Raw genomic sequence first — 72089 nt, 5'->3', positions numbered from 1 at the left:
TCTCCCATTGAAAATGTGCATCTTGTTAAGCTCAAAACAAAGACTCTGCTGAAGATACGTTTAACAAAAGAACAGCAAAACAATCCACTTGAAAAACTGGATCTGTTTATGTCTTCAGTCCTCAAACTGATTATTAAGTGCTGTCAAAAGGAACAGTGGTATAATACATCCTCCTGTCCCAACTTTTTTGGAACATGTTGCAGGCATAAATTTTTGACCGAGCATATATTAACAAAAAACGATGAAGTTCATCAGGTAAATGATGAAATGATGAGTTTACTAATGGGTTTTTTTGTCATTTCACTTACTGTCCCAACTTTTTCGGAATTGACTATGTGACTGAGACAGGCAAAACAAGTTCAGTGGTGTTAACCAGTGTTACATATATTCATAGAAGACTGACTACACCCCTTAACCACCATGACACACCTGCCATTTAAATTCTTTAGATCTTAATCTTTCAATGCTGCTATAGTTTTTGTCATGTATTTGTATTGTTCTGAGCATTTAGTGTCTTGTGTTGCCATTTAGTTGCCCTGTATGTTTGTTGTCTGGAGTATTTATTGAATGCTCAACACTTGTTTCACACTGTTGTGTATCTGCATTTTATGCAGTCTTTAATGTGCCACTGTTGTGCGCTGCACCATGGGGCCTGAAGAACAACATTTCGTTCCAGCGTATACAACTTATAATGACTTGACTTCATATTAAAAATATTGCAAAATATCAATTTTAAGAGTGATTTTTGAAGAAGGCTGGAATTTTTAAAAATCCCAGACCGACACATTCTTACCTGCTTCTTTTCATGTAGATGAAAACTCGCTAAATAAAATCCCGCAGTGATGGTGGAGAACAATGAAGAGAGTGAGTTAAATGTGTGGCTGTCTATTAGGAGGAATAGGTCTGTGAAAGCAGGACAGGAAAGGATAGGATAGCATAGGTTAGGATAGGATAGAAAAAGCCTTAAAATGAAACTGAAACAGAGGCATTGCCCCTATTAAATACCAGGGGGCACTGATGTGCACACACACACACACACACACACACACATTTTCTATGCCGCTTCTCCTTCTGGGTCGCAGGGGGTGCTGGAGCCTATCCCAAGTGTATCGTACACAGTGGTGTTGCTGGACACTGCTAGGTGGAGAGTGATCCAAAAACCCAAAACATCTAGTCAAGAACAGTTCTGTGGACAGAAATTAACTGCTGGTGATGGACTAAAGCAGGGGAAGTTCATTAAAATTCAATAAGGTCCAGTTAGAGAAAATTTCCTCAGGCAAATGTCTGGAACATCATAACGTCTAATTTGCGTCTTGATTCTGTGCCATATGCTGTTTACTGAAGTGTCTTAGTAGCTATATCAACATCTTATACAGTCAACAACTGAATGTCAAGTCAAATAAAGTACATCCATCCATCCATTTTCAAAGCTGCTTCTCCGTCAGGGTCGCTGGAGCTTATCCCAGCAGTCATCAGGCGGAAGGCAGGATACACCCTGGACAGGTCGCCAGTCCATTGCAGGGCAGACAGACAGACACAGACAGTCACTCACACACTCACACACTCACAACTAGGGGCAATTTAGCATGTCCAATTGGCCTGACTGCATGTCTTTGGACTGTGGGAGGAAACCGGAGAACCCGGAGGAACCCCACGCATACACAGGGAGAACATGCAAACTCCACACAGAGAGGGCCCTGGTCGCCCGGCCGGGGAATCGAACCCAGACTCTCCTTGCTGTGAGGCGACAGCGCTACCCACCACGCCACCGTGCCGCCCCAAATTAAGTACAATTCAGTAACATTTCAATAAAATCTATTGTCAGTTTTCTCTTTCTAGATCACGCCATGTGAAATAAATTCCCTCTGACTCACTTTCTTCTCCGACTGCTGTTTCTCTCCTCGTCCTTCCCCTGTGTGTGCGTCACTCACTGGAGTCTCGGTGCTCATTGTAATGCACAGATCTGATTGGATGAGTAGCGTGTGACGTGTACAATACATGCGATTGGTCTGTGAGTCTCCCAGGCCGCTACATGGTACCGTAAAGGCTAGATAAGTTATGCTGATTGAAATAGGACCAACCCGTCGAAATGAAATATTTCCCCATAGTTTATTGGTTATAGGTCTTGGACAGCGTCTGGGTCTGGACTCGGACTGTGATCCGCTTATTAGTGACCTCTGGACTAGAGGGTAAGTAGCACAAACTGAAGATCAACAAACAAGCCACAGTCTCTAACTGTACTCATTTTCAGACAGACACTCACACTCAGACCGATAACATCGCCTTCTTCCAGAAAGGGAAGGAGGAAAAGCTGACTGCAAATCCAGTGATGTTCTTTTATTTCTGAAAACTGCTAATAACTCACTTTTTATTACCTAATGCTATCGCTTGGAAAGGCTAGTCAACCACTGTCTTCAAATCAGCATGTCATCCTCTTCATTTTCTAGTGTTATTTGCTATAATGAGGTAAGCAGACCAGCTAATAACAGTAGTCTCAGCACTCCTGGTCTCAATCCGGTCTTGGTCCTGGCACCCCATTTCAGCACTACTACTCTTTGTCTTGTCTCGATTTCAGCACTCCTGGTTTCAGTCTTGTCTCAGGCCCAATCCCATTTCTTCTTTTTACCTCTACCCCTTGTGAGTGTCACCCTAACTCTTTGGGCCTGAGTTAGTGGTAGTGATTGAAATCTTGCCCTATGAAATGGGACAACCCTCAAATAAAAAAAACAAAACAAAAAAAACCACATCACTTCATTAACAGCTACTAGCGCTGCTCTGTGGGCGACCCGGGTCGTCTTCAGTGACAGCAGAGAAGGGGAAAATTCAGCTCCTCACCGTTGGGCTTTAGTTACATTTAGGGCATCGTATGCCTTCAAAGAGGGGGAATAAGAAGATTATTCATTATCACCCTCCATTCATTCTTTGGTGATACGAAGCTGAAGTCAGATATTCACCAGCTTCTTGTTAGAGTTTTCCAGTTCCACCTTAAATGGTGCAGCAGTTACATTCTGGCGCTTCAGGCGTCAACCGTGCTGGACTATTTAAGGTGGAATGGGAAAGTAAGTTAGCTTGCTACCGAGCCATCTTGTTGTTTTTTTTCTCATAACACTCATAACACAAGCCTCTGAAAACCCTCCATTTGGAGGGTCACGTAGGCCTAACGCTTCGCCCTGCCCTTCTATCTCAACAAAAGTCGGAACACCCTAACACCCTAATCAACGAGCGAAACAGAGGGCTAGGGGCTAAGTGGTAGGGCCTCAGTCTCTTTATTTCGGTCGTTGTCCTGTCTTGAGACTCCTAGTCTAGTCTTGTCTTGTTCATTGCACTCCTGGTCTCAGTCTTGTCTAGTAAGTGTAAGTCATTCCGTCTAAAAAGGGGGCAAATAATTCCACTTTAATTTACGAGATGCACAAGTAAAAGTTAATAAAATTCTTACCATCTGTCTATAAATGGTGACGCTGGCGGACGTCACCGTTTGATCGGCGGATAATTGGATAAACTGGATATCGATGGATATAACTGGACATACACTTTAAAAAGTTTAAAACTGTAGTTAAATGAATGTTTTAAAAAGTTATGATACAATTATCAGCATGTAACACTACTTTTAAGTACAGTACTGTAGTCTTGCACGTCATTGTCTCTCTGTCGTAGGGTGATCATCCTGTGCTTCATTGTATGTAAATGGTTTATGAATTGATTTTTCCGTCCTTTCAGTGAATTTCTATGTGAGTGTGATTATCAGCTCAGTTGCAAAAAATGTACCATTTAAAGTTACAGTATAGGTTTTTACACAGAGATTGGAAGGGCGTTTAACCCAAGTCTGAAAAATAAGGATCTGTCTCCATCTAGTGGTGCAGCTTTGAACTACACCTTACAAATAGATTTTCATTAAAGGGAAGTTCCACTGCTTTTTCAAAATTTCAGCATGTTGTGACGTAAACAAAGTCATTTAGAGTGGTTTAAAGGGAAACGGTTCACTGTGGAGAAACTTAGCAACTCAGATTTCTTCACAGTGGTGGTGATAGGAACCAGAGGTCCCAGCATCTACAGTGCAACTATATGCCATTCTACTGAATTAGCTGAAGTTTGGTCACACAGTAAAAAATTTATTTACAAGGGCTGTGTTATGATCTATGTAAATTCAAGACATTAATAGAGATAGTAATAAAGTAAGCATATATATATAATCATCATTTGGAAGGTACTTTCTACTGGGAGGCTCCTGTTTGGCAATCAGCGTGTAACATTAAGAACGGTCACTACCAAAGGACTTATTTTCTGGAATTATGTCAATTTTGTGCTGTAATGAAAATGATTATGATGTTATACCTGTACTACTGTTCAAAGCTAGTGTTACTGCTAGCCTGTGTTAAAAATGAGCTGAACGTGTTGCTATTGAAACAGTCACTACTGAAATTCATATATACTTATGTATGTATATATATATATATATACACTTGGGTCATGCAGTTCCAGCAGTTTCCAACAATTTCCACTTGTTGTGATTCCCCTTTAAGAGGTGTTATGTTTATCTGGTTACTCAGAATGAAAAGGCCAGACTTTGCCTTGGATATATCCATAAATAGAATGTACTTAAAGCAGGTTTGACCTGATTTCAGACCTGCATTTTCTGATCTCAATAACCATAAAGTGCAGTTCATGCCTTTGGCCACTAGATGCCACTATTTCACATTTTAACGACAATCGACTACTTTTCACAGGCATCTCCTTATGACCTCTTACACTCTCAGAAAAAAAGGTAGGACCCTGTCACTGGGGCAGTACCCCTCTTATCACTGTGCTGGTATCCTCAGGGGTACATCCCAGTACCTTTAGTCAGGGAACATAACTTTTCTAAGCTTCATATTTTCTCCAAACACCCCGTCTCATCTCCAGGCTTTTATTTGAATGTTCTGATTTAATGCATTTGGTTATGAAAAGGTAAAAATAACTATTTTTCCACTAGGAAAAACTCATTTTACCTTAAAACCATTGTTGTACCTGCGAGGGTACACTTACATTGTTTGTTCCTTCATGAATGTGTTATGTACCTGCTGGGTACGTTTATTTCTAACAGTGTAATGCCTCACTCAACTATGTCTATACATATTTTTTTCACTACTTTACAACAGTTTAAACTAGTCTGAGAGTGAATGTACGCAGCTGATGAAATTAGGACGCTCATTTTTTTACTTTTGGGATTAAGCTTTTTTAATCAATCGAGAAGAGAAGGCAGATTTTGACGTCAGAAGCCAAACACACCCTGCACTGTAAACAAAGTAAGTTCACCTTGGGTGTGAAACACACACACGCAGTGTAAAGATTTTATGTGTTGTGTTTCCTACAACAACAAAACACGTCCCTATGAATGACGCCAGAAGGGCAACACTAAACAGGGTGGATACAGAGAACACTGCAGTCTACTGAGACTGAGCATTACATGAAACACTACCTGAGCTGTGTCTGCTGATTTATTAGTGCAATGTTAAGTGATACTATTTTAATCCCACAAACGGGGAAATTCCACCTCCACATTTAACCTGTCCGTGAAGTGAAACACCACATACACACTAGGGGGCAGTGAGCACACTTGCCCGGAGCGGTGGGCAGCCCTATCCATGGCGCCCAGGGAGCTATTGGGGGTTAGGTGTCTTGCTCAAGGACACTTCAGTCATGTACTGTCAGCACTGGGGATCGAACTGGCAACCTTCTGGTTACAGGGCCAGTTCCTCCAGCCCACAACTGGCCCCAGACAATGTCATACTAGCTTTGGCTTGAAAAGTGCAGTTAAAATAGTTGCATATATATGTTCCCTGTCTTTGGCTGAACCTGCCCCAGGTTTTGGAACTTGCTGCAGGTATCAGTTACAGAATTAGCATATATTAAATCTTGTCTTTGTACTGTTTTTGTTTAAATATAGCTCAAAGTAAATGTACAAATTACTACTTTATGTTTACATTTCACATACCGTCCCAACCTTTTTGGAAGTTTTTCATTTTCCAGTATCTGAAAAAAAACCTGAAAAATATATTTTTAACATAAAATTGTGTCGTGCACATGGAAGCTAGGCGAGCTCTGCGGACGAAAATGCTACATGACAAAGCCTCTGATTGGTCGTGGGAAAAAAGAGGCATGCCATGAAATAAAGATGTACAGCTTTGAGAAGCTTCGGCTTTGGCAGGACCAATAATATTTCACTGAATCGCGCATTTGTTAAATAAACAATGAATACCTCGTTTATTCTGTAGCACCGAGCACCAAAACATACAGGCTATCTTATATTTAGGTTCCTTTCCGCTTCTCACAGTCCAAGTAATCAAACACATTCAGTGATGTTGAGGTCTGGACTCTGGGGTGGTCAGTCCATTGTTCTGAGAACAGCAGCAGCTGCTTTGTTTGGTTTCATCTCTCCTTTTCTCATTAAAGGCTTCGTGATGGCTACGCCTCCTTTCAGACTTCCAGTGGAAGGATGACTGTGGGTGGGCAGATCTGAGTCAGGAGTGATTTCCTCCCCTCTTTCAAAGATGAAAGCTTTAAGGGCTGTTTATCAAGGTGGGGACAGTTTTGGTGGCCTGACAGGTCTTTCTGGTGGTTTGAAGGAGAACATAATGTCAGTGATACCCTCTTTGTGTCCAGCCTTTGTTTGGAGGACTGACGGGGAACTGACCAATAGAAATGGTCAATTTTGGAAAAAAAGCTTTTAAAATGTATTTTCTGAGAAAGTTTTGGAGATACTTGACTATATGTAAATATCTATGTGTATCTGTGTGTCCTGAATGAGGGAGACTAGATGCAATATATATATATATATATATAAGGTCACTGTGTGTGTGTGTGTGTATATATATATATATATATATATATATATATATATATATATATATATATATATATATATATAGATGTTATCCGAAGAAAACAAGTATCTCCAAAATAACTTTACAGCAAAAGGGCAAAAGCGTTCTTTATTTTCATTGTGATTTTATTCCAGATGTTTTTGGAGCATTTCTATTGGTCCAAGCTTCAGGAAATTTTCACACAATGTAAATGACTGGTGCTGCACTAGAAAAATAGAATAGTAACAATTAAAAAAAAAATGGAGATGCATGTTTTTCTTTGACCGGCGGCAATATAAAAGTACCTATATGTAACATTATATTCCATATACATTACATACACCTATCAGGCATGGCATTATGAGCACTGTTTCTACGCTCATTGCGCTGCAGGAGTTTTTAAACACTGTGTTCAGTGTGTGCATGTAAGAAGCTATATGTTACAATAATATGTCGAATATGTGTTACAAACACAGAAGTACCTACATGTAATGTTCATATGTATCATATATATGATGACCTATCAAACTGGTCAGCGTTCCAAACCCATTTCAGACTTTTGACTGACTTTGATTGACTCTGCACTTTAATTATTTTGTTTGTTTGCTTTAGTAAAATGAATGATTAATGATTCCTCCCCAGCCGGTGACAAGGGTCCTATCTGTGTGGAGTTTGCATGTTCTCCCAACGTCTGCGTGGGTCTCCTTCAGGTTCTCCGGTTTCCTCCCAGTCTGAGGACATGCAGTCAGGCCAATTGGACATGCTAAATTACCGCTATGTGTGAGTGTGTGTGTGGCTGTGTATGTCTGTCTGTCTGCCCTGCAACGGACTGGTGATCTGTCCAGGGTGTTTCCTGCCTTCAGCCCAATGACCGCTGGGATAGGCTACAGCAGCCGCCCCCATGACCCTGAGGGAGAAGTGGCTTAGAAAATGTGTGTGTGTGTGTGTGTGTGTGTATGTGTGTGTGTGTGTGTGTGTGTGTGTGTGTGTGTGTGTGTGTGAGAGAGATTAATGATTCCATTTTGCCATCACCAAAACAGTCATAACACCTGCTGAAACTACCAAAAGTTTCGGTAGTGACAATTTTAGCTCATTTTGGGCAGAACCAGTACATGACTGGCAAGCACAGCTTCAAATAGCTAAATGCATAAGAACATCTTTTTTTCATTAAAACACAAAGTTTACACAATTGTAAAAAATATGTATTTCGTTGGTGACCGTTGTTTATGTCAGACTTTGGGACACTTTAAAACAGTGGAATCTAACTGCTCACATGTGGCCATCTCTAGTAATGCCATGTGGTCATAATACAATCATAGCAAATATCTAAAGTCTGCATTTGACTGCACTTTATACACACACACACACACACACACACACACACACACACACACACACATATATATATATATATGCAAGTACATTGTGTAATGATACTATTCTGTTTTCTTTCACATACATCTCTCTCTCTCTCTCTCTCTCTCCCTCTCCCTCCCTCTCCCTCCCTCTCCCTCACACACCCCTACACCTACTCCTGTTATCTCATTCTGTTTCGTTTTTTTAACTTAACCTCCCCTTCTGCTGCTTTCAAACCCCGCTCTACCATCCTCTCTCACTTTCTCTTTCTTTCCCCTCTTTTTTCCTTTCTACTTACCCACTTGCCCAAACTCTACATCAGACTACATCAGCCTCTCTCTCTCTCTCTCTCTCTCTCGCTCTCGCTCTCGCTCTCTCTCTCGCTCTCTCCCCCTCCCTCTCTCTCACTTTCTCAGTTTCAGTTGGTGATTAAGTATTGATAACAGTCTCAAGTGTCTTAACTGATACCGGCTGTACAGTTGCAGTCTGCTCTCACACACAGAGACACACAACCCTTCCTTAGACGCAGCTTCACATTCAAACATTCAAACATTTTTAAGAAAAATCTTAAAATCCATGAACAGAAAAACATGATGACAAATAACCTAATTAGATTCACACTGTTCCCCCTTTGACCCCAAATGTATTCGCTCACACATGGTTGATGTTGAAATTTTGCTTGGTTTATGTACTGGAGCTACAAGTCTAATGTAGCAGACAAGTAACGGAAGCTTCTGTATATCACTTAGCATAGTGCAAACGGCAGGGTTAAATCATTACGAGCAGATCTCAAACTGCACTGAATGATTAAGTAACAATAGAATCAAATAGAATTTCTGAAGTGATTCATTTAACAAAAATATTATGATCCCAAATAATTGCTAAAGTGTTGCATTGCTATGGTATTCCAGAATTGTTGCTAAAATGTTACTATTTTAGGCCATTCTAGGTGTTGCCCAGCCATTGCTATGGTATTCCAGGTGGTTACTAAGTTGTTGCTAGGCCATTGCTATGGTATTCCAAGTGTTTGCTAAGGTGTTAATAGGCCATTGCTATGTTATTCCATGTGGTTGCTCAGGTCTTGCTAGCCCATTGCCATGGAGTCTCAGGTGGTATTACAAGTATGTACATGAGCCTGTATGTAATGTCTATGAGGGGCAGTGTGGGAGATACACCCTGTCCTCATTTGTAGGACTTAGATTGGATTTTTCTCAACTTTTGGCTCTACGTTTCCTATGGTTTGAATGGATGCTGTAGGAAAAACATGTGATATCTGTCCCAAAAGCACAAGTGCACTATTCCTGTATGGGCTCTACAGTTATGCAAAGCTTTGTGGTTCTAGCTCAAAAACTGTGATCAGTTGAAAAGAATCCAAAGAACGTGTAGAATAATTAAACAAAGAAAGTAAGTTGGTTTGTCAAGACAATTTCATAAACAAAACGAAATATTAAAAGTCTCACGATACCAATGCTAATTATACTAACTGTTAAGGTGAAAGCTTTACTTAGCTACATTAGGCTTGTAGCTTCAGTGCAAAACTAACCCAAAATGTCCCGACTGATTAACCACATACTCGTTTAGGGTGTAATCTGGATTTTGAAAATTGCCTTTGGTCAAGGCCTTTCGGAGACTTACCTGTGAATTCACAAAACTCTTTAGCCTGACACCTTAAATAGAGAACATTCTAGAGTCAGGGTGCCTAGGGAACCACAAACAGGTGTCATCATCAAAGGACCTGTAGTAGTCACAGGATCAGTCTAATTAGCAGTAAAGCCACGAATGACTGTAATAAGTGTCATATTCTTAAAACCTCTTGTTACATACTGAGGTGTATTATTTACTACGTACAAGGACTTCAATGCAAACTGGTTGAGCTGTTCTTAGGTTATAGGAGTGTGTGATAAAACGTTGGGCCTACTGGTGGGTCCTGGCCATTTAAGGGGTTTAGCCTACTACAGTAATAGTGTAATTCTCCTATTAGACTTCATGATGGGTATAAGTATCAGACCAGAGGTCACAGGCCACCCTTTTGTTCATTCAAATCCCAGTCAAAACTGTCATTAATAGTATTTAATGTGTCTGTTGTTTATTTTATTGCACCAAACTGACAGTATGTGTACAAAGTGACTCTAACATTCAAGTTAACATTCACAAGCAAATGCCCAAACCACATCAGCTGCCTCTCAGATCTCTTTATCATAAGCTAAACATGGTTAAAGGTGATACTTCTAAGGAGATTATCTTCCATCTAATCAACGGGAAGAAGAAAGTCTAGGAAAAATAAGTGACAGTGGAGTTTACAAAGCTGGAGTTCAAAAAATGATTTGAAGACACAGAGAAAATTAGACTCCTAGCAACCAACACTGGCACCATCAGACAAACAGTACTTAAAGCTTTCATCTTGAGAGAGAGAGGAGAAGATCAAGCGCCGCTCTTGATTGACCACATCAGTTCTGCATGAATCAATATGCTTCTGGCAAGAACTGAGAGGAATGTTGCGTGTAACGTATTTTATACATGTGGAACTATTACGGACGTCAGTGCATAAGTGCATATGCACGTGTGTGTGTGTGTGTGTGTGTGTGTGTGTATATATATATATATATATATATATATATACAGGGTGAGTCAAAAGTCACAGGACACTGTTTTATTTTATTTTATTTTTTATTTTATTATTGACTTTTATCTCTGGCGTCATCTCAAAACAAATTGTGTATGCTGAGAAAATCCACAACAAACACCGCCTTCAGCACCGCATCGTGGAGGCTTGCGACAGCAGAAAAATAAATAAATAAATAAAACAAAACTCACCCTCTATATACATATATGAAAAAGTAACCTTCAGGCTGGGGTAACAATGCCCTTTGGTGTCACTGTACCCCACCTTAAGGTGCAGCAGCCAAACCTTTAACCTTTCTCCTACTTTACCATCCCTCTTTCCCACAAATTTCCGGTTTTCCCTGATTCCCTCCCTCCCTTCCTCTGTCTACCACACACACACACACAGACACACACACTCACCTGACTGTAACATCATTCCAGCATTGAGTGTGCCCGCTACTACTAAACCTAAAACACTTACAGCTCTCTGTTTGCTCTATACTGTCAGTTTGCAAATCCTTTTAAGCTTATAGACAACAAAGACACACACCTTAATGTACAGAACAGACAAACGCCGGGTGTGTGTATGTGGTGTTAGGTATGCGAATGTTAATATGCCACAAAAAGACAAGCTGCATTCTTTATTAGTGTGGTTTATGATTAATTAGGGTCACATGGACAGTTCTTTTGAGGACGGGACAAAGTGTGTTTGCACTGTGTGCTTCACAGAAACATGAACCTCTTCGACAGGAGAATATCATCAATGATTCAAACGCAATCCTCGTTTTTCTCTCTCTCTCTCTCTCTCTCTCTCTCTCTCTCTCTCTCAGACACACAGCCATAATGTCATTAAGTACCCTCCTTTGTTTTAAATGGAATTTTATTCATTTTAGACTTCTATTAAAAGGCGTTTTGTTGTTTAAGCTCTCTAGACACTATTAATACCCGTTCATTCTCTGTGCTAAGTTTAAAGGGCCCATATGGTGGTAAACCAAATATTACTCATTTTTCAAGGTAAGAGTTGATGTAGTATGTAACTATGGTTAAAGCTCCATGATAGACCATTCATTTCTCAGCCCATACAGTCCATATGTGGAAATCAAGCATCCAAAGCAGCCCATTTTGAATCTGTGATGTCACAGAAACCACCTTATTTACATATATTCACATACTCAGCCTTCAGCAGTTCAGTTACGTCTATTCATGCTGGCGGGGTGTTTCAGCCCAGGCTGCTTCACAGAATCACAGAGCACAGCTCGTTTACATAAACGCACAGTAAAAGAGGAAAAAAAAGGAAAGGGATCCATACGGGAGGAAAATATATGACTGAACTTTGGTGCTTTGGTGGGGGTAGGATATGGGCCCTTTAAACCTATCTCAGGGTGTTTGTTGACTCTATTTAAGCTCCTGTTCACACTCTACTGAACTTTAACCCAAACTTTGTGAGCTATATGGGTCTGCAACAGAAGAACCCATCCCACCCATAAGCCCAATTGTGTTTACAGTGTCCACAACTGAACAACTCCTGCTTCTCCTATAGATTAGGGCGATGACTGTATGTTGTTGCCTAGCAACGAGCTGCGTTCTCTCCCCCACGCCCTCACCCCGCTCCTGCGCTCCGACTGCGCCAGGATTTGCTAGTTAGTTCATTCTCACAAGCAGGCCTACCAGCGCCAGAGCTGGGACTCGGCTAGCCAATCAGAGCGAAGGAGGGCGGGGCCTAGTAAGAATATGTGATCACCGCCCGGCCTTCTGGCTCGAGGCTCCGCCCCCAGCCCCCCGGCCCTCCCCCGTCGGAGTCAGTTCGGCAGTTGGGCGGTTTGAGACGCGGCTCAGCGAGCGGTTAATGTTGGTCTTTTTGAGGAAAAAACCCAACAATTTCGTTCAGTCCAGGCTATAGCGGGGATTTTTACTCTCTGAAACTGAGAAAACCCGGAGTCCTTGGGGCGAGGGGGACGTGAAAGTGGGCTCGCTTGTTTGAAAGGCTCACTTGTTTGAAAGGCTCACCTGTTCAAGGTAAGGCAGAGAGTTCAACCGGAGGCGTTTGGAGACCTGCGAGCGTTAGCAAGTGCGTTAGCCACTTTAGCGATAGAGGGAATCATTTAAAACACTTGGCTGTTAAGTTACTACGCTATATTAATGACAGGCGCGCTCTCGGTTGGACCAGCTGATGTTGAGCGGGATAAGTTGTTAGAACGCCTGGTCCAAAAACCTCTCAAGTACTTGGCTTTAGAACTGCGGTAGAACTTCTCAGCAGTAACTTACATAGTTTGGGGATCCTCTGAAATAACATGATGGATAAAAAAGCTCAAAGCTGAGGGGCTGAAGCTGAACTAACAGAGCAGATTGAATGGTAATGCCTGTAATATAGAGGTGGGCGATATAACGCCTGCACAAATGTAGTATCACAATACTTTAGGACGATTTCATGACGTACAAGATCACAATATATACTGTGGAAAAGAAAAGTGCCTTGTTTAAAATGTGCTATCAAAAACTATGAATACAGTCATTTATATTCAGCATTTCAGAAAAGCATGCTGTGACAGTCGTGACACAATTGATCACAATAACCATAAATATGGTGAAATTGACCAGCCCTACTATAATAAAGAGTCCTTGAGAAGAAATAAATGATTATGTGAAAAGAGCGAGAAATTACAGATCTATGCAAAAAAATAAGAGAAAATATGTGGAACTAAGTAAAATGAACTAGTTGTTGTCTAACCCACCTCTGCTTGGTACTCTTGGTACTCTTGGTACTCTCACATCTTCAATATGTACAATTTACCAAAGTTAGTCAGTCTTTTAGGTCAAGCTGACTTCCAGGAGCCTTCCAGATCACTGTGTTGACAGTCAACCACCAACTTGCCCGTTCGCCAGCAAGTTTTCCTGTCATTTTTCCTTTCTTGAGCACCGGTTACGGTCTGCTTCAGGGTGTGACCTGAGGAGGAGAGACAAGAGCAGAGCGCTGGAGCGTCATTCACATGACTATGAGGTTGAGTTTTCTCAATGGAGAACACAAGAAAAGTGGGACCGAGAATTTGTGTCTTACACCACCACACCTCAGATATGATGCAGCACTTTGCCTCCTACATTTTTGGCAAGTTTCCTCATCAATATTTAAGGAGGCTTGAGGTAGGTTGATACCTCGCCTTGCTTTCGGTGGGGGGATCTTTCCGTAATCAGACTGACATTCAACCCCTGTCTTGCTTTAACACTGATCGAAAAGACCTACCGAGACACTTGCCAAGCTCTTTTATGAACCGAAGAGAAAGTTGAACATAAGCTTGTTCATTTTTCATAGGCATGTGACATGATATAAGATATTAAAGTGATAGTCTGGTTAAAAATTCAATTTATACAGCTTTCTCCTCATCCCAAAAGGAGTCAGTCAGCCAGTCAATGCATGATATCTGAAGTTTGGTTTTTTAAGGAGTTATGAGGCTAACATAGCACAGTTTATACTCCACTGATTAGTGTAGGCTGCAGGTCCAAATCGGCTCCTACTTGCCTCAGATCGCTTTGAGTTGCTAAGTAATCTCAAATAGACTTGCTTATGTGGTTTCTAACACGTTTAGAAAAACAGGCAAAATTTTGGACCATAATGCTACATGGGGGTGGGCATTATTGTGATGCATTACATCACAATACACTTTTCTTAGCATGTGGTGGATATAGTCATTACCAGATTTTCGTGGCAGTGAAAATAAATGATATTAATTGAAATCAAAATGATTTGCATTCATAGTTTTGATCAAATTTGAGTGTTTCTTTCTTATCGAATCTCAGAAAATATATCATGGTGCATATGATGGTGACAGTATCTTCAAGTATTGTGATATTATATTCATCACCGGCCCTAAATGTTCAGTCTAGTATGCCGCATAGGATCAGAAACCTTCTAAGACAACTCAATACAAGTTAAGGCAAGTGTGTGCTAATTTAGGAATGCATTTGGTATGCTAATTGGTGGGTTGTAAGCTTCTGTAACGTGTTAGCTACATTAGTAAAAGTGAAGTAAAGTTTGGACACCAAGTATGTTTTGGCTGATCAACTAAATCATTTCACAGATCTGTGTTTGAGTGAACCAAGATTGGTGCATTTGTTTGCTGTAACATATAAGGAACCTAAAATGTGCAGTACAACAGCCTCTGAACATGAGGGACAGCTTCATTAACCAATGGGGCGGCACTGTCTCATGTTGAAATGGACCAGCTTTAATTGGATTCATGTGATGTCTTGGCTGTGTGAGTGAATTAAGGTGGATGTGTGTAGATACTAATATCAGGCTGTTCAAGCGTCCAGCTGAAGATAGATTCTCAGTCATGGGAACTGAGATGCTGTGTTGATTTGTGTGTGATGAGTGTGTAAGATGTGTAAGATCAGGTTGGGCCTTAAAAACTGTTCTAATTTTATCAGTCATGCTGGTTAGTCTGTGTTTAAAGGCGTGTATGTGTGTAGGGGGAGTGATGTGAACCAATCCTGTTTGGCGAGTTTGAGGTTTGTTGCTTCATGAGCTTGCATGGTTTTGTTTGCACTCAGTAATCTTAATGTCAGCTGTATGTGTGTGTATTGGAGACAGGGGCAATTTCACAGGCTTAAATACAAAGACTTTTCATTATTATACAAAAAGTACTGTGTTAAGGTCATTGACCATTCTTCATTTATGGCCATTGATTACAATTTCTTTATTTACTGCAAAATTACACAGAAGCCTCAACAACCAAATATACTATATCACTTGCTTGCTTTTATTTTTTCAGAGAAATCTGCAGGGATGTTTTCCCTACACTTCCACAGTTCACTCTTACAAGTTGCTTAATCTGCATCTCGCGATCAATGTATTCCCAATCTAGTGATCCAAATCTTAGTGAAGCAACATCTTATCTTTCTGTTCTGAAACAGATTCTAGAAAAATTCTTAGTGAAGCAACTTCATAGCTTTCTGTTCTGAAACTGCTTTCTAGAAAAAAATCTTAGTGAAGCAACTTCTTATCTTTCTGTTCTGAAACAGCTTTTTAGAAAATGTCTTAGTGAAGCAACTTCTTAGCTTTCTGTTCTGAAACAGCTTTCTAGAAAAAATTCTTAGTGAATCAACTTCTTAGCTTTCTGTTCTGAAACAGCTTTCTAGAAAAAAATTCTTAGTGAAGCAATTTAGCTTTCTGGTCTGAAACAGCTTTTTAGAAAATTTCTTAGTGAAGCAATTTCTTAGCTTTTCTGAAACTGCTTTCTAGAAAATTTCTTAGTGAAGCAAATTCTTAGCTTTCTGTTCTGAAACAGATTCTAGAAAAAGTCTTAGTGAAGCAACTTCTTAGCTTTCTGTATAGAAACAGCTTTCTAGAAAAAAAATTCTTAGTGAAGCAACTTAGCTTTCTGTTCTGAAACAGATTCTAGAAAAATTCTTAGTGAAGCAACTTCTTAGCTTTCTGTTCTGAAACAGATTCTCGAAAAATTCTTAGTATAGCAACTTCTTAGCTTTCTGTATAGAAACAGCTTTCTAGAAAAAAAATTCTTAGTGAAGCAATTTCTTAGCTTTCTTTTCTGAAACTGCTTTCTAGAAAAAAATCTTAGTGAAGCAACTTCTTATCTTTCTGTTCTGAAACAGCTTTTTAGAAAATGTCTTAGTGAAGCAACTTCTTAGCTTTCTGTTCTGAAACAGCTTTCTAGAAAAAATTCTTAGTGAATCAACTTCTTAGCTTTCTGTTCTGAAACAGCTTTCTAGAAAAAAATTCTTAGTGAAGCAATTTAGCTTTCTGGTCTGAAACAGCTTTTTAGAAAATTTCTTAGTGAAGCAATTTCTTAGCTTTCTTTTCTGAAACTGCTTTCTAGAAAATTTTTTAGTGAAGCAATTTCTTAGCTTTCTGTTCTGAAACAGATTCTAGAAAAAGTCTTAGTGAAGCAACTTCTTAGCTTTCTGTATAGAAACAGCTTTCTAGAAAAAAAATTCTTAGTGAAGCAACTTGGCTTTCTGTTCTGAAACAGATTCTCGAAAAATTCTTAGTATAGCAACTTCTTAGCTTTCTGTATAGAAACAGCTTTCTAGAAAAAAAATTCTTAGTGAAGCAATTTCTTAGCTTTCTTTTCTGAAACTGCTTTCTAGAAAAAAATCTTAGTGAAGCAACTTCTTATCTTTCTGTTCTGAAACAGCTTTTTAGAAAATGTCTTAGTGAAGCAACTTCTTAGCTTTCTGTTCTGAAACAGCTTTCTAGAAAAAATTCTTAGTGAAGCAACTTCTTAGCTTTCTGTTCTGAAACAGCTTTCTAGAAAAAAATTCTTAGTGAAGCAATTTAGCTTTCTGGTCTGAAACAGCTTTTTAGAAAATTTATTAGTGAAGCAATTTCTTAGCTTTCTTTTCTGAAACTGCTTTCTAGAAAATTTCTTAGTGAAGCAAATTCTTAGCTTTCTGTTCTGAAACAGATTCTAGAAAAAGTCTTAGTGAAGCAATTTCTTAGCTTTCTGTATAGAAACAGCTTTCTAGAAAAAAAATCTTAGTGAAGCAATTTAGATTTCTGTTCTGAAACAGCTTTTTAGAAAATTTCTTAGTGAAGCAATTTCTTAGCTTTCTTTTCTGAAACTGCTTTCTAGAAAAATTCTTATTGAAGCAACTTCTTATCTTTCTGTTCTGAAACAGCTTTCTAGAAAAAAAATTCTTAGTGAAGCAATTTCTTAGCTTTCTTTTCTGAAACTGCTTTCTAGAAAAAAATCTTAGTGAAGCAACTTCTTATCTTTCTGTTCTGAAACAGCTTTTTAGAAAATGTCTTAGTGAAGCAACTTCTTAGCTTTCTGTTCTGAAACAGCTTTCTAGAAAAAATTCTTAGTGAAGCAACTTCTTAGCTTTCTGTTCTGAAACAGCTTTCTAGAAAAAAATTCTTAGTGAAGCAATTTAGCTTTCTGGTCTGAAACAGCTTTTTAGAAAATTTCTTAGTGAAGCAATTTCTTAGCTTTCTTTTCTGAAACTGCTTTCTAGAAAATTTCTTAGTGAAGCAAATTCTTAGCTTTCTGTTCTGAAACAGATTCTAGAAAAAGTCTTAGTGAAGCAATTTCTTAGCTTTCTGTATAGAAACAGCTTTCTAGAAAAAAAATCTTAGTGAAGCAATTTAGATTTCTGTTCTGAAACAGCTTTTTAGAAAATTTCTTAGTGAAGCAATTTCTTAGCTTTCTGTTCTGAAACTGCTTTCTAGAAAAATTCTTATTGAAGCAACTTCTTATCTTTCTGTTCTGAAACAGCTTTTTAGAAAATTCCTTAGTGAAGCAACGTCTTAGCTTTTTGTTCTGAAACAGCTTTCTAGAAAAAATTCTTATTGAAGCAACTTTTAGCTTTCTGTTCTGAAACAGCTTTCTAGAAAAAAATTCTTATTGAAGCAACTTTTAGCTTTCTGTTCTGAAACAGCTTTTTAGAAAAATTCTTAGTGAAGCAACTTCTTAGCTTCCTGTTCTGAAACAGCTTTCTAGAAAAAAATCTTAGTGAAGCACCTTTTAGCTTTCTGTTCTGAAACAGCGTTCTAGAAAAATTTCAGTCAGGATTCTGACCTAATCGTAGCACTGAGACTTCTCTACTTAAAGTTATCAGTGACATTTATTCAAATTCAGACTCTGGAAAAATATCTGTTCTACTACTACTCAGTGTCTGTGCTACCTTTTGATACTATCCATCCATTTTCTAAGTCGCTTCTCTGTCAGGGGGATGCTGGAGCCTATCCCAGCAGTCATTGGGCGGAAGGCAGGATACACCCTGGACAGGTCGCCAGTCTTTTGATACTATTTACCATAAAATTGTCATCTAGGCTTGAGAACGGTGCTAAAATGGTTTGGTACCTGCAAGAAAGGAACTGCTTTGTTAAAATAGAAAATAATGTTTCTAAGAGAGTGCCAGTAACCAAGTGTGCCATTCAATTTATACATGCTTCCCCTTGGCCAAATCCTACTATGCTGTGGAATATTTTACCAAAGCTATGCAAATGATACTCAGATCTACTTGTCACTCTCACTAACTGGATGGGACAAAACTTTCTGCAATTGAATAAAGATAAAACCGAGATTGTTCTGTTTGCAAATAGCAATGAGAGGCACAGATGTAAAGGACATAGAAAAGGTAAAGAGTAAACATGGAGAAGCAGCATTTAGCTACTGTGCTGCTCTTCAGTGGAACCAGTGGACAGAGCATTAGAAGAGCTCCAACACTAGACACTCTTAAATCTGGCCTGAAAATGTTTCCTATTTGAGCAGTTTTCAGCTCATTTCAAAACACTGATAGCTTTACTGCACTTCTATTCTGTAACAGCACCTTATGTCCTTATGCACCTTATGTGTCATTATGTCCCTTTAAAAATCTTTGGTATCTCTATATAGGCCTGTCACAATTATTTTAGCTGATCAAAGTTGTTTTCCACCGTTGTTAGCTTTAACAATCATATGTTTAGGTCACCGCAAAAAAAAACATGAACTGGGTTTTCATTTGTTGGGATGAGGCAAATTTATGTAAATAAAAGAAAGCAAAAAAAGAACACAATAGTAACCTCTGACTGGTGCTATAATGTGTTTAGAGTTCCTTGTGAATAATGTTTCTTAATTTGAGCTCAAGCTGTGTCTGTGCGGTAAGAGCTACTAAGTATTAACAGCTAGGAAACGAGATAGTTGAGTAGCCAATTTGGCTTGTATTTCAGTTAAGGCTTGTTCAACATCTGAATGCAAAGATGAAAAGAATCTCCACAATATTCACCTCAAACATTTTGCACTAATGTCCTCATCACATGTTCCTTGTTATGGAACTGACATTCAAAAGTGGCTCAGTGACTTTTGCATTTCTTTGCATAGTGAATGTCATTGAGTTCTCGCTGTTTGCCAGCAGTGCTTCCTAATATATAGGTGGCCCTACAGCCACCTTCTGCCCCCACTCTGTGACTCCGCTTTCAGCCAAGTTTTGCCACTGTAAAATCTCTAGATCATTGTCACACCACACTTGATGATATCATATCTTTGATTGTGTTAAATCATGGACAGCAAGCAGCTTGATGGTCAGGCAGACTTACTAGTAGGGCTGTCACTGTTCATTATACGAGTAATTGAGTACTTACTGATTATGTTGTACTGCTATTTTGACTGTCAGTTGAGTAAAAACTAAACAATAAAAAATAATGCATAACCTTTCAATGATTCCAAAACACTTTACTAAAAAAGCTAAACTGGATAGACTTCAGTGTTGTACTAGAAACCAATAGTAAATTTAACTTTCTTTGAAATATGCATTACCATCATGCTAATTGCTTATTGGTAATTGCAGATTCATTGAGATGGTACATTTTAAACCAGTGGTTGTTTAAAAAAATGAGGAATTGAGTTGATTAATCATGACAGCCCTGCTTACAAATGACCTTAGGCTCAAGAGAAACTGCCTTTGTGTTAGCATATTGCTCAAAATATAAGATAATGTAATAATATATAATATGTGATAATAAATATAAGGTAATGTATTTAAACCACTGGACTCACTGTATCAATACTTTTTACCGTAGTTCTTGTAAATGTACCATTTGATCACAGCAGATAGCTGGTGGTAAACTAAAACCTGACATTGAAGGCTGCTGTTACTACCTAGATCACAAGAAACTACATTTGAATTTAATGAAAGTGACTTTGCTATGACGTTTACAGTATATTAAAGTTTTAATAATATGGTATGTGCTCCACTAAGCTTGAAGAGCTGTGGAAATGATAGTCTCCTGTGTGGCCTGGGGTAACCCTTGCTATCTACCAAGTGTCTTCTCAGAGTGTTGGAATGAAGTACAAGGAACTATATCACATGCTGGAACAAAATGCACGTCATTATGAATTTATCGCTGCTTTGTCAGAGTTTGAGGAATGATCCTGAGATCATCTAGATCTGTCTTTCTTAGCCCCAGATAGTTCACCTGTACTAATATTTAGTAGTTTATTTGTGACCATATAAAATTATCAGCCAATGTTATCAGTTATTGGGATTGTAGTTCCTTAAAAGTCTGTCTTGGTATCAGTTGAGCCCTAAGATTCAGTGTTTGTATGGCCTGGGATAGAGCAAAAAAACCTTCTGATGAGTCTGGAGGACTGAAAAAAACACTCCCATCAAGCCTGATTTAGCTCCTAAATTCATGATCAAGTTTTCCATTAGTTTAATCACATATGTTAGCACAGGGAAAACTTTGCATGAACTTCTTATTGCTCTTCAAGGCTGTCCTTTGGAGCGACTTCTGGTTATGAGAGACTTGTTCAAGTACCCAATAGCAGTGTTCAGTGTAAAACAAGGGCCTTGCGAACCTCTGGTGGCATCATACAAGGAAATGGGTGCAGACACACCCATTATTTAAAACAAATAAGAATGTGAGAATGTAATGGTCAATATTGATACTTTGATCATATCCCTAGATCACTAGTCCTAGAACATGACCTGGCTATAAGGCTAATTTCTTTTGATCACTGGTACGCTGCGCCAACTACCAAGCTACCAGACCCATTGTCATCTATGAATCGTTGTCAGGTGGATAAAGAATGTCCACTGATATGTCTGAATATGCACAGTCATGTTCATTTACTGGTTTATTTGGCATAAATTGGCCAATTGAGCCTTGGATCATAGTCAGACAAAGAACTTCCCATGTATGCAATCTATTATCTGTTATTCAAGAACAAAGGTTGAGATTACTGAAGGCTTCTTTCACATTACATGGTTACCACAATTTCATTATTTGTATGGTGTCTTGATGTTCTCAGGGTATCATGTTGGTGCTGTTCTGTTGATTTAAAAGCCTCGCATTGTACAATAAGTCAATGAAACACATCATGAAGTATTAAAGGTTTCCTGGGTGTGGAATTTCTCAATTGTTTAACTTGAAAAGAGAATAAAATCTTCCAAAAGATGCTACATTTTCACTGTATTTTCAACAATAAAGACAAAGATCTAGACACAGATTAAGCCTAGTGCTAGCCTATTCTGAATAGAGCTCCCACTGATGGTGTAATTTCATCCGAGGTTGTACATAATCAGTGTTTGAGAAGTCTGAGTTATTGTGTTTTTAAAACGCTTCAGATATATTGATGCTGTAGCTAGTCATTATTTTTTTTCTTCTTCAAAGCACACAGAGCCCTATTACTTTCACATCACTAAACAAAGCTGCCCATGGAGAAAACCAAGCCTACGTGACTTTGAGAGGGTGTTGCTTGAATCAAGGCCATATTTCTCCACTGATATGATGGCTTGGATGTGTTTTACGTGGTGCTATGTTCGACATTTGACACTTGATAAAAAATAAAAAATTGATAAGTCATATGGCAGTTAGGGATGTAATAAACTGGTTTAAAGGTAGCAGTATTTGTACAGATATTCTACACAGAATGCGATCTATCCATCAGGATCTATCCAAAAACTGAAACTGAACAGGCTTCTGAGAGGTATCTATGTTGCTCAAGATTTGGCCCTCACCCTCAACACAGCTCGATGATAGTTAATGTGGACGTCTGTTAGCTGACCTAACATAATTGCCACTTAGCATTCTCCTCCAAGCGTATTGAGGTGTAAGCATGTGCTAACCATCACCCTCTCAGCTTTAAAACAATGAGTGTGTTCACATGCACTCAATAATCTGATCATAATCGGATTTCAGTCTTATAAACAGCACGTCCTCATTTCTTAGATTGGAGGAAGGTCTAGAAATCTGATAAAGAGAGCTGCGTTTTAGCTCAGATTTCTCAGTGCATGTAAACTCTTGCTCTGATTTCTTTCAGATTTCTTAGTCTGCGCATATGCGAAAACAGATGGTGGTACCGGAAATAAGCAGCGTTGCCACGAAATGACAGCAAAACTCTTGGAGCGACGCTGAAACAAACTACATGCTTGATGAAATGAAGGATTTAACTATTCTTCATCTTCTAGATGATATGTGTTCATATGTTCAGGTAAAGTGGCAGTGTTTAAAAAATGTTGGCATGACGTTTGAGATTTACGTTACGTTTACGTCACTTCTTCTGTGAGTTTATCGGCTGGTGGAAAAGCAGATATCCGATTACTGCCTGACTCGTAAAAACCCACAGTTTCCAATTATCTGATTACTCAAGTGCATGTAAACGTTTTGATCGGATTACTGACAGCCTGATTTTCTGCAGTTATTGGATTATTAAGCGCATGTATACACACTCATTATGTGACGTAGGAGACTAAACTGGCGGGTGCAGCCATGATCGGGAAGAAAATGTGGCAGAAAATTTTGAAAAAACTATTGACAGTGGTAGAACAATACAAAACAATGCACAAAGCTTTTTTTTACCTTTCAATTTGGTGAACAATCTGTTATTTTGCTGACAAGCTCATAATTTATTGATCATTATAATAATTAGTAACATCCTAACTTCAGTGTAGGTGAGTCGCCACCTATAGTTTGAGGCGTCATGGCATATTGGTGCATTTTTACCCCACTAGTGTCCATGCGAGATGTAAAATTGTCCTCATCCATTGTTGGCTGTGTTGTCCTTAGCTTCGGTGCTGTAGGCTTGGTTGGTATGGCAAAAATCTCCTGCTGATTCATGCAGTCATGTGACCTCTTCACGATGCACCCTGTACACACAGGAGCATGACATCATGGTCAGAAGACGACGGCTCTTGTGGACGACATCGCTCACCGATATTTGAGAGGTGCTAATGCGTGTTGTGTTAGCACTAGTGTTGATTTAAGGTGCTGGTATCATTGAGATGTGTCAGCTCAACTCCCTTATCAGGTCTATTTTTAAAAAGGGTCAAGTACGCACTGTCCAATGGCTAGGCGGGATTAACTGAGACAAGGTTTATAATCATATTTGTGTTTGATGATGTGCAACCTGACAGAACGTTCTTCCAGTTTTATAAATATTTACTGTGCAAAAATCAGAGATCAGGCCCTCATTTATTTCATTTCCATTCAAAACAGCCATTAAGTACAAGTTATTCATTTTTCAGGATCCGAAAAAACGAAACATGTATTTAACAGATAGTTACACAGAAGCCTCAACAACTAAATATAGTATCAAGTGATTTATTATTTAGTCCACACCAAATATGTGTATCAGCTTTCATTCTTTTCTGGAGACTTGCTTTCAGATTTTCAAATGAATCTGCAGGGATATTTTTGCATAACCTCTTAAGTTCAGTCATAGAAGTTGGTTGCATTTTTTTTTTTTTTGCTTCTCAGGACCAGAGTAGCTGTACCCAAGCATTCAGTGATGCTAAGGTCTGGACTCTGGGGTGGTCAGTCCATTGTTTTGAGGACACCAGCAGCTTCTTTGATTTCCAAATATTTTTTTTCCGTCTATTTCTTTTTCTCAGTAACGAGTTCAGACTCTGTGTTGGGTTGTCTTCTCACAGTGGAAGGACAGACATCTGAATCAAGAGTGGAGCTTAACTTTTACCTCTCAAAGATGAAAGCTTTGTGTTGTTTATCTGAGAGGGACAGTTTACAGTTTTTGCAAAAAGTTTTGTGTGCCGATCTGTCTGTCGGTCAATCTGTTTGCATCTGTGTGGCTTTTGTGGGTCCATGAGTGAAGAATATTTGAATGGGTTCAGCACCATGTGACCTGATGACTATCAACTAACGCCTAACATTTATACATTTCTTTTGTGACAGGCTTATTCACTTGTTATAAGTGGGAAATGTGAGGCTTAATTTAACTCAGTAGTGTTTTAGCACATTCCAGTGACTTTAAAGAGTTACTTATAAAAAAATGATCCACCATTACATGAATCAAAGGTGGCTTTAAATGTAGAAGAAACATGAGTTGCTTAGCATTTTCATTGTTCTTTTCAAAGCTTTAAATGTTTGCGTTCACCGGCGTCTCTCTTTAGGGGGCGATGGCCACGTAACCCGAGTCCTCCATTCGAAACCCAAGCTGTGACGTCGCCCAAGTAGAGCTCGATTCTGGCTGGGTTGCTGTGGCAACAGTCAACAAGTCCGGTCTGAAAGAGAAAAGTTGTAATGGTGATAGCCCACCTGAAACCACCAGAGCCAAAGCATGTGAGGAGCGCTCGAGAAACCTGACAGCTGTCTGGCTAAAAGCTGTAGAATTAGGAAATCTTACCTCAGCAGTTGGTGGATGAATTTGGAGAAAACACCTAACTCATAACTGCCGATATGAATTCAAATTTGTATCATGATATTTTCCATTCTCATGCCTGTAATGTTGCAATATAAGAGTATACTAATAATAGTCATAACAGTAATGAAACTTGTTACTGTTGCCTCAGCAACCCAGCCAGAATGCTTCTTATAGTTACTATACTTCTTATAGGCAAGTGGTTTGTGTTTGATTTGGCAAGTTTAGTTTAAGATTCTCTCAAATCAAGTGTAAAAATAGAATATTGTTATATATAAAAGTCCACATTTGTTTTTGTTTTTAATATTCTTAAATTGTTAAATTCTTTTTTTTTTTCAATGAATTAATTGTCAACATATAGATGTGTATAAAATACAGTGATTCTACATATGGACTATCTCACTCTCTGAACAAAACATTTTATCTCCATTTTTCAAATTTTTGCGTGATTTAAAAAATGCCAGTTACTCTTTATACTGTGTCAAAATCTCACAATGAACTGACCAATAGAAATGGCCCATAATTATGTATTATAAAATGTTATGTTGATTAACATTGAACATTTCTCTAGTTTCCGCAATTTTTAAATTTTTTTTGGAGATACAAGGTTTTGTTCTGACAGTGACAATGTAGTCATATTTAAAATGCTGTTGCCATATTTGTCTTTAACATTCCCTAAAATCAGTTTTAGGGAATAATATTTTAATAGTTTATTAGAATAAACATGTGTTTAAAATGTTATCAGAAGCATTTTCAAGATTCTCTGAAATGATTTTACAGTTCACAAATCTCTCGGCCAATCACAACCATCTCTAAACACCGCCTTCTCCAGTAAGCGAAGGGAAATTTCCAACAGAGCTCCTCAAACTAAACTGCAGTGAGAACGGTGGTGGCAGTAAATATATAATTCAAATACACACCGTCCCCATCCTCTGGAGATTGGATTAAACTATGTGGGAGACATAGTTACAAAAAAACTGAACTTCATCTGGCTTACTGTGCAATGTTATATCAGATTAATCAGGACTGTATGGTACTCACATTTGCAATTGAAATATTTTGTGTAAAGATATATATGAATGTACTTATACATATTTCATCATTATTGTTCTTGCTTTATGATGGACCTCATGTAAAAGATGATGAGTCCTCCTCAGCAACTAGCATCGCAACAAATAACTCTAGTGTTAGCTTTAGCATTAGCTCATCTGAAGGGGCAGCCTTCTTAGCTCAGAATTCTTTGAGCATATGACACCTGAAAACCTGCTGCTTTAAAATGCATTAGCTGTTTTTCTGATGTGACGATTGTTAACGTGGATTCCAGAAGTTTCTGGAATTCCAGAGGTTTTTTTTCTTTTTCATTGGTCTGTGTTTATAATGTCAGTTCTCAAACATGAACCCAAGTGAAAATAGTTCATTTACGAATATAAAAACATCTGCGTGCTTCAAGATTTTAAGCCTGTTAGCACAAGCTTTATGAATGCAATCAGGTAAAGTTTGACGGACAGAGCCACACTAACCAGGACAGGCAGGACTTACCAGAAATGAGGAAAAAGTGAGTTGTCTAAAAGGAATATAAATGTATTTATAATGCTGTGCTATGTTTGTTTTCAGGGTTTTCCGAAATGCAGTCAGAATAGATTACAGCCGTATTTAAGATGCTGCTGCTGTATTTGTTTTAAAGACTCAGCTGTGAAAAGCATTGAGTCCTTTTCAATGCTGTTGTCTTTACATTGTTGAGCTTCTGTCTCTGCGATTGTTGAGTGTTGAAATCTAGAGGGGTTTATTATGGCAAAAGGTATAAAGAAGGAATCCAGTGACTCTTATGAGAGGGAACAGGATTATCTTTAATTGGTATTATGCCACAGTGATGAGGCAGTTGCAGAATGTTTACATGTAAAACCATGAACTGCGAACGAGATGCAAAACAGTAAACGGCACTGCTGCAAACTAGCGTCGGGTTGGTTGGAGAGAAACATCTCTCTACCTGCTGTTTTTCACTGTCCTGCCATTAACTACACCTCTATGTACAGCACGCACACATGAACACTTGTTTGCGGTTCCCTTGACGCCCTGAGGCTACAGCGGTGTGTGCTCTCTAATTAAGGTGTGAGACTAAAGAGTGCGATGCAGCTGATGGTGCAGGAGCTCAGGGACTTTATAAGAGACTGTTCAGAAGTGATAACTAGTCGTAATGCTAAGACGAGGTTTCTTCCTCAGTAGGAAGTACTAAAAGAAGTTTATGAAAATTTAGATTAAGCACCTGTCTTTAAGCATGACTAGTATATATATAATCAACAAAAAGTAAAACAACAAAAAGTCTCTGGTGAAATATAATATGCTGACATTATTTCGCACGTTTTTTGTTATACTGTTCACAGGAATAGAAATCTGCATCCGGAAAGCTACAAGAGTTTTTATAAAAAGCACTGCCATTTGTGCAAATAAAGAAACTTAAATGTACTGCTATTAGTTTAAACCATTCGAATGATTAATATGCATTCTTACATGAAAAAGTGTATTTCTTCTGTATGGTTACGTAATTTGCTATTATCAGGTGTATCAAATCAAACTTTTCTGAAAACTGTATGAAAGCTTACTAAAACCATGTAAAGATGACTTTAATACTGTCAGTTTCACCATGTCGAAGTTCTTATGGCATTTACTCTTATATATGTGTATATTTGCTTCATTTCATGTGATTTAAAAGAAATGTAAGGTATTATTATCTTTAAATAGGAGTTCTACCGATTTTTCAAACATTCTACATCATTGAATCACTATGAAGTAAACAAAGTAATTCGGAGTGGATTGATGACAGATAGTTACAGACTCAAATATCTTAGCAATGGCGGTCTACAGCGCAAATATAGTCTGTTAATTTACAACCCTGAACAACAAGTGAACGCGCACCTGTCTTTTTTTTTTTTGTATGTATAAAATTTATATGTAATGTTTATAAAGGTAAAATAAAAAAGTAGGCCTAAATCTGGGAAAAATGTTTTCTTGGGGTACTACTTTGCCATACAACACCATACATGTATTTTAAAATATGTTTTAAGCCAAAACTGAAAGGAACTATTATTGAAGAACTATTATAAAACAGTGTCTCAGGCATCAGGCATTGCAATAGCAACCATTTCATGTAATATCGTTCTGTGAGGAAGCTTTTAGAGGTATTCAGCACTTCCCCACTGTAAACATTTCTGATTGGTTTCTCTAGGATGGAGCTTTTCACCTCAAACCACTCTGAATGACGTTGTTGATGGCTTATATAATCAGAGGAATTATCCATAACATTAGCAATGTGTTTTTGTTTTTACCTCACTTTTGTCAAACTGAAAAATAGGATCAGTTGGTTTTGACTATAAAAGGCAGTATGCACTGACAACATGGTAATAGATACATTCTATGTAATATTCTAAGTAGTAGGGGGTTGTGTACCAGTGCATGTGGTATATGGTTGAAATTCAACAGGTATGAGTTAACTGTTATACCAGTATACAACAAATAAGCACAGATAATGCTGTGTACAAATCCACTTACGTTGGCCTGTTTTAGCTGAGTGGGTCAGGGGTGTTAACACTAGCATGACTGAGATTTCAGGATCCTCAGGACATCGCCCCTCCTTCTTGCCAGCAATTAGCAGGACCATAAGTCAACTTTTATTATGTTAATTCACAGAGAAGCACTGAGGCAGCAGCTCTGTGGTGCATCCAGAAAGCCTACTAGTAACATCTGTCTTTCTCTTCCTATGTCTGTAAATATATAAATATATAATATACTGATTGTTGTTGTTAGTGTAATATCTTCACATCATTATCATCTGTATATTTGATTTTCTAGAGTAAATTAAAAATGAAAATGTTCTGCACTGCCTGTATTTGTTTGGGGGCTGCTTTTCCTTTCTTTAGGAATTCTAGTGTTAAAGTCATATTTCAAATGAAAATGAAAACACAGCAGCAAAATACCCTTCATCACCTCCAGCTGTGTAGTCCGTTCTATATTGAATATGACTGTGCCGGCTGGCTTTTTTGGTTCAGCCTTAGCCTAACATGGACACCAGACAGATTACCATGCTTTCCTCTTGTCCAGGCCTTGTCCGTGCAGCAAGCTGTGGATTACTTGGTACTGATAGCATGAATGACTGAACGACAGCAGAAAGTATGAGATACATGTTGGAGGCATATGATGTGAGAAATTCAGAGAAGCTGAAATTGGCTCAAAGGATGCAGCAGTTACATTTAGGCCTGTACGAGTGCCAGTACATAACCGTTGCCCCATTTAAGGTAGAACAGACAATTAAGCAAAAAGCAGGAAAACGAGAAGCCAAAATCGTCCTAATAGAAACTCGGACGTGAAGCAAATTTATTACCATTTTTTCCAGGCCCACGGGATTACTGTTAGGAAGCACTACTGACATATAATATAAAATATTTCAGATTTAATGTGATTGTTGGAACTTAAATGGATTTATTTGAAAAATAAATATATACCATAATATAGAATTCTACTGTGATATAGATTTTTGGCTGTTCATCCATTACTAGTTCTAAGAAAAGTACTTGTGTGTATCAAAGGTTAGAGAAGGTAGTATAAATGTACATATATACATATATGTGTGTCTGTGTGTGTTCCTGAAACACATACTGAACTTTATACATACACTTTATCAGAGGAATCTGTCTCTGAGTCAGTCAAACTGGTCTTTTTAGGTATTGTCTGTTTTCACTCATGTGTTGTCAGTTGTCAGTCTCTGAAGATGTGAAGGTTATGCATTTCTTATAACCACAAATGTACCAGCGGGGGAGTTCTGGACTGATGCTGATAATTAATAAAAGACTTTGTATCTGCTAGTAGTGGACAGCAATGTTTAAGGGGAAGATTTACTAAAAAATGTGCTTTTATTTATATATATATATATATATATATATATATATATATATATATATATATATATATATATATATATATATATATATATATATATATAAATTGTTCATAATTGTTTTTATCTCTCAGTTTCTAGCAGCATATGGCCATATTTTCATGAGTTATGATTTATGCAGAAAGTTTGACATCCTGCAAAGAGGAAGAGCAGTTATCAGCATAATAACAACACGGAATCTTTTTATCTTCATATTTATTTTGACATATGTGTTTAGGTTGGAAAGCTTGTCATGTTCAAACAACAAATTAATTGTGTTTTGCTCCATTTTGCCATTTTTTTTAAAATGCCTGTCACAACTTGCTCATCAGTCTACCCCAAATGTGGGGTTAGTTGTAAATCCTGCCACTTTTGAATTGTAGGTGCTGGAAATGTTTTATTTGTAGCAGAATTATGTATGTTGCTTGTATATAAAAATCCTGCTCAATTACTTTAAAAAATGTTAAGCAAAGCTAAATAAAGTCATATTGGGCCCCACTCTCCCTTATTGAATCAAAATATTATAATAATTAAAATTTTCTGTAGGTCAAATTGGCCTAAGTTGGCTCGCATTATGTTGGGTGGCCAGCCAATACAGTTTTTAAAATATAATTTATGTACATACATAACAAATAGAAATCTTCAGTCACGCTGGTGCTAAACATTGGTCAGCTTGTAATAGAACTTACTGATAGTATGGCTATTTTAGATTCAGATATGGAACTGATAGCACAATGTAATGCAAAGTTTGCTTTGAAGGTTGTAGGTTTAGTAAATCTGTAATACGTACAGTCAGTTGAATTGTGAATTCTCACAATGAACAGTTTTCATCTTTGAGCTTTGCCTTTGCATAGTGCATGAGTTCAGATGTGTCATACATGGGAGCCATGCATATCATAACATTTGTCATACAAATCACTGTCATCATTTGTCAAGCTGTGGTACCCTCTGAAGTCTTTTGAAATGTATAAAATGTATGTTTTATGAAAAATACAGCTTAATACATTATTATTTATGCAGTTGAATCAAAATCTGGTGGTTGCCATACAATATGATCAAAGTTTGTTCCATGAACAGCATTATTTTAAACATTGCTATGTTAAAACAGAATTCAACTGATGTGAGCTCTCATATCTGGTACAGTCATATGCAAAAGTTAAGACACTCCTGGTCACTTGATGTTTTGTTGCATTTGCAAGTGACAATAATTTACACATCCTCTACAGAGAACACAATTTTTGCACATTTTAATACACAGTTACTGTTTATTTGTGATGTGTGTGTATATTGAGTATTTGTGACTGCTTTGCAATGATTTTGTTTTATTTTCTCTCTCTCTGTTTCTTATTCCACCTCTCAGCCATGAAGTCTGCCCCTACCCTACTGGCCACGCTGTTGTGGCTGTTTGCACCAAGTTCGCTGTGGTCCGCTAAAATCGTTGTGGTCCCTCCCATCATGTTTGAAAGCCATCTGTACATTTTCAAGACCCTTGCGTCTGCCCTGCATGCTGAGGGCCACGACACAGTATTCCTGGTGTCGGAAGGTCGCGAGGTGCCGCCGTCCTCCCACTATAGGCTGCAGCGGTATCCAGGCATCTTCAACAGCTCCTCAGCTGACGACTTCCTCCAGTCCAAAGTGCGCAACATCTTCTCTGGGCAGCTGACGCCCCTGGAGCTCTTTGACATCCTGGATCACTACTCGCAGAACTGTGACAGTGTTGTGGGTAGCGCTGAAGTCATGGAGCTGCTAAAGCGTGAGCACTTCGACTTGCTGCTTGTCGACCCTAATGAGATGTGCGGCTTCGTCATCGCCCACATCTTGGGAGTGCAGTACGCCGTCTTCAGCACTGGCCTTTGGTACCCAGCCGAGGTGGGCGCACCGGCTCCACTCTCCTACGTGCCAGAGTTCAACTCTCTGCTCACGGACCGCATGTCGCTCGTGCAGCGGTTGGCCAACACGGCTGTCTACCTGGTGTCTCGCTTTGGCGTGCAGTTCCTCGTGCTGCCCAAATACGACCGCATCATGAGGAAGTATGATGTGCGGCCGTACGTGTCCATGCATGAGCTGGTGCAGGGCAGTCGCCTCTGGATGCTTTGCACGGACATGGCACTCGAATTCCCCAGGCCCACACTGCCGCATGTCGTCTATGTAGGGGGTATCCTCACCAAGCCTCCAAGCCCTCTGCCACAGGTAAAACTGAAATGGGATGCTAATACAATCAAAGGAAAAATAATCAAAGTTACACACTATACCCCAGACGTAGTTGATAATCCAAGAGATGTTTGGTGTCCTTTAGTTTTAAACTATGGATACAAGGCTAATGTTGCTCTGTCTATAGTGAAGTCTATAGTCACCCAATCTCTCAACTGCCTCCATTTAGGTCACACAGACTTGTTGATGTACTTTAGTGCACAGTATGACTTACCGTGAACTATAAAAGTGAACAAAACTTCGCCATGTAGCAAAAAAAGGCTGACCTCAGAATTCAGCTACACAGAAATGTTGTTCTTTTTTATAGCTCACAGTATTACACCCTTTTCCATAAGCCTGTCTGGCCAGGTCTGAGCAGCCTGAAGACCTGAATGAGGTTTGGGTGGGTTGACAGAGGTACTTAACCCTGGGTGACACAATTAAGGTTCTAGCATAGAGTGCTAACGCAAAGTACTAGCACGGAGTGCTAATACAATTAAGACCCTAGTGTGTGGTGCTAATACACTTCAGATTAAGATTTTAGTACATGTTGCTAACACAGTTAAGGTCATAGAGGCTGCTGAAGGACAACACATCAGAATTACAACAAGAATGTTTTTCATGCTGTTCTAAAGTGATACTTATGGCAGATGTTCTACAAAATTTATTTGAGGTAAAAGTTGTAATATAGTGCTACATAAACTTTCTAGGTAAGGTCTAAATATCATTATTAACAACAGCTTATTGACCGTGTTATCTCATCATTTTGATGATCCAATACTGCAGTATCCATATGTAGGCATTCAATATGAGCTGATTTTAAATCATCATATAGCTCAGTCAATCTATTAATGATTTATGAATTATATTTAAGTATAGGCCAATAAACCTGAAACATCAGTGCCATTTGAATTGATGTTATGTATTAGGAAATATAAAAAAGACTGACGTCAGTATTCCTAACGAGTCTATCCATATAAAGTGTTTAGTAAGGAATAAATGAATATAAACATTATGTAGCACAACACAAATCCAGACCAAATACTTTGACTTTGGTCAGGGTCATTAAACCCTCTTTCACGAGCCAAACAGCTGTTTTCTTCGCATATCGTTTGCTTTTTCTGTGTGGCTGTGTGGTGAGACTCCGCTCTCAACATTTCGATGCTATTCGTGGACGTCAGTGAGCGGTGTTGTGCGTCAGTATGGGGGTCAACTGACGCAGAAGCAGTTCCTTGATTGGAGAGGCATACGAAATATGCCAGACCTCATCTGATATAGGCCCACCCCCGAAATGTCAGACAACCCACATCCAGTTAACAAATGACTATTAAATTTGCATCAAACCACACAGATTTATCTAAAATTTCACATTACAGTATGTAGTGCTTATGTGTACTGACAGTAATTCAAAGTTTGAACATATACTTCAGTAACATTTAATAATAACATCACTTCCATAATTATTTCAAGCGTGATCCGACTCATCAGTCAGTCCGTTGTGTTGCGTATTAAATCCTTCGGTTCCTACTCAGATGGGCTCTATGGCGTTACAAAGACTGTCCTTATCAATGTGAGTGATTGCACGGAGCAGTGCGTAGAATAGGAGTGGGGGTTCTTAGCCTAGGCCTGCAGTTTTGGAATACCAATCGGCCAAAAGGAGCTCATTGTGTGCCATGGAGGCCATTATGTGATGGGTGTGTGTGTGTAGACACGGGGTGTGTGAGTAAATGTGCCCATTGTAGAATGTATGTGGAGGACAGTGCGACCAGTGTGCGGGGTGGATTGTCCGTGCCAGGCCAGCGCAGACCATTCTGATGCAGCTGGACTCCCTCATACAGCTAGGAAGTAGCGCTAACACAAAACCCCTACTGATTCTCAGGGCAAGCTAACACGCTAGCACTAACGTGCTCAGAACCCATGCTAATGTGCTAGAAAGGCTAACTTTCTAATGTAAAACGGCCGTGTACAAACACTAAAGCATTAGACAAGACCTCTGTCACACTTAGACAATGCTAAGTTATTTGGTGTTGCATTGCTAATGCTGGTGGGCCTCAGTCAGTCATTTGTGAATACTATTATGCTAACACAAACCCTCAGTCATTTTTAACAATGCCAGACAAAGAATCCCATGCATTTATCCAGCATAATAATGTCCTAATGAACAGCTAAGTATCAAAATTATGACTCTGCAATGCTAGCATTGTGAAAAAGTGATGGTAACGCTAGCAGTCTAGGGGAAAAGGGTCAGCGGAGGCTGGCATAAAACACTGTAAATACCCACAGGAGACCTACTGAGAAAAGCCAAGCAGACCTTGAAATGAGCTAGCATACAGTTGTTTAGGTGCCCTTGGTCAATGTACACGTTTTCTTGATTCACTGGTTGAAAATAATTAATATTTTAATGCACAATTTCAGTTTGTTTGCTCACATATTAGGAAAAATGTGGCCAGTGCAAAAGTTATGAGACATTTTGTGTAAATGCTCTGCAAACCTCAGCAAATAAAAACTAACTGTGCTCTAAAATGTGCAGAAATATGCATATCTGGTCTGGATGTGCTATTTTTTTTATTTTAACTTAGAAAATCGACTAAACTGTTGTTTGATCAGGGATGTTCAAATGTCTGCACATGACTGCCTAGCTGACCCATTTGTTTCTGAAACACGTGGAAGAAAATCTGCAGTTTCCACACGTTAAAAAATCTGGCCACGTGGAACATTTTTTCATTGTAGTGGGAGAAATAACTTTAGAACGGGTGATGAGGATGTGTTTAAGATGGCCATCCTCTACAGGAAACAGCTCTGTGTATTGGAGTTAGGCAGTTAATAGTCATTCTGGCATATGAGATCTTCAGAACTGTTCTGGATCAAAAGGCCAGTTCCACTCTCCATTGTTCCTTTGTCTTTGTGTGGGACGTGAGGAGGAGCTCAAGCACTGGCATGACATAGAGGGTAAACGAGGTCGCAAGAGTGAGGAGAGAGGTCACAGGCTGAAGTGGAAGCAGACAAAAAGAGCAGAGTGTACAGTGCGGGGCTTAACGTCCACCTACCACTGAAGTGCATTAGTGACCTAACCAGGGAAAAGATTTATTGTTTTAGCTTAAAAACCTGTAACATGGCTGCCTTAAAATTTTGAATTCTTTGGACAGTAATATTAGTCTCATATTATATTAATGTCTAAAAGACAGGAGGCTGAGCTGGAGGTGGCGGAGATGAAGATGCTGAGATTTTCGTTGGGAGTGACAAGGCTGGACAAGATTAGAAATGAGCAGATCAGAGGGACGGTGAAGGTGGAGCAGTTTGGAGATAAAGCCAGAGAGGCCAGGTTGAGATGGTTTGGACATGTGTTGAGGAGGAATAGTGGATATATTGGGCAAAGAATGTTGGAGATGGAGCTGCCGGGTAGAAGGAGAAGAGGTAGACCTCAGAGAAGGTTTATGGATGTAGTGACATGGACATGGAGATGGTTGGTGTGAAAGTAGAGGAGGCAGTGGATAGGGCAAGATGGAGGCAGATGATCCGCTGTGGTGACCCCTAAAGGGAGCAGCCGAAAGAAGAAGAAGATTATTATATATTGTATTATTTGTAGTAATAATATCAAACAAGCCATTTTGGTTGCTTTTTTTTAAATTGCTGAAATTAGATTTTGTCCAATAAATGAGTAAATTATAAGTAAATTATAGCAATTAGACATGAGAAATTGTGTTACAATGATTTTACTATGATTACCACAGTGTTTAAGGCCTCTTAATTGGTGTAAAATCACTGTAACACATGTCCACTCATGATTTATTGATTTTATAAAACCATGACAAATGGTATGATCTAATAAAACAATCATTTTGCCCAATAGAGTTGTTCATTAAAGGCTATGGATGCCCAACAACATGCTGATAACACATTGTGATGTTTATGGAATAATGTCTTAAAGGGCAGTTCTTTCAGTTTTGCAGTGAGGTTTCAGTTTCTACACAAGTGTCGACATTTTATTTTCTATCCAGAATGACCAGTGAACCTACACACATCTCTGAGCTTTATATGTACTGTTGGAAAAGAAAAAGTGGAGCTAAATCTGAAAAGAAAAGTATTTTTTCTCCTGTATGAACCTCTCCTCCGTGAATGAATTTGAAACTACATTTTTGCCTAAAATTGATCTCAAAACTGTCATGAAACAGACGTCAGACAGTGCACTAGTAACCATTTTATGTGAGAGCTTTTAAATGCGTTAAATGCTTTGGATGTCTGATTCACTGTAAACAATTCTGACTTGGTAAACATCTCTAGAATGTTCGTATTTCACATCAAACCACTCGGAATGGCTTTGTGTACGTCTCAACCGTTTAATTATACAGAAATGGATTATCAGCTTTAAGATGTATTAAGATGGGTGGAATTCCCCTTAAAGATGAGGATGACTGAGTGTGTTAATTTGGACATTTTCATTGATGTTACTGCTCAACCATGTTTGTAGGTTTCTTCTTATGATGGTTTAAATAGACACATTAACACAGAATTCAGTTGATTTGTGTCCTCATGTGTGAGCAGTACTGTGTAAAAGTCAGAGGCCACCCTTCATTTATTCATTCCATTTAAAATGGCCATTAGGTACAAGTGTCTTTCATTTTGCAGCATCATGAAAAAAGCAGAAAAAGTAGAAGCATCAACAACTTAACTTTAATATCAATATTATGCTTTATTACAGATTCTGTTCTTTTCAGCAGACTTGCTTTCAGTTGAGGTCTGGACTCTGGGTTGTCAGTCCATAGTTCTGGGAAAACCAGCAGCTTTTTTGTTTGGTTTGCAGATGTTCTTTGTTTTTGTCTATTTCCTTTTCTCAGTAATGTCTTCCTGGTAGCTACACATCCTTTCAGACTCATAGTTGTCTAGAGTTGTCTTCTCACAGTGGAGAGATTGACAGAAACACCTGTGGATTTTTTTCAGATCTAAATCAAGGGGGGAACTTGATTTTCTCCTCTCAAAGATAAAAGCTTTATCTGATGGGGTTAGTTTTGGTGGTCTGCCAGGTCTTGCACTGTTGTTGGGAGTCATTTGCTCTGTACATTTTTATATATTTTTCCACTTATTTTCCTTTGACGTTTCCTCATGCATGTGGACCATTTGATATCTAATGTCCTCAGAAATACATTTGCACAGTACTGTATGTATGTGTGAGTTTGAATGTGGCCAATCAGATTTTAAGACCTATCCATAAACACCCTTATAAAAACTGATTCTGTTGTGCTTTTAGCACTGTGATTTTCAATACATTTTACTGATCTTTGGCTTTGTGTGCAGGAATTTGAGGCCTGGGTGAAGGATACGGATGAGCATGGGTTTGTGGTGGTGTCATTCGGTGCAGGAGTGAAGTATCTCTCCGAAGATATTGCACACAAGCTGGCTGGAGCCTTGAGCCGACTACCTCAGAGAGCCATCTGGAGGTACGCCTATTGCTGTTGTTTCGTTACTATTATTATTATTGTTGTTAGCAAAAAAATAACTATATCAGAATGATGAATATCTTTACATACACTATGTGCATTACATATATTAAACTCTGCAGTGCTTTGGCTCTCCCCATCTGGGCTATGAACATGCAGGGTGGTGCTGCATACCTGTAAATGTAAAGAGGCTGTGCATTACAGTAATTTTATTGTGGGTAAAGATTGGCTTATTGCTTTTACAAAATGACAATGTGTGCTTTTTATTATACTTTTTCAGTAAATTTAATAAAAATAAACAATGCTTCCACCAAAATAAGTGGTATGTTTAACGTATGATTTTTTTTTTTCCAAGCAACCGTAGAGTTTAATTTGCCCATCATTGTATATTGTAGTCATTTCTTGCAATTTTTGTTTTTTTGTCATATTATAATGAATATATCAGATTAATCTCTTATGCCCATGGGTGTATTTTGTTTTTTCCATCATAATTTATATCATATCATAAGGCAGATTATTCAGTACCTGCATGAAATAAATGTACATTTTTATTTTATTTATTTTATTTTTTTTTTGTAAAAGGTCCCCTCAGATTAACAGGAATTGTGTTTTATGATAACACACATATTGCTATGTGCTTACAATTTATTGTTGAAAGCCAAAAATCTTAGATTTGTATTATTTTATAAAAATAATTTTTACAGAGCAGATCACTGAAGAGACCCCATCTGTTTATAGTTTATAACCCAGATTTGTGAAAAATGGTTGGACTTCCAGTAAAAAAAAAATATTCAGCTTCTTTTATTATAAAGTTTAAAAATTACATTACCCATTTATTTGTCTGGAAAGAAGACAGTTACACCTTTCATACGACACCCACCTTTTAAATGTGGTTTATGAAATATGAAAGTTATGAAGAATGTGATGAAGTGCCTTTTGGAACCACCGGTGGTTTCGAGGAATTTAAAAGATTAAAGTACTTTAAAGCAAAATACATTTATTTTCCCACACTGGATTTAACACTATTAATGGCAGATCTACTGTGAGCATGTAAGACATTTCAGTAACATATTCTTCATTATTACTATTGCAGTTTTACAGTGAATCCTTCAGTAAATACTTTAATTCAAAGCTATTTATAATATATGAATATTCATGGAGAAGCAGGTTAGCCTGTTAGCTGTTTTTAGCCAGCAATCTTTTTGTCTGGTTGTTAAGAATGAAGTGGTCAAACTTGTGAGTGCTTTGTCAAACCTTAAAGCCGTCTTCATATGAAGTGATTTCCACCATCATTTCATTTCATTTCACTGACTAGCCCGCATATCATAATGAATGCATAGGCCATAATGGAGCTGAACATTAAAAGTAAATTAGATATTAGATATTAAAGTAGATATTTCTATCTTTTTATAAACTAATGTTTTAAAACAGAACCATTGAATGAAAAGCCTGGAGATGAGACTGTGGAGATGGTGTGTGGAGTTGGTACAACTTAGAAAATATAATTTCAGTGGATTATGGTACAGTTATGTTCCCTGACTAAAGGTACTGAGATGTACCCCTGAGGGCACTGCCCCAGTGACCGTGTCGTACCTTGAGTGTATGAATTTTCAATAATACAGTAACATTATAATACAGTGGCAGTTTTAGTACTGGACTTTGCACAGAAGCTCACTACGATGAGCTCCTGCAAAAGTTTATAGCAGACATAGAGTTCATTTTTACATTTGGACACACTGATCCATTAGATTTATGATATGGTTTTGTTGCATTACAGGTGTAACTAAGGTTTGCACTGGACAATGTCGCACTGTCTTTAACTTGAGAAATTAGTCATATGTGGGAAAAGTAAGCTGTTTTAAGTAGGGAAGAGTTCTGGTGGAGGTTACGTGTTAGTAGGTAGTTGGACAGGACCAGCAGTTACTTTTGCCCTGTTTTGGCTCTGTAGTGGAACATGTTGGATTTGAAATGGAGCTGTGAGGTTGAAGTTCTATTGGTATTTGTCATGTTTGCATTTATTCGTCAAGCATGTGCCCTGTAGATGCTGGATATCTAACATGGTGATGCTCTTGAAAAGAATCACTTTTTCAGTTCCTGGATGTTTTCCTGGCATTTTGACATGTTGTCAGTCTTGTCTTCAGTAAGTGCAGAGGGGCACTGTATGGATTATGGATATATTCAGTGAAGAACATTACACAATGCTACAGTTGCCCTAACAGTATTTTTTGGATCATTGACCTTGACGTTTGGTTGCATGTGAGAAATTAAGATGCATCTAAATCTTTTAGAATTAATTCCACTGCTGTCACACTCAGCCACATGATCCAGGTTTGGTAGTGAGGTGGTATGGGTTTTGTTTTTCTCCTTTTCACTACTCTTGTACATTTTACTTGTTACTTTTCATCTCAGCTGTCTGAGACATTGTCCCAGAACTCACCAGGTTTCTTCTGTACTGTGGATTGGTCCACCTTGTCTTGAGGCTTACTGGTCATTTACATCTTATGGTGAGTCCTCAGGTCTTGCTGGTGCATTTTTCTCTTCATGGTAATCTTTAGTCCAGGATTGGGTATCCAGATCCAAACCAGGGATTCGGGGTCAGAGCTGATCCAGGCATGTTTTAATGGATTGGGTATCAGCTATTCTGAGCCTGATTCAGATTCTGTTCTTTGTTTCATTATTGCACACTGTTGTACAGGTACCAAAAGGACAACTTCAGAAGGCAGCAAGCAGACTAACTGTCTGTAGTGTGGATCATTTCATCTATGAACATACTAATATTGGATTAGCATTGGTTGATAAAGTGTCAGATATTGACTGGTGACTGTAAATAACCAGTCTAATGGTAATGATGCATTGCATTAACATAAGACTTCTGGGTAGATGGTTAAGGTAAAAGAAATTGCAGTAAATTAAATCTTTGGACATGTTTTCTATGTATGAGCAGCTGAACTACCTCACTCTGTACAACTACTCCCATCTGAATAATAGTTGAGACTTTTATTATATTTCCCTCATATAAGCTCATAGTGAACCATTCCCTTAAGTTATTGCAGGATCACCAAGAAAACATGCTCGAAATATCTTGAAATGTTGAAATCTTATCGAAATGTTTTGTTTGGCTTTTATTGTTCCCCCTTTCTCTTCCAGTTCCCTGGGCGATGGGGCTCTCTCCTGTCATGAGACATCCTATGATGTCTCATCTTTTCAGAAGACTAGCCACACAGGACATAAACCTGACTTGATTCTGCCTTGAGACCACGGTTACGTGTTCTGTTGCGTAGTGATGGGGCAGAGAGGGTCCCCGCTGTCCCTTCTCTCCCGGTGAAAAAGCTTACCACCAGTGATGGCTTGAGCCGTCATGCGGGCCTCAGTGTGGTGTTGTTGTTGTTGTTTGTGCACATTTGTCGTGTCTTTCCTAATGAGGGCACTGTGCTTAGGTGCCCTCAGGGACTTGCACACAACAGGCGCCAGTCCCCAGTGTCCTCACCAGAATAGCTGCATTTACACGCACACACACACACATAGGTAGATACATAAATCTAGAGACATTTTTGCTACTCATAAACACATACAGCACTGTGCAGAAGTCGGGGGACCATGCATTTATTGGAATTGCAGTCAACATAAGCTTGATTTTTCAGAAGGTGTTCCTGTGCAGAGTTTCCAAAACTAGAGTTCAAAGTATTTTTAAAAGGTATGGAGAAAATAGCACTCAAACAACTCTGCTAAACCACCAAAACTGTCCCCATCAGGTAAACATCTTTAATCATTGAGAGAAAAGGGAAAATCAGGCTCCACGCATTCCAAATCAAATGCAACAAACCTCTAAGACTGAACTTTAGAAGTGTGGAAAAACATCCCTGTGGATTTCTTTGAAAAACTGAATGCAGGTCTTCCTAAAACAATGGACACTGTAATTAAGGCAAAGAGTGGAGACAGTGAATGCCTAACCCTAATGCTGAAAATGGCCTTTTTGACTAGAAATTAAAAAATGAAGGGTGGCCTTTGACATTCGCTGTATTGGACATACGATCAAAACTATATAGTCACCTTTTAAGTTTTCAATGCTCTGTCTGTTTTCAATTATATAAACCAGTTTGGTTCATGATGAATAAATAAAATGATTCTAATAATGGAGTCCTGTCCAGCTTCATTGGGCTGAAAGAATTAGCAGCAAGCTGTAATGAAAAACATTGTAGTGTGTCCAGAATGATGAACAGAGCTGTAGTTTTATATGTAAATGTATAATATAACTAATAACCTTGGTGTGAAAGTAGAGGAGGCAGTGGATAGGGCAAGATGGAGGCAGATGATCCGCTGTGGCGATCCCCTAAAGGGAGCAACCGAAAGAAGAAGAAGAAGATGATATAACTAATAACCAGAATGCTTAGTATTTTAAAAGTAGTGGTCAAATCTCAGCCTTTATTGTACATGAATAATAACATATTATTTATAATATACGAATTTAAATATTGAATAAAAACATCTAAAAATTCATTTGGCACCAAGTTTATAATGCTTATCTATAACCTCTATTTGTTATTAACATATATTGTTGCTGTCACACAAAAACCTTATGTTCATTTTTGTTGTTGTACTTTTTACCGCATAATTTGAAAGCTCCGGTAACGCTTTGAATCGTTTTGCATTTTCATGAATGGATCAGTAGAAATGGTCCAGAAAGAAATATATTTACATTGACTTCCATTACAAGATAATGTTTGTTTTTTTTTTTCCCTGTCCTGTAAAGTTACTAGTTTTTTTAGCTGGTTTTGTTCCAGCAGTGATTTACTATGTCAAGTGATTCCAAGATTCTAAGTCAAGTGATTCCATGTTTGAATGTGAAGTAGCCGGAATATCAGAATTTTAACATGAGGTAATGACTTTAACACAATAACGCTGATGAACCCTCCCCACCCAGTAACTAAAGACCAGTCTCTTGGTAACTGTAGAATGTTTGTCATTAGGTTATGCACCGGCCACACAATGTGCGCTACGTCTGTACACTCGCGTGTGTATTCTTCATTTCATGCTAGGACTGACTTCTCGGAATTTCTCAGAGAGAACACACACACACACACACACACACACACACACACACACACACATAGGTGCAAACAGTAAAAACAGTGGTTTAACATGTCATTCTCATAGAACAGATATACTTGTGGAATTATGACACACAGAGCTTTTAAACAATTGAAATAATGTATTTATTTAATCAATCACATTTTTATGTGGTCATTCATGATTAATCACATTAACCTTCTTCACTCCAAGCTGCTCCCAATGAAAGACTTTTTCCATGTAAAAATCAGCAATTTTTTTAAAAGCTATATGAGTGAACAAAATAATCTTCAGCAGGAAGTATTTATTACCTTCAGTTATTCAGAAACATTATATGGATATAATAAATCTTTAAATTCCTTAGAGTGAACACCGTTTCCAGTGAGAGCTACAGTATCTGGACGTTTCAACTTCACCTCAATTGTAGTCCTCTTGCTCTCGTATGTTGTTTTGAGAGGGAACTAGATAGTTCCTGTATTTGTTTATTTGTGGGTTGTTGGTTAAAACATACTTCTCCCATGAACACTGTCTAGTGTAGTCTGCTAAAGTGCTAACGTTACTGATGTTAGTGATTATTGCAGGCTTCAGCAGTGTGCTTGTAAATGATACTTGTTTCAGTTCACGGCACAGCGCTTACTGGAAATAGCTTTCATCAAGAAAGCCATCAGTGGAACTTGCCATTAAAAACCACAGAGCTACAGTCATGAAGTCACAACAACAGCTCAGCTGTGCTACAGGTTGGAATTACAGAAGGTTTACAGAAGGACCAAACTAAGAAAATCCATTGAAAAAGATATGACGTTAATAATTGATCATGATTAACCTGTTAACTTTTGACACTGTTTGTAATTTTATGATTGAATGAAATATGTACTTAGCCGTCCTGTTAATAATTGTCGGACGTCAATTTTTATAGATAGAAGTTTACACCTTGCCTTAACATGCATTTCTGACTGTGATCAGATCTTGTTTGAATTACACTTCTATTACACTGCATGAAAACCCAAGTGTAAACACCCCCCAAGATGCATATTACGATCAGATCACCTAAGCCACATTTGGAGGTGGTCAGAGATCTTAACCACATTTGGTCAAGTGAAAATGGACGGCATTTCGTTTATCTATAATACAGTTAAGATTGGGGATACGTAAGGCTGGTGTTCCCCAAACCAAGAGTCTGCAAGCACTCCATGCTGATGATCTCCAGGCTGTGCTTATCCACTCTTGTAGTAATGAGGGAAAAGAGTAAACAGAAGTAAAACTAAAACAACACGTGTGGATGTGCTTGTTCTACAGAACGTGTGTGTGGGGGGAAATATGATTTACAAAAATGGAAGCATAGATGAGAAAGTCAAGTGTTTCATGTTTTTGGTGCTGTCTGTTTTATCTTGGCACAGCTTTCTTTGTGTAGAGGTGTGAGAAGTTTTTGCAGCAGATTATGTTCATCCGTTCCCCTTTCACTCATCATTGCTTACTAGCAGCTCAACACAGAATCAGAGAGACGCCAGTGTTGTATTTAGTCTTTAAAATTATGAGGAAATATTTTCTTTGATCATATTAATTTATTCCTGTGACCCTGACGGAGAACCGGCTTAGAAAATGGATGGATGTATGGATGGATATTAATTTATTTTAGTACATTTCCAGAACGGCCACTTTAAATTTTAGTAACGTGCTTTGGGTCTGTTTATTTGTAAGCGTTTTGAGGCTACAGTTTGCCATGAAGAGTTGTGTGACCTCGGCATTTGGCGTGTGTGTGTGTGTGTGTGTAGCAGCTGCACTGAATGAATCTTTCCGTTTTTAGCCAGGGGGACAATTTTTGAAGTGGGTGAATTGTTTCTTTGCCTTGAGCCGTGCTCAATGAGAGCTTTGTAGTGATGTAAATGTATGCATGCTGACCGATTGCCTGCCCTTGCTAGTATCTTTCTCGCTCTTGTTCTCTTTCTGTATGTTTCTTTCTTCATGCACATTTCTTCACTTGTGGTGATGAGCCATATATACAGTGTGGGGAGCATTATGGTCACCTAGTGTCAAGGTTGTCTAATAGAAAAAGTGTAAACACTGTAGAACGTATCAAACTCATTTCTGCTGATTGATGAAAGATTATAAGATCACATCACCATGGATGTCCAATCTGTTTTCTCTACAGGTTTTCTGGAGTTCCCCCCAGTAATCTTGGCAACAACACTAAACTAGTGGAGTGGATGCCACAGAATGACCTATTGGGTAGGTGCATTGTGTCACAGCTCTACAATAATAACAGATGGTTGGTTAGTGTAGTGGTTAACACCTTTGCTTTCTACGCTGTAGACTGGGGTTAAAACCCCAACCAGGACAAGCACCCTACACTATACCAATAAGGGTCCTTGGGCAAGACTCCTAACACCACCTTGGCCTACCTGTGTAAAATGATCAAATTGTAAGTCGCTCTGGATAAGAGCGTCAGCCAAATGCCGTAAATGCAAATGTAAATCACACACACACACACACACACACACACACACACACACACACACACACACACACACACACACACTGCTTTTATACATTGTCAGGACACAGTGTCATACATATGTCACCGCATTTCTCTGGTTAATACACGTATGAACATATGAATTACATATACCATATGTATCTTTCTGTGATGATAATGTGTCCCATAATTATTATATAAATGTAAATATACACAATTGTATGCAAATGTTTGGGCACCACTTTCCAAAATTCCATAAGGAAGTGGCAGCAAAAGAGAAATATGGAAGACAAGGCAACACCTGGAAGCCCAAGAAAACTCCAATAGAACCGTCATAAGACAACAGAGAACTTACAGGAAGGTTTAGGTAACACGGGAGCGGTGATGCACCAATACGATGAGTCAACATGGAAAAGTCTTCAGAAGACAGTTTTACCTGCAAGCTCATAACAAAAGTCAACATCTAATCTATGCAAAGCAACTTCTAGATAAGCCAGAGGCATCTTGAAAACAAGTGCTGTGACGGACGGAGTAAAAACCGAAGACTTTGGCCACAGGCACCAAAGGTGATTGGAGAAAAGAACACATTGTCATCTGTTATACATGCGACTAGTTCTATTATACTAGGTGGTTGTGCGACAGCTATTTGCATAGGAGACATGGCACAAGTAGGCGGGAGAATTGATGCTGTTCTATTAAATGTCACCAAATTCTGCAGGCAGATGTGACGCAGTCAGTCAAGAATGTAGAATGGCCCTCAATGTTCCCTGACTAGAACATCACTGAAGATAATTAGAAAATAACTAGACTTCTGCAAGGCAGTGTGAGTGAAAATGTCGAAAACAAGAATAGAAAGAATGAACCAAGCTGGCTACAGAAAGCACTTGCAAGCAGTGATATCTGCTGGGTGGTGTTACTAATGGGGGTGTTACTAATTACTGACTTAGAAGGCTGTCTAGACTTTTGAACATGACAAAAGTACTTTGTCTTTCATCTTTTAAGTTGATCAGTTGTAAAGTAAGTGTCCATTAACTTTTGCATACAACCATATATGTAATATTATGTCCCATATATATGTCATATATTTAAGTATGTAGGTGTAGTATTTATTGTGTATTTATATAGTATTTTATAATGTATATTATATAGAGTATCAATATTTAATAATAGTTAATAAGTTTTATCCCAAACTTCTTAATAATGTTAACCGCAGTAAAATATTTTACACATTCAGTTTTAAACAATAAAACAAAAGAACTTCAGGTCAGGACCTTTGTGCCGGTCCTGTTAGCCATGTTTTTCTTTGGTTTTCTGACATTTTTGTCCTGACAGTGTATGATAACAAGCCTAAACACACGCATACATACACACACACTCACTTTAGCTTGTTGACTCAGTCCTTCCTGCACTGTATTTTCTCACTGTCCACAGGCTTGGATGGTTTTCTGAACATGGACTTTGTCATCACTGTCTTAGATTCCTGCTCTGTGTGTCTGTATGAATCTCAACACTTCCTCTCTAGACTCCACCTCTGCTTCTTTTCCTACAATGTCTCTGTTGTATGAGAAGACACAAAGATGTCTCCTCTCTGTTGTGTGTGTGTGAGTGAGTGAGTGAGTGAGAGAGAGAGGGAGAGAGAGAGACTGTGAATGTCTGTGTTCTTTGTTTATTTCTTCCCTTTTCTTTTTTCCCTTTTTGCAGCCTGGTTATCTTTTCTCTCGTGTTCCTTCCATTTATCCACTCTTCCACAATGCCATTTCAATTCACTCCTTCTCTGAAAGAGACCCATCATCGTTGACAAATCACATCTCCGAAATGGTAACTTGCAATTCGTCTGTTCATCATGACATTTTAAGACAATGTAAACAATCTGATTTTTTTTTTTTCCTCATGATGTGAAAAATGAGAAATAGAGATAAAAGATTTGTTCCAACAACGTATTTATTAGAAGTGCACAAGTCATGACTTTTTCGTGACTGATTCCAGTTTCTTTCTGTGACTATTTGCCTTCAGTTCAGGTCATAAATATCAAAACCCAATCCAAAAACAAGGGAAAAACACATCTGCCATAATGCTAATATCCCCTTACACCGCTATGGGATTATGTTAGTGCTAAGCTAACAGTAATTTTTTATTTATAAGCAATATTTTAGATAAAACACAGACATTTTAAGTTTGTAAATGACGGTCCATGTTTCATTTGAAGCTTGTAAAAGACATTAACATGTGTATTTTGACTTGTGGCAGTTTTACAGTGACTTAGTAAATCCCCAGTCAATCCCCAGCGCCGAGAGTCCATGACTGAGGTGTCCTTGAGCAAGACACCTAACCCCCAATTGCTGCCCGGGCGCCGTGGATAGGGCTGCCCACCGCTCCGGGCAAGTGTGCTCACTGCCCCCTAGTGTGTGTGTGTGGTGTTTCACTTGCATGGATGGGTTAAATGCGGAGATGGAATTTCCCCGGTTGTGGGATCAAAACAGTATCACTTAAACTTAAAGAGTTCTTGTATGTATTGAGCTGCTGCTGTTTTCTATTTGGACTGGTTCAGGCTACCACTTATACTCACAGTCAGTGACGTAGCTAAAACTTTTATAAGGCTTTGAGTGGCCTTTTTTCTTCACAAAGTTGGTTCCACCCATTGGAAATCAGAATGTGATTGGTTGATTCCTTTGTCTGTTCATAATTATGTTCGAGGATAATCTGACATTTATGGCCTTCAGTTCAGCTCCTGAAGTCCTAACGAATGGGAGAGCTACCTTGGCTGTATCTACATAGATACCACAGAGAAAACGATCCTGATTGGATCATTTTCTAATGGGTGTTTATTTAACCAGTTTCTTTCCAACCCAAACTGTGAAACTAGTTTAAAAGTAAGCATGATGATTCTGTTAAATGAAGATTAAATAAAAGCCACTCATGACAGAAATCATTAGGCCTTCTAAAGGCCTAGAAGGCCCTGAAGGTTTTCCCACTGATTTCTTCACAGACGAAGAAGATGACTACTAAATACTAATATTTAGTAGCTTTTTTTTATCTGAAGTTGACACTGTGTGGGCAGAATTAAGCATTCATTAAGAATGAATCACACATTTTAGTACATCGTATTAGCCAAAATTGCAATGTAAACATCATTTTCCCTTGAATTTAAATTCAGAAACAAAAAATCAGTTGCCAGTTACATGAATCCAGTAAAGCTCTACATTGAAAGTAAGTGGCAACTTGTTGTTTAGCACAGTGAATCATGCACAGTTATGCTGTAACATTGTTGATATACTTGTAACAGCTGCATTCAAATACAGTGCACTTACCTGCCTCACGTAATTTGCATCATAAAAATCTGCAGCACACAAATCTAAATAATGAATTATCTGATTACTGTTCTCACGTTTACAGCAAAAAGCTGCCAATTACAATCTTATCTGATTTCTACGTATATTTCTTAAAAAGGGAATGAGAAAGAGAGAGAGAGCCTGAGAGTGGCACATATTGCAATAACAAAATGCCTTGCATTATATTAAAAACACATCATTGAAACATGATTAAAGGTCGGTCTGCATTATTTTGACCAAAGTCATTTCCCTTTGTTGCATTATATGAATAGCTTTATTCATTAAAACACTCATCCAGAGCAGTCATTGGTCATGATGATCACAGCACACAGTAAAAGCACTGTTGGCAAGAGTACAAAGGACTAACGGTGATAACGGTTAACAAACTATATATTGTGCAGCCCTGTAGAGAGCAAGGCAAATTTGCTCAAGGCTAAATAGTGTCTGGGCTATATCCTGTTTCTAGCAGCCTATATCACATACATCTCTGTTAGTCACTGCTGTCCCACACACACTCACAGCAGTGGAGCAGTTATACTGTCAGGGGAGAATTCCACAGATTTTTCAGAATTTCTGCACAGTTCATTGGTTGACATGAAAATCAAATCATAAGTTCTTTGTAGTGGTTTGATGGGAAGTGGTGCCTTGTCGAGAAACTTGCAGTCTAGGATTTCTTTACAGAGTAGTGATAGGACCCAGGGGTTATGATGCCTAGAGTGGTTAATATAGCCATTTTATGCATTATATAAAACAACCATTGAGACTTCACATCGATTATATTTATAGTAAAAAAGTGGTATATCTGAGAGAAATTTTCTTTGGGAGTTACCCTGCATATACCTTTATACTGTGAATGGGTTTTAACCCTTTAAAGCAGTCGCAGAAAGTTTTGTTTCAGTTTATCTGCTCTTTTTCATCTTTTTTCAACTACAGAACTGGCACAAACTACATTTTTGAACAAGAAAACACATGCATATAAATATAAATGACACATCAGTGACACTTTTTCCTTACTCTGGTTGAACACATCAGTAATAAGCCCTTACTGATAAGAAAGGACTCCTTCTGCTTCTTTTATACAGTGATAGAAACATGAGCAAAACATGACAGGACACAAAGGTCCAATTCTATATGCTGAAGGTAATTTCTTTTTTTGTATTTAGTAGGTAAAAGTTCTGTGATTTTGTTTTGTGTAGTTTGTCACAAACAATTTTCTTTTAAACAAGAAAGCACTTAAATAGATGTATAAGTCACACATTAATCTTGGTTGCTTTATCGTTACTCTAAGTTAACAAATCAGTAATACGCTCTTACTGATGCTGAATGAGCTAACGCGCTCGCTTCTCTAAAGGAGTGGCTTTTTTTTGTTGTTGTTTTCTGGGCCTGGTACATTTCTTTTTAGTCCAAAAAACTTCTCAAAGCTACTATAAAACAATATCTCTGACAGCTCATTCATTCAGTCTTTCTTTCATTCACAACCGTTTCAACGCTTAGAATGGAGCGTTTCATATCAAACCACTCTGAATGACTTTGTTTACATCTCAACCATTTAATTATGCAGACCCACTCAGAATTTGGCTGTCAGACCTTTAGGTCATTCCTCAAAGTTCAAATACGCAGCCCAGACATTCATTCAGGAGCCTGTGTCAACTTTTCCAACCTATAACTGCAAAGACATTTTCCTCTACTTAGAAGAAAAGAATATAAAACCCATTGACAAACACACATATAATAGAAGTCAGCAGGCAGATACTGGAGCAGTTTGTCATCTGAGGGAAAATGCTGGAGTGTTCCTTTGAGGTGGTGAAGTGTATAAGCCAGAAGAAGGTGCCACCTGCTCATAGAGAGACACCACTACATCACTAATTGTATCATTAGTGGTTAACCATAAGCTAGGACAAATAAACATACCAAGGTTTCCTCACAGGATGCCTTCACATGCTGACCGAATGGCAGTTTAGCCCGTAATGTTTTCTCGCACAAGACAAATGACAGGTCAGAGGTGAATAAATATATGACAGTTCAACAAACTGAAGAAAAGACCACAGGATACACCCTTTCTATAATTTGAATAAACTATAATGCATGTATGTGCATTTAGGTTATGTACATTAGAACCTGCTATCGAGGTTTAACATAATTGTCAGTACCTGTGAAAATTCTCTCAGTAAAGCTTCAAAACATACAAGAGGCTTCAAGTGTGGCTGTGATCAGATAGACATTGACATTGCAATTACTGATATTTAATTTAATTTAAATGTAAATATTTGCTTTACTCATACATCCTTATGCAAAGGTTTGGTCACACCCCCCCCCCCCCCCCCCCCCCCCGGGAAGTGGCATGCTTTAATATGACATTTTCCTGGCAGTTTTAGTGCAAATTTCTGTTTATTTGCTGAGATTATTGGAAAAAATAAAGCATAAAATATAAAGTGTACCAGAACTTTTGTATAGGTCATATTTTATGTTGGTTGTTTTTCCCGCCAATATGGGCAGCTCAGAAAGTGCTGCAAACTCGACAGGAAAACAGTCAAGCATCTAATCACAATAGATCAGACTGGATCTTCGTTCAGGAAGAGCTCTGTAAGCTTTACATTTGAGTCATACAGATTCTTTCGAAGAAGCTGCTTTTGAAATGTTTGCACTGACTAGGTTTGAAACAGCATTAGTCATTCATAATTATAATTATATAATTATAATTAAGCGTAAGTGGCTGTGTTGTTCAAATGCAGAAGTCGTGACGGGCCTTTTAAATGATTTAAATGTTTAATTGACTGACTTTCTAAACAACACACTGAAAATAACTAAGTTTCCCCTTGTACTTTCCTGTTGATACAGGTTTGTAGGGCTTTTAGAGAGTAACAGAAGTAGTGAGCAATTAGTTGACTTTTCCACTAAGTTATCTGCTTTGCAGTTTAAGATGAGTAATTATGAATGGATTCATTTTTTTTAACATCTACCCCAACATTGATCTTCACAGGGACTCAAGACTGTGTTCACTGTGTCATAAAAACATGTATAATGCCCCAGAACATTTCTTTTGGTACAGCCTTGACATAATTTGAGTCACTTAAAACTTTATATGAAGAGAAAGACATGAAATGTTTGTTATTTATAATACACAAAGTAGCAAAAAGGTGCAAGTCTGACTCCTTATAAAAGCTCTTTATTTACTTAATACATTAAAATGGTTATCTTTTTAAACTGTATGTAGTATGAACTTTTGAGTTTCTGTTGTCTATTTAAATGTAACCATTGAAAACTCTATATTTAATTGCTTTTTATTCAGTTCCCATTTGATGGCAGTCAGTTCATCAGTCAGAAATGCTTATCTGTCAGTTAAGCATTTCTTATCACATTCTAATGAATTCTTTAATGTTTGACAAAATTATAGAATCCAGTGTAAATGCTTAACAGACTTGTCCTGAAAATCTTCATAACAGTCCGGCCCTAATGTACATATATTTGGGCTGTCTTTACAAAAGGAGGTTTTATAGAATTGTAAATTAACTCCATATATTTTTATATGTTAATTATCTGGTATATAAAGATGAATATTGGTATATTACAGTGAAAAAATAAGGTTGTACAGAATAGAGAAAATATCATATTGAAATTCTACTGGCAAATATAGGCATTCATTCATCAGAGTTGTGTACGGTCAAATCCGATTGTTAAAGGAGCGCACACCATTTTTTCACAATGTTTTTTTTCAGTGTTGTGTTTTTTGTAGTATATATGATCAAACTCATTTCTGGTAGAAGTGTAAATTTGAGCATAATATTTCAACAGTGCGAAAAATGCCTTATTTGAATAGAAATGATTTAAATTGTCAATAACATCAATAAAAGTAGGAATAACAGCAAAAAAAGTAATATCACAATAATCCTTGTGATAAAAGTCTTTTTTGCTCTATACTACTGATACAGTAAATAACTACCGCTCTAAAAATGCAAAACATAGCTCATTTAGTAGGGTAGAAGCTACCTCATGTACTTCAGTATTATTCTTTTTCTATTATACTTTTATAAAAAGGCTACATCTTGTTCATTTCCATTTTACGTTTTTCCAGTTGTTGTATTTAAACCTGTAAAGCTGTTTAACCTCTGGCTAGTAGGGATGTGCGCAACCCCACCACCTGCTTCTTTACCCCTGCACTGAAAAAGTGAGTCAAGTCAAGAGGCTTTGTCATTCCATCTATGTACAAGTACACAGTGGAGTGAAATCGCATTCCTCCAGGAACAACACGATGCAACAAGGAAGAAAAGTACAAAGTGCGAACGTGCAGACAGCTAGAAACAATGAATACGATAAACTAGACATTAGACACCATAAACAGTGCAGCACTGAAACAGCACTCATTCTGGACATGAGGTAGTGGAATAAGGTGAAGAGATATTTAACATGCTGTGATCTGTAAGTAATGAGCCCACCTCAAGGAAATTCTTTATCAAAGTCATCTTGCTGTTTTCTTAGTTGGTATGGAGCTGAAGTCAGGCGAGATATGAGGTGGTTTTGGAGGGAATGTTAGTTGGTTGACTATAATTTGTTTTTTAAAACTGTGAGCAATAAGATTTTATATCTACTGAGGAATGTTTCTCCATTTACTATTTTTCAGAAAGAAGACTCCACAGCTCTCCCTTTAGTTTTATTTGGCTGATACTTCAGAGGTTCACCTCTTTCACCTCTGCTCTAAGTGTAATTTAAAGCTACCATAAACTAGTTCGTTTTACACGTTCTTGCGTTTTTCCCATTCAAGTAACATGGCATTTTCTCCAGCCACTCATCAAAATTCTTGTCTCTGTTTTATAAGCAATATATATTTACAGCACCACTTCTGTGAACCACATTGGGACTCCCAAGGGAAGTTGTGACTCCCAGGTTAAGAACCCCTGTTTTGAGTAAACACACTGATGACAGTTCTGTCTCTGTCCCTCTCAGGACACAGAAACACACGTGCGTTCCTGAGCCACGGTGGCCTGAACAGTATCTATGAGGCCATGTACCACGGAGTGCCCGTGGTGGGTGTGCCGCTGTTCGGGGACCATTATGACACCATGACACGCGTGCAAGCCAAAGGCATGGGCATTATGCTGGAGTGGAAAAGAATGAGCGAAGAGGATCTGTATACCGCCATGGTCAATGTTATCACTGACAGCAGGTAACACACTCCCAAGTGCACACGAACACTCCCCCCCCCCGCACACACAGAGCCAGGTTAATTTTTAATGTCAGTGGAATTGGGGTAACTCAAGTTTAAAGAGAGACGAGGTTCACACTGAAAGGCAGCCAGGTAATGTCATCACTAAGTGAATATTTGCTCAAGCATGCCATTTACTGATATTGGAATAAGGGGAGCTCAGAATGAATAGTTCTAGACAGCAGACTACAAATAGTTTGCAGTTCTGTATTGCGTTTGTGTTCCCTTCAGCAAGCAGACTTCATGTTATGTTTCAGGGACAGGAATGGTGAAATGACGGAATACTAGGGATATAAATGATTAAAGAGCCAATATCGTGGGAAAATAAATTTACTTTACCTTTTTATATCTGTATTTAAGACAAATATAGTATGTAAGCACAATTAATGAGTTAAAGCTTTTCATGTAAATTAAGCCTACCTTGCCCGCATTGGGCCTTACCAACTGTTCTGTTTTTACCCAATTTGTTAACCTCCAGTTCCACCCGCTAGTTAGGACTCCCCCAATCACACAATACTATCAATGGTAGGAGGGTAAAGGCTAACACAGGCTTCCTCCAAGACCTCCTAGCACAGGCTTCCAATGAGACGAGTAGATCAGACTGAAGTGAAACAAAGTTTTATTACAGAATTCTGGAGAGGTTACAAGCAGAGAACATGCATCATGTATCTCCCAAGTAAGCTCTGACACCTTCTCATCAGACTCCCTTTTTTATAGTCGCATGACCGCTCCTCCCTTACCCAAGATATCAGTAGATTCCATCAAGCCTCCAATGCGTGCGTTAGCCCAGCTCACCAATCTATACCATAAAAGTTTAAGCATGTGCTCGAGACATGAGCGCGTCTGCAAGATCAGCTTAAGGTATTCCAGACAATGGCTCTGCTTATCTGACAAGATGAAACATACGTGTGGTGTGCTGATCCCAGTGTCTGCTACTATCAGCTTCGAGGTATTACCTGTTATCTGACGTCCTTGTGCATTCCACCGTTAGTCAGCACACAGCCTTATGTGCTGACTCCTTAGCTCTTATCTATTCCAGCCTTATAGTTGAACAACATGACCTTTAAGCTTTCAATGCTAAACATAAGCTTTCTTTAATAAATCTTAATATGAACAATAATAAGGCTAATAATTCCACACTAGCCATCCTAACCATCCTATCCACCCAGAGAAAGCGAGGCCAATTGCGCTCTCTTGGACTCCTGGCAACGGATGGATGTAGCATCAACAGGGATCGAACTCGTGATCTCCTGATGATACGGCCAGCACTTAGACGGTTGCGCCACTTGGGAGCCCACGCCACATGTTCATAAGGGGAAATTTCTTCTTAAAACCCACTTACGCAGTTTTCACAAAGACTCTGACGTTCACCAATGTTTTCTTATTTGAAATTTATTCTTGGGTAAGAACAGAATCTACAGACACTCAAGAGCACAAAGGTGTGGACAGTTCTGCAGTTTGAGAACACGTCATACATCTGACGTAGGCTGTTTCTTAGGATGTTTCTCAAGAAAACATTCAAGAAAAAAACTTGGAGATTGGTGAATGAGGCCCATTGTTTTAGTGATGTCACAAATGCCAAAGCAGTTGCCTGCTCAGCCTACAGCAGTTCACACCCCCCCCCCTCCTGCCCAACGATTCATGTTGAGTGTTTCAGTCTGTACTGCTTTTTAAATGAAGAACCATACTGGTCATTTACATAGATCGGTCTTAAAGCTACAGTTACAAAAACAACCTGTTTAATTTTAAGAGAGAAAGGGAGGTTGGAAAATAGTAATGTGAAAATGAAGTATGAATGTTTTTAATACATAGCAGCACATAAGTCAAAAGTAGATTTCAGGGTAAAATCTAAAATGCAAAGAAAAAAGTAGGTTATGGAACCAGTCAGCAATTACATAAACCATTGTTGGACTAATGCAAACCAACAGTTCCTATTTGAACAGGTGAGTTTATCATTCAAGTTGAAGGACATTTCTTATGTGTGCACAGTTAGCTAGACAATTAGTTCCGCTACATTGACCTACTAAAAAAAACTGCTTTTTGTTCTGTGAGAGAAGGTGTGGTGCCCGGTGGTGTGAGGAAATCACCCACAGGTGTGATGAATGGTGATGACACACCATGTTCCTTTTCCTTTGGCTATGAATGTTTTGGTAAATCTCAGAATTTTAAAATATAGAACTTTCAGTTGCCCATCATTAAATATTCCAGTCATTTTATCAGCTTTTTAGTTTTTGGTTATATAATCATGAACATATTCTAGCTGTTAGTACGTTGGTTTAACCGGGTTTTCTATGTGTAATTCTGACTGTTTTAGATCAGTACTGCGTTCCACAGTCCATACAAGGATCGCTTTTTAATATATCAGTGCATTAGTCCAGAATGCAGTTGATGTGTGTGCTCAAGTGTCAATGTAAGTATTAAACTATGGCTTTCAATGAGGCTCAATCATCCGATTTTAGAGCCAAAACCATCTGTTTTACTATTGATGTTTCCGTGGGTCGCATCCTTGCCTTTTATTGGTTACCTGCCAACTAATGACGGTTGGTCAATGGTCAAAAGAATTTGCCAAAAACTGCTCTATGCAGTTCACTTTCTCCACTTGATGTATGGCCAAAAAAATGCTCCAAAAGAACTTGGAGTAAAATGTCTTTGCATTAACTTGCATTAATAAGGAATGTTTTTCCTTCTGCTAGAAAGTTGCCATTTTGAACATTTTACACAGTATCTGTTAAAATATGAGATCAGGGACTTAAATGGCACTGAAAAGTCAGTAACTCTTAAACATAAACATTTTCATATTCATAATTTAAACAAAGTAAATGTTTGAATTTGAGAGCAGCATATATATATATATATATATATATATAATACCTTTCTTTTGTGGCATAATTTAGATTGATTTAGATGATTTAGATTGAAACTTACTGATAGAATGCTAAATACTAAATACTCAGCTGTAAACAGAGAAAGCAATTCAAGAAGTGGCACAAATCAGTGTTAAAAGTGTCTGAAAGTGACACGGAGAAATAAATTGAAGGGGCTGACACCTGCGTACCTGGACATGTACATTTGTTTTTACATTGTATAGGAGGTCCCTGTCAATTCAAGACCTGTGAAGCACGTTCAGATCACATAGAGTACATGTCACTACCATGAATGAAATTCCAGGGCTGGAAAAGTGTGATGTAAATGCTCACTGCACCCAGATTTGATTTGATTTGATTTGATAGAAGAGCACAGATTTGATTCTGTGAGGCCACCTTGTGGTCATAAAGTGCTTGTGCAGAAGAACAACTCCCATATGAGACATGAGAACTGATATTTGTCCTCCGTCCTCCTTTCTCTCTTTCTCATGACCCACCATTCTCTCTATCCTTCTTCCCCCTCTCCTTTTCTCCTCTCTCCAGGTATCGGGAGAGAGCGCAGAAGTTGTCTGAAATCCATAAGGATCAGCCCGGTCATCCAGTGACCCGTGCAGTTTACTGGATCAGCTACATATTGCGTCACCATGGCGCAGAGCACTTGCGCTCTGCCGTCTACAGTGTCCCCACCTACCAGTACTTCTTATTGGACGTTGCTGCGGTGATGGGTGCAGGCCTGCTGCTCATTTGCTACTGCATGTACCGGATAGGCAGGTTCCTCCAGTCCAGGCTGAGGCGGGGTGTGGTCTCAGCAGAAAAGGCTAACGGACACTGTCACAACGGGATTCCCAATGGCAAGCACAAACGGAACGGCCATGTAAAGAGCATGGAGAAGAAGCTCAAATAAAACCTAGGAAATAGTCAATGCTAAAGCTACACTAAAGAGGGGAAACTAACTACATGCCATGCGCCTACACAGGTCAATAAACACACAGGTCAGCAGACTCACAGACAAACCAACAAACACCAACTACACAAAGAAGCAAGTTGAAAGCCAAATCGGGCAGAAAATCATGACAGGATATGTCGGTTGGATTGAGTTCCTTCTGTATAGAAGTTTTATTTCCCACTGACAAGTTTGGAATGGAGTGGAAGTTGACGTGTGATATGGAATGTCGACTTTATCCTTGAAGAACAGTTTTAATTTCACAAATTAATGCTCTTAACTAGAAGCTGTCGTGATGCAGCTGAGCATCAGATATCTGTATATAGTACAGCGACTTTTAAATCTATTTATTTTTTTTTTCATAACTGAAACTAATATTTTTGGAAATTCCTAAAACGTCAAGCGCAGTCTCTTCCCCCAGATGTAATACACCCCTACGCCCAATGCTTTAAGCTTGTTAGATGATCTAGTCATTTGAATCATAGACATACTAGTCAAAGCTACTTTAGAGAGCAACTAGGAGAGATCAGAGGAATCGTGGGCCATAATACTAGGCTTGACATTGGCACAATGCTAAGCAATCATGCAGGAAAACCTCTTATCCTACTTGTGCTCTGCTGAAGTGCTGCTAATACTAGGCAAGGAATGCTAGCTGGCCATAGAGCAAAGCCCACTTGCCATGTTTTTTTTTTTTTTTTCATTTAGCTTGTTTCCTTTTTTAATGAGCTCATTTAATTTTTAACTCTTTAGTCGAGAAAGTATCGTTGTGAAAGGTGTAGATGCTTTTTGCAAATTACAGGCAAAAGTCCTTAGAAATGATCCAAACGATCCCATTAATTTTGTGAACAATGATTTCTCTTTCAGGTGCTTACAGTCATAAGCTCACACACTTTTCTAATCTTAGGCTTCTTTTGTTTCTCTTTTACTCGCACCCCCTCAGTTCTACCTATAGGCATATTTGCCTATGCCTGGTCAAACTGCATAAAAACAATACGGAACAAGTTAAAAATTCTTTGTATACGTACGTGCGAAACATCCTGTATGAAACAGGTTTGATTGTGCTTTCGTATAATAAACCAGGTCAAAAGTGCTGATATATTTTCTGCACACTTCCACAGATCAGAGGGGCTCTATATTAGGAGGCCTTATGTTAGGCACTGGTTTGGTACTGTAGTTAACCTAATCCCAGGGTGCATCAGCTGTGTGTGACCTAAAAGGTGCCAAAAAGGGCACAAATGTTTGGTTTCCTAAAGAACATTTTACTTGAGTAGTTCCAGTACAGCTGTTGGAAATCTGTGTTCAGAGTCAGTGAGCTGTCTAGAACTTCCAGAAGGCCTAGAAGGTAGAAAGAAGAGACGATAGAAAAAGGTAGGTAGGTTTCAAATTGTACCAATGTATTTTAGAACATTGCGTTAGATTTTCTTGCAAAAATACTTGAGAAATGCAGTTAAAAGGGGAAAATGTAAGAGTTTAGTCATATGTTTAGTCATATGTAAATGTATTTGTTGGGCAGAGGGCTGGGATTAAGGGAACTCTCTAGCAACTTTGGGCAGCCCTGGCCTAGTGTGACTTATTTTCTCATGAACTCTGTCTCACTAAACGTAAATCATAAACATGACTCCATTGTCACTTTCTAATCACGTTTGTTGTTATTCTGACCTGTAAAGAGCTCCTGAATTGCTAACCAATAGGAAAGCTGGCTCAGCTGTATCTACCTAAAAACCACAGGGAAAAATTTAGACTGGACAGTTCTTTCATTTAACCTTTCGTTTCTTACCAAAACTTAACGAAATGAGAATGTAACCATAGTACCTGCAGAGCATGAACTAAAAATGTTTATTTCTCAGAAACCATTAGATCTTTCTGTTGGTCTAGACAGCCTGAGGACCTCTGTTGTAAGGTTCTTGAGGGAACCAAAAGTGGTTCTTCTCTCCAGAGCACCCTTTTTGGCACCTTTATTGTTGAGTGTAGGTTAACTCTTTGAGAACTGCTGCTCAAACAGGCCTGGCATGCCAATGCTAGTTTGTTCAACAGACTTCGAGAAAAGACTTTGACATCATCATCAAGATCTGAATGTCTATTGCATAAAAAATGAGCAGAGATCAAAAAATGCAGTTTTAGTTCTCCAGCTAAACCCTGAGCTGAAAATGTTACCACTATTTTGTTAGAACGATGGCATGTCCACAACTTCCAGCATGCATGTGTCAATTGCACTAAAGCCTCTCGTACTTTCTGATTAAAGTAGCCGATTACTGACTGATCCTTCAATCCTATTAGCAAGTGAAATGAGGCAGATAACACAAAACCCAAGAAACCAAACAAGACTTTTGCAAACGTTCACAGAAGCATAATGGTTCTAGTGCCGTTTTCTCCATGAGCTACAGGCCTGCTCCCAGCCAAGCACTGTTCATGACTATGTCTATGTCCATACTTGAATACTGTACATGTAAAAATGGCTGCAAAACGGCTGGAAACGCACCCAAGCTATGACTGGAGAGACGGCTAGACATACACTTTTATTTAAAGGACGTCTACCTTTTTGTTCATAATTACAGTATTAATAGATGGTTAATAGCAGAAGAAGGAACTGTAGTTGCTTAGTAAACACGAGCTACAGGAGCAACTCTATGAAGTGTGTGTGTGTGTCTGTGTGTGTGTGTGTGTGTGTGTGTGAGAGAGAGAGAGAGAGAGAGAGAGAGTGGTTTAGCTGGACTCTGCTGTGTCCAGCCTTGTCTTAATACTGATATTTTAAAGTGCTACCATTTACTTCACGTTCCCTTCTCTGTGTCTCTTGTTCTTTTTATTTCTCCACCCATCTCTCTCCACCTCTGTCCCTCTCTCCGATTCCATCGAGTTAGCTAATGGCTGCTTACATGTGTTTTTTTTTTATTTCATAATGATTTAAACATTTGAACATGTCTATCGTGTGTTAATGCCGTAATGTAAATATAGTATGTAAACAAAAATACTAATGCAAAATAAACATTAAATATTTTGTTTGCTTAATGTCTGTTAAATTAAAAGACTTTTTTTTTTCTTTTTTTTTTTACTTGCCTTGAATGTCAGGTCCAAAAAGGATCACCTTTGGTAAAAAGAAATAATAATAATAATAATGTTATAATTTTTTTAGAAAAATGTACAAATATTGAGCATAAAGATCATATTTTTAAATGATCTTTTGAAATTTTGAGAAAATATTTCAAAATTTTTATCAGAGACAAAATGAGCATTCTGTGAATGAACAGGTTATTCCAGAGGGAACTCTCTTGTGATATTTGTTTTGATTTGTAAATTTTTTGAGCTAACCAGGAAATTGAGCTCTCGTTAAGCTCTTGGAAGTTATTTTATTTACATTTACATTACATTTACGGCATTTGGCTGACGCTCTTATCCACAGCGACTTACAATGTGATCATTTTTACACAGGCAGGCCAAGGCGGTGTTAGGAGTCTTGCCCAAGGACCCTTATTGGTATAGTGTAGGGTGTTTGCCCAGGTGGGGATTGAACCCCAGTCTACAGCGTAGAAGGCAGAGGTGTTAAAAACTACACTATCCCAACCACATTTCTGAGCTATAAGACATCAAAAGGGGTACATTTTGAAAGTTGATATATGCAGTACTGCAGACAGAGACCACCCTTTGTACAAGTTACTACTAATACTACTCTGAGAAGACTAGGTGTAAAATAATCCACTTGCATTATGAAGTGAAAGTCAAGGAAAAATAATGGGAAAACAAAAGTTCAAAAAAATGATTAAAAGATAAAGAAAACCACTTTCATCTTTGAGAGAGAGGAGAAAATGATAAAATACAGAAAAATGTTATATTTTATTGTTGAGGCTTCTAATTTTCTTTTAAATCTGTGTCTTGATTTTTTTTCATAGGGATGAAAAATGAACAGTTTTGACTGGAATTTAAATAAATCAAAGGTCTCTGACTTTTGCACAGTACTGTAAAAAAAAAAATTAGAGATCACTATTTTCAGTAAAAAAAAAGGATTCAGATGTTTCAGATGACTGTATGAAATGATTCCATTATGATGCTACTGCTCTACGTTTTCCAAATAGTAGCAAGCTGAGAAAAATAAGACATTTGAAACGTATCGAGAATAGTGAACACAGCGGTAGATGATTCCTTGATGACTGAGAAAGCTGTATAACATTGACAATGCGTAATAATTACAGTAAATTTGGTTGTATTTGGTTATAATAGTTTAACAGCATAATAATGAGACGTGTGAAAGTAAAAATCTGGATATTGAATAAAATGTCTCAATATCTTATGGTATTTCAATCTATGTATGAGTTCTTATTGAAGTGATTCCAAACTTTTGGATGTTAGTGTAAATCAGTTTATTAATACAACTATACAACTGTATTTTAAGTCAACTTACCCCACAACATTTTGAGTTAACTCCAGTTGAGGGCGCCAGAGTTCAAGTTGTATTAACTCAAAAAAAAGCATGGTGTAAGTTTTCATTTTGAAGTTGACCAGACTTTTTCACAGTACAGTGGTATCTCAAATTTTTGGCCTTCACTAATTTTTTTTTATTTATCCATGATGATCAGATGTTGCACAGTAAAGCTCATTCTAACTCTGCCTTGTCAATTTATCTAATGAGCTCAGTGGCCAGAGGTGGGTAGGAACAAGTTGCACTTTCTCATTTGCATGTGCTTAATTAAGTTGCTGCAGCAAGGACAATTTGCTCTTCTTTGTTTTATTATTCTGTTTTTTGGTACCGGGTCATAGTTTTTAAGCTAGAATCCCAAATTTTGCAGACTTGTAGAACCTATATGAGAATGTTGCATATAGGGACAGATTGCTCTGATGGCTTTTGTACAGCATTTAATATATGATGATGTCCATGGCCCTCACAGACATTGCGTAGAGACATTACATTTTATATATATATATATATATATATATATATATATATATATATATATATATATATATATATACATACACACATACATACATACATACATACATACATACATACACACACACACACAACATATTAGCAACCACCTGGGATACCATAGCAATGGCCTAGCAAGACCTTAGCAACCACCTGGGATTTTATAGCAATAGCTTTGTCAGGCCAACTTTGTTAGTTGATAAATCCCAGATTTTTCTACTATGAATTTTGTAAATACAACGTCATCTTCTGTCTTCAGCTCCAGTCACAATTTATTTTTGTGTTTTGTTTTTTCACGTCCAGTTGCTGAGAAGGCAATTGTGACTGTTAGTCACTTCTCAGTCAAGCATGATTTTTACTGCATACGGTCAAGGTAAATGGGTACAGCAATAAAAAGAGACATAAAAATGTGAAGTGATGGCTAGTGATTGTGACTTAGTGATGGATAACCATATGAACCAAGATGAGGTCAGTCTATTCTGAATCATTATCTACCAGACTTACAATTTCATTGCCAGATCAGAGTGTGAATAATTGGTCTTCAGTGACCAGTGACCTTGCCCCTGGGTTCTCACATGATACAGCTTGGATTCGGTCCGAAGCTGCACCTGGTGATTTATTCATTTTTTTTGTTCTTCAAATTCCACTTGAATGTACTTATTTGCATTTTGAGTTGTTAAATAATCTCAAATAGACTTGTTTATGTCTGGTTTGTGACAGTGTGACATGCTGTTTGGGGGAAAATGAGAAAAACAGTCATAACTGGAATTATGCCAGTACTTATGTCCATTTTTATAGATAACAGTAGAGTCATATGTAGTAGTTGAATACCCCATGTCAAATGACATTACCTCATTTGTTAACACATCATCTACATCTACTGAAATATGCCTTTTTTTGTGATTTTACTGCACAATTTCAATACACTATGGGGGGCTAAAAATACTTTAGTATTGTAATGCAGGGAGACCTGATTATTAAAAAAACAAACACAAAAAAAAACCACCAGGAAAAGAAACACGAGGAAAATCAGGAAAAACTACTAGAATTACACAAGAAAACAAAACTAGGAACTAAGAAAAACTGGAGCTAGGCTGAACTTTGAGCCAGGCCAAAGGCTCAGAATTACAGGCCAAGCCACATACCACACTTTGCAAGGAAACAGTGAAAACAGTAGGAGATACAGTCATATGCGGTCATATGTTTGAGCACTCCTGGTTAGATTGCATTTTGTTGGTTTTCTGCACATCATCTACAACTTAAATATGGCATTTTTCTGCTAAATTTACTGCCCATTTTTATATAATAGTTTAACATGCTCAAAAATAAAAACAATGCGCTGTAATTTTTGCACAGGCCACATTGTGTTACTGTTTATTTGCTAAAACATGAAACACATTAAAGTCTGTGAACAAGGAGGATATGTTCAGCTTATTTTCACTTCAAAAATCAAAACAACATCATTTGACCTAAACTTTTGCACACAACTGAAACCTAGTAGGCAAGCCTATTTGGGGTCTCTCAACATCCCAACCAGGTTTGAGGCGCGATTGATTGATTGATTGATTTAGGCACTGAACTGTTAACTACATTAGCTTTGTAGCTTCAGCGCAAAACAAAAGAAGCACTTCAGACTCCAAGCACATCTTGGCTGATTGACTACATTTGAGTTAAGAGGGAAAAACTGCACAAATCTGACTTTTGGGCAAACCATTGTGTTAAGGAAATAAACGTGTAAGGGGAATGGGGGGATTAGCTTAAAGCAATTGCAGGTAAGTGAGCTCTTGTGTTAAAAACTGGCAGCTTTGCAGGTGGCAGTCAGTGGTGGGGGGTCTATAGAAGAATGGTATTCACCTGCAGACCATCAGGTATCAGGTGATCTGATGGTTGGTTTAATGCTGTTTGCTGTCATACTAGATGTGTGTGTGTGTGTGTGTGTGTGTGTGTGTGTGTGTGTGTGTGTGTGTGTGTGTGTGTGTGTGTGTGTGTGTGTGTGTTCTCGCTGACTGATGGAGGGTAAGGCGACACTGTGCCTCCCCCACCCTTAATTATTCACTGACAGCTGTAGATTGCAGCCTGCATGGATGGAGGGAGGAGTTTGGAACAAAGAAGAGGAAAGGAAAGATAGAAAGGAGATAACGGCATCTAAGGAGAGGAACAGATGGAAAGGTAGAGTGGCATTAGATACAAGAAGCTGGAAGTCAAATGGATTGCTGACTTTTGTCTTTTACAATGATAGCATTGCCCACCTGTTGGACAGAGTGACCACCCGTTCTGAATTTCACAGGACAGTCCCAGAAGGTTTGTCGCTGGTCTCAGTGAGCCACCACCTCTTTCCTGCAGAGTTTAGTCCCCCTTTACCTAACTAATGCTTCTGATCCAGGAAATAGAGGACTTCAGAAAAAGGTAATTAGCTGGAGCAGGTGTGGCAGATTGCGGTTGGAATTAGACTCCACAGAAAGGAAGAACTAGGACTGGTGACAACGTGGCTCAGTGGGTAATTGTACACCTATATTGTTAAGCTATAAAGTAGGTGTTCCTAATAAAGCGGCCTGTGAGTAGAAGTGCAAGGTGGGTGTTTCTAATAAAGCGGCCAGTGAGTGGAAGCGCAAGGTGGGTGTTTCTAATAAAGCGGCCAGTGAGTGGAAGCGCAAAGTGGGTGTTTCTAATAAAGTGGCCAGTGAGTGGAGCGCAAAGTGGGTGTTTCTAATAAAGCGGCCAGTGAGTGGAAGCACAAGGTGGGTGTTTCTAATAAAGCGGCCAGTGAGTGGAGCGCAAGGTGGGTGTTTCTAATAAAGCGGCCAGTGAGTGGAAGCACAAAGTGGGTGTTTCTAATAAAGCGGCCTGTGAGTGGAAGCACAAGGTGGGTGTTTCTAATAAAGCGGCCAGTGAGTGGAGCGCAAGGTGGGTGTTTCTAATAAAGCGGCCAGTGAGTGGAAGCGCAAAGTGGGTGTTTCTAATAAAGCGGCCAGTGAGTGGAAGCGCAAAGTGGGTGTTTCTAATAAAGCGGCCAGTGAGTGGAAGCGCAAAGTGGGTGTTTCTAATAAAGCGGCCAGTGAGTGGAAGCACAAAGTGGGTGTTTCTAATAAAGCGGCCAGTGAGTGGAGCGCAAGGTGGGTGTTTCTAATAAAGCGGCCAGTGAGTGGAAGCGCAAAGTGGATGTTTCTAATAAAGCGGCCAGTGAGTGGAAGCGCAAGGTGGGTGTTTCTAATAAAGCGGCCAGTGAGTGGAAGCGCAAGGTGGGTGTTTCTAATAAAGCGGCCAGTGAGTGGAAGCGCAAAGTGGGTGTTTCTAATAAAGCGGCCTGTGAGTGGAAGCACAAGGTGGGTGTTTCTAATAAAGCGGCCAGTGAGTGGAGCGCAAGGTGGGTGTTTCTAATAAAGCGGCCAGTGAGTGGAAGCACAAAGTGGGTGTTTCTAATAAAGCGGCCTGTGAGTGGAAGCACAAGGTGGGTGTTTCTAATAAAGCGGCCAGTGAGTGGAAGCGCAAAGTGGGTGTTTCTAATAAAGCGGCCTGTGAGTGGAAGCACAAAGTGGGTGTTTCTAATAAAGCGGCCAGTGAGTGGAAGCGCAAAGTGGGTGTTTCTAATAAAGCGGCCTGTGAGTGGAAGCACAAGGTGGGTGTTTCTAATAAAGCGGCCAGTGAGTGGAGCGCAAGGTGGGTGTTTCTAATAAAGCGGCCAGTGAGTGGAAGCACAAAGTGGGTGTTTCTAATAAAGCGGCCTGTGAGTGGAAGCACAAGGTGGGTGTTTCTAATAAAGCGGCCAGTGAGTGGAGCGCAAGGTGGGTGTTTCTAATAAAGCGGCCAGTGAGTGGAGCGCAAGGTGGGTGTTTCTAATAAAGCGGCCAGTGAGTGGAAGCGCAAAGTGGGTGTTTCTAATAAAGCGGCCTGTGAGTGGAAGCACAAAGTGGGTGTTTCTAATAAAGCGGCCAGTGAGTGGAAGCGCAAAGTGGGTGTTTCTAATAAAGCGGCCTGTGAGTGGAAGCACAAGGTGGGTGTTTCTAATAAAGCGGCCAGTGAGTGGAGCGCAAGGTGGGTGTTTCTAATAAAGCGGCCAGTGAGTGGAAGCACAAAGTGGGTGTTTCTAATAAAGCGGCCTGTGAGTGGAAGCACAAGGTGGGTGTTTCTAATAAAGCGGCCAGTGAGTGGAGCGCAAGGTGGGTGTTTCTAATAAAGCGGCCAGTGAGTGGAGCGCAAGGTGGGTGTTTCTAATAAAGCGGCCAGTGAGTGGAAGCGCAAAGTGGGTGTTTCTAATAAAGCGGCCAGTGAGTGGAAGCACAAGGTGGGTGTTTCTAATAAAGCGGCCAGTGAGTGGAAGCACAAAGTGGGTGTTTCTAATAAAGCGGCCTGTGAGTGGAAGCGCAAAGTGGGTGTTTCTAATAAAGCGGCCTGTGAGTGGAAGCACAAGGTGGGTGTTTCTAATAAAGCGGCCAGTGAGTGGAAGGACAAAGTGGGTGTTTCTAATAAAGCGGCCTGTGAGTGGAAGCGCAAAGTGGGTGTTTCTAATAAAGCGGCCTGTGAGTGGAAGCGCAAGGTGGGTGTTTCTAATAAAGCGGCCAGTGAGTGGAAGCACAAAGTGGGTGTTTCTAATAAAGCGGCCTGTGAGTGGAAGCACAAGGTGGGTGTTTCTAATAAAGCGGCCAGTGAGTGGAAGCACAAAGTGGGTGTTTCTAATAAAGCGGCCTGTGAGTGGAAGCACAAGGTGGGTGTTTCTAATAAAGCGGCCAGTGAGTGGAGCGCAAGGTGGGTGTTTCTAATAAAGCGGCCTGTGAGTGGAAGCACAAAGTGGGTGTTTCTAATAAAGCGGCCAGTGAGTGGAAGCGCAAAGTGGGTGTTTCTAATAAAGCGGCCTGTGAGTGGAAGCACAAGGTGGGTGTTTCTAATAAAGCGGCCAGTGAGTGGAGCGCAAGGTGGGTGTTTCTAATAAAGCGGCCAGTGAGTGGAAGCACAAAGTGGGTGTTTCTAATAAAGCGGCCTGTGAGTGGAAGCACAAGGTGGGTGTTTCTAATAAAGTGGCCAGTGAGTGGAAGCGCAAAGTGGGTGTTTCTAATAAAGCGGCCTGTGAGTGGAAGCGCAAAGTGGGTGTTTCTAATAAAGCGGCCAGTGAGTGGAAGCGCAAAGTGGGTGTTTCTAATAAAGCGGCCTGTGAGTGGAAGCACAAGGTGGGTGTTTCTAATAAAGCGGCCAGTGAGTGGAAGCACAAAGTGGGTGTTTCTAATAAAGCGGCCTGTGAGTGGAAGCACAAGGTGGGTGTTTCTAATAAAGCGGCCAGTGAGTGGAGCGCAAGGTGGGTGTTTCTAATAAAGCGGCCAGTGAGTGGAGCGCAAGGTGGGTGTTTCTAATAAAGCGGCCAGTGAGTGGAAGCGCAAAGTGGGTGTTTCTAATAAAGCGGCCAGTGAGTGGAAGCACAAGGTGGGTGTTTCTAATAAAGCGGCCAGTGAGTGGAAGCACAAAGTGGGTGTTTCTAATAAAGCGGCCTGTGAGTGGAAGCGCAAAGTGGGTGTTTCTAATAAAGCGGCCTGTGAGTGGAAGCGCAAGGTGGGTGTTTCTAATAAAGCGGCCAGTGAGTGGAAGCGCAAAGTGGGTGTTTCTAATAAAGCGGCCAGTGAGTGGAAGTGCAAAGTGGGTGTTTCTAATAAAGCGGCCAGTGAGTGGAAGCGCAAAGTGGGTGTTTCTAATAAAGCGGCCAGTGAGTTGAAGCGCAAGGTGGGTGTTTCTAATAAAGCGGCCAGTGAGTGGAAGCGCAAAGTGGGTGTTTCTAATAAAGCGGCCAGTGAGTGGAGCGCAAGGTGGGTGTTTCTAATAAAGCGGCCAGTGAGTGGAAGCGCAAGGTGGGTGTTTCTAATAAAGCGGCCAGTGAGTGGAAGCGCAAAGTGGGTGTTTCTAATAAAGCGGCCAGTGAGTGGAGCGCAAGGTGGGTGTTTCTAATAAAGCGGCCAGTGAGTGGAAGCGCAAGGTGGGTGTTTCTAACAAAGTGGCCAGTGAGTGGAAGCGCAAAGTGGGTGTTTCTAATAAAGCGGCCAGTGAGTGGAAGCGCAAAGTGGGTGTTTCTAATAAAGCGGCCAGTGAGTGGAAGCGCAAGGTGGGTGTTTCTAATAAAGCGGCCAGTGAGTGGAAGCGCAAGGTGGGTGTTTCTAATAAAGCGGCCAGTGAGTTGAAGCGCAAGGTGGGTGTTTCTAATAATTTCTTGTAGCTAGTAGCTGTAGCACCTACAGTCTTTGTGTAGCTATACTGATCATTTTTGCTACAATTTGTACTACAGCAGTAGTTGACATACAGTATATAAATCCTGGCACTGTGAAGAAACAATCCCAGCCACAGAGGCACATGTTCACCAGTAGAGGTCAGTGTTGCTCTATTAATATAAATGGTCTGCTGCTGATTTCCACACATTTTTGACTGTTATTTGACTGCTGTTGCAAAAAAAAAAAAAGAACGTGTGTGTGTGTGAGACTGTGTATAGATCTGATAGATTTGCAGTCTTTGCTAACTCATGAATCAATCTAGATGTGTTCACACCACACAAACCACTTTTTGTGTGTCTCAAATAACAGAGAAGTACAACCGTATTATACTGTACTTATAACGGAGGGGAATGAGATGGAGTGGAATATGTCATGCCAAACTGCTGCCATCATCCTTGTTTTCTAAGTTTTATCCGTTTAATATCCGTTTTCAAAACTATATTGCATGACTTCAGTGAATATTGCAAAAATATCTTTTCTCTGTTTCTCTGTCTGTCTTGTGTGACAAGGCAGCATGTTATGCCTGACAGATCCTGTCAAGGATGAATAAAACAGCAAGTTATCAGTGTTGAATAAAAGCAAAACAGCTTTAGAACGCAGCTCCCTTATAGACTTAAATGGTGACATTTTTTCACCATGTCACTTATTAAAAGTAAACTATTTTAATAGCCAAATGTAACAAAACAATATCCAGCCTAAATGTAAAAGGCAAAATATTCTTGAAAAGTGCTACTTATAAATAAATGTGTGAAAACAAGATACCTCCCAATTTGCGTTCATTTGACCACACTTATGAGGACCTTTGGTCTTCTCATTTGGCTCTTTTGTCCTCACAGTTACAATAATACAAGTACACAGCTATCTGCCCTTGTAATATTTTGATTTGAGAATGATTCTTTAGGATATTATTGAGAATTATCGATATTGAATACTTGTGCTTTTACTCCATTGCATTTCTAAGAGGAAGAAAACATGCTCTTTAATTAGAACTTCAAAATATTTGTTACAAATCAAAGGCCAGGAGTTGTTTGTCTTATTTTTTCTTGCCAGTTCTATGCATTTTAAATGTATTGTTTTTTATGAAAACAGGAAACCAAATTCATATCAGTGTAAAATAACACTGCCCTTTATTAATCTGTCTCTGTGGAAAGATCATTATTGCCCATTAGTTTCAAGTTCAAGTTTCAAGTTTGTCATTTGCACAACATGTCAAGACATCTATGCACTGAAATGCTTGCGGTGAGGCTCAGGCAAAACAAGTAAAGTAAAATATAAAAAACAAATTGAAATATATTAAATATACGCAAAATATAGAGGCAATATACATTTTAAAGTGACTTAAGTGACTCAGTGTTATTGTTATTTAAAGTGACTTAGTGTTAAGGTGTTATTGTCCATAGCAGGGATGATATGATACAATAATAATAATAATGCAGACAAAGTGACTTGAGTGAAATGGTAGTTGGGGAAGGACCACAGCTTCACAGCTTGTTCAGAAGCCTGACAGCCTGTGGGTAGAAACTGTTCATTAACCGGGTTGTTCTAGCCTGGATGCTGTGAAATCTCCTGCCTGATGGCAGGATAGTGAACAGGCTGTGTGCTGGGTGACGCTGTCTGACCGGATCTTTTGATTTTCCTGAGGCAGCGGAACTGGTAGATGTCTTTTAAGGCTGGTAGTTTGTTGCCTCTGATGGCTTCTGCCATCCTCACCTCTCCTTTTAGGGCCTTGAGGTCACAGGCGGTGGAGCTGCTGTACCAGACAGTGATGCAGCCCATGAGGAAGCTCTCTATGGTGCATCTGTAGAAGTTGGTGAGGATCTGAGGAGGCAGACCAAACTTCCTAAGTCTACGCAGGATGAAGAGACACTGATGGGCAGATCTCACGATAGTGTTGGTGTGGAGGGACCAGGTGAGGTCATCAGTGAGGTGTACACCGATGAACTTCACAGTGCTGACTCTCTCCACTTCAGCTCCATTGATGAACAGGGGAGAGTGACCATCCCTCTGCCGCGTTCCTGTAGTCCACCATCATCTCCTTTGTTTTGCTGATGTTGAGACAGAGATTGTTGTCATGGCACCACTCTGACAGAGCGCTGACCTCGTCTCTGTTTCATCTCCATCAGTGATGAGGCCTAGGATGGTGGTGTCATCAGCAAACTTGAGGTGTGTATGGTTACACAGTCATGTGTATACAGGGAGTACAGGAGGGGGCTGAGCACACATCCATGGGGAACCCCTGTGCTCAGAGTCAGTGTGGAAGAGAAGCTGTTCCCAACTTTCACCACCTGGGGTCTGTTCATCAGAAAGTCCAGTATCCAGTTGCAAAGATGAGAGTTCAAACCCAAGTCTGTGAGCTTAGGAGTAAGTTTGGCAAGGATTTGTTGAATGCTGAGCTGTAATCTATGAATGGCATTCTTACATATCTGTTCTTTCTGTCCAGGTGTGTGATAGCAGTGTGTATTGTTAGTGCAATGGCGTCGTCTGTGGATCTGTTGGAGCGGTATGCAAATTGGTGAGGGTCCATGGTGGCTGAAGGGGTTGAGCAGATGTGACCTTTGATCAGCTGCTTGAAGCACTTCATAACTGTAGCAACAGGGCAGTAGTCATTCAGGCAGGTGACAGATGATTTCTTGGGGACTGGAACAATTGTGTTTCCTTTAAGCGCTTGGGAATCACTGATAGTCTTAAGGAGAGGTTAAAGACGTCAGTGAAAACCTCAGCCAGCTGGTTGGCACATGCTTTAAGTACATGGCTGTGGACGCCATCAGGACTGGGTGCCTTGCATGGGTTAACTGCCCTGAAGGATCTCACCAGTTCAGACAAGGGAATGTCTCCTCATCTACTGGGGGTTTCTCAGCAGGCGAAGTGTTAGTTGCCTCAAAATGAGCATAATGTGCATTACATTCATCTGCAAGTGAGAAGGAAGATCACACCTTCTTTGTGGTCAATGATGGTGCGCAGGCCACTCCACATACATCTGAGATTAGAGCCAAGATAGTTGGATTCTGCTCTGTCCCTGTAGCTCCTTTTTGGCCAGACTAATAGTCCTCTGAAGGTCATATCTGGCCTTCTTGTAGCTAGCCGGGTCACCAGAGTTGTAGGCAGCAGCCCGAGCTCTTAGTTTGACTCAAATCTCAGGATTGATCCAGGGTTTCTGGTTAGGAAATTATCTGACATTGATTTTTGGTACAATGTCTTCAGTGCATTTATTGATGTAGCTTGAGATGGAGTTAGTGTATTCATTGATCTGAGAGCTGGTTTTGCCTGTTTAAGTCTTTGTTTGTATGCTGATAGGAGAAGAATAGAGGTGTGATCAGCTTTGCCGAAGGAGGGGGAGGGTCTGTAACTGTCCTTGATGTGGTGTTGCAGTGTCAAGAGTCTGTTCTCCTCGAGTGGGAAATTTAATGGGCTGGTAGTATTTGGGCAGAACCTTCTTCAAGTTTGCCCTATTAAAATCCCCAACCACTGTAAAAGCAGTCTCACGGTGACCGTTCTCAAGTCCATTAATGGTTGGACACTGCATATACAGCGCTGCACCACTCCCCTATGCTGGACCTTGCAGGTGGTGGGCCCACATGGTCTCCAGACGTTGCCTCTTCGGGCTGA

The 72089-nt window shown here is 39.2% G+C and overlaps 1 protein-coding gene across 3 annotated transcripts; it reads left to right on the top strand.

The window, feature by feature from the left end:
- Positions 1–12603: 12603 nt before the first annotated feature.
- ugt8 (UDP glycosyltransferase 8) lies at positions 12604–60312 on the top strand. 3 transcript variants are annotated; one of them, XM_037532772.1, is made up of 7 exons: positions 12604–12815; positions 22556–22726; positions 31177–32006; positions 37299–37441; positions 44658–44734; positions 53252–53471; positions 56918–57278. In XM_037532772.1, exons 3-7 carry the CDS (start codon positions 31179–31181, stop codon positions 57276–57278), a joined length of 1629 nt encoding a protein of 542 aa, XP_037388669.1. In that variant the 5' UTR covers positions 12604–12815; positions 22556–22726; positions 31177–31178. The 3 variants fall into 3 exon arrangements, with proteins under 3 accessions (XP_037388669.1, XP_017572925.1, XP_037388668.1); XM_017717436.2 differs by lacking the exon at positions 22556–22726; XM_037532771.1 differs by lacking the exons at positions 12604–12815; positions 22556–22726 and having other exon boundaries at positions 31179–32006; positions 56918–60312.
- The last annotated feature ends 11777 nt before the right edge of the window (positions 60313–72089 follow it).

Source organism: Pygocentrus nattereri, chromosome 22 (assembly GCF_015220715.1).
Source record: "Pygocentrus nattereri isolate fPygNat1 chromosome 22, fPygNat1.pri, whole genome shotgun sequence".
NCBI classification, from domain to species: domain Eukaryota; kingdom Metazoa; phylum Chordata; class Actinopteri; order Characiformes; family Serrasalmidae; genus Pygocentrus; species Pygocentrus nattereri.
The sequence above is the reverse complement of the archived record's forward strand: the minus strand, read 5'-3'. Positions and strand labels throughout refer to the sequence as shown.

Coding starts and splice junctions, on each gene's coding strand:
- ugt8 (XM_037532771.1), top strand. CDS start 31,179: ATGAAGTCTGCCCCTACCCTACTGGCCACGCTGTTGTGGCTGTTTGCA. Junction 37,442..44,657: donor CCTCAGAGAGCCATCTGGAG/GTACGCCTATTG, acceptor TTTTCTCTACAG/GTTTTCTGGAGTTCCCCCCA. Junction 44,735..53,251: donor GCCACAGAATGACCTATTGG/GTAGGTGCATTG, acceptor TGTCCCTCTCAG/GACACAGAAACACACGTGCG.